This window comes from Camellia sinensis, chromosome 6 (assembly GCF_055761805.1).
Source record: "Camellia sinensis isolate YWXY chromosome 6, ASM5576180v1, whole genome shotgun sequence".
Classification (NCBI taxonomy): domain Eukaryota; kingdom Viridiplantae; phylum Streptophyta; class Magnoliopsida; order Ericales; family Theaceae; genus Camellia; species Camellia sinensis.
This window is the reverse complement of record NC_138966.1, coordinates 142,168,278-142,229,225: the sequence shown is the minus strand read 5'-3', so window position 1 is coordinate 142,229,225 and position 60,948 is coordinate 142,168,278. Positions and strand designations below refer to the sequence as shown.

General features: G+C 37.7%; 3 protein-coding genes across 4 annotated transcripts; 1 reads left to right on the top strand and 2 right to left on the bottom strand.

Annotated features, from left to right (window-relative positions):
- Nucleotides 1–320: 320 nt before the first annotated feature.
- On the bottom strand, nt 321–11,914 carry LOC114308894 (uncharacterized). Of its 2 annotated transcripts, XR_014333196.1 has the most exons (4): nt 11,686–11,914; nt 3,210–6,420; nt 1,467–1,604; nt 321–532 (listed from the first exon to the last, which is right to left on the bottom strand). XR_014333196.1 is itself a non-coding variant. In XM_028254585.2 (2 exons), exons 1-2 carry the CDS (start codon nt 11,711–11,713, stop codon nt 3,362–3,364), a joined length of 3,087 nt encoding a protein of 1,028 aa, XP_028110386.2. In that variant the 5' UTR covers nt 11,714–11,914; the 3' UTR covers nt 2,955–3,361. The 2 variants fall into 2 exon arrangements, 1 of the variants encoding a protein (XP_028110386.2); XM_028254585.2 differs by lacking the exons at nt 321–532; nt 1,467–1,604 and having other exon boundaries at nt 2,955–6,420.
- A 12,384-nt stretch (nt 11,915–24,298) lies between these two features.
- LOC145793649 (uncharacterized) lies at nt 24,299–25,995 on the top strand. Its single transcript, XM_082876516.1, has 5 exons — nt 24,299–24,952; nt 25,046–25,146; nt 25,357–25,498; nt 25,596–25,717; nt 25,806–25,995. The coding sequence occupies exons 1-5, from the start codon at nt 24,299–24,301 to the stop codon at nt 25,993–25,995; spliced, it is 1,209 nt and encodes a 402-aa protein (XP_082732642.1).
- Nucleotides 25,996–26,652: 657 nt separating this feature from the next.
- On the bottom strand, nt 26,653–27,996 carry LOC145793648 (uncharacterized). The gene is made up of 4 exons (XM_082876515.1): nt 27,909–27,996; nt 27,455–27,698; nt 27,043–27,298; nt 26,653–27,000 (listed from the first exon to the last, which is right to left on the bottom strand). Exons 1-4 carry the CDS (start codon nt 27,994–27,996, stop codon nt 26,653–26,655), a joined length of 936 nt encoding a protein of 311 aa, XP_082732641.1.
- Between the last annotated feature and the right edge of the window lie 32,952 nt (nt 27,997–60,948).

Genomic DNA, 60,948 nt, shown 5'->3' with positions numbered 1-60,948 from the left:
TACTACGCAGGGCAAGGTAAATTTGTGCTCACACTGGATATGGATGTGGCATGATCATAACGTGATGTCGACTAAGGTGGGCTTATAACAATGACCCCAATGTAAACGTATGGACACAACGTGTCAGCTATGACTGTGGGATCATCTAATGTTGGAATGCAACTGACAAACATTGTAACGTCCATAACCAAGTAGATACAATCAACGTGATAGCAATACGGGTAACGAAACGAATAGTGGAATGCAACGATCAAAAATTAATGTTCGTGTTGGCGGGTAGGTGTCTACAATGTAAGAGCATACCTCCACCCAGCACAATGTGAACAAAACACAATCAATTAAAACAAAATTATTTGAATAAGTACAACTGCTTGTTAATGCACGATTGCTGTGATGAATGGGATACATGATCAAACGGTATACATTTCAACAAAATCCAACAAAAAAAAAAGCATACCTCTTTCCATCAATCGATCCGTCTCGTAATCTGATGAATGAAGCAACCCACAACCCTCAACCCTTCATCGATCATCTGCCATATTCACATCCATTTTAGCCCACTATCAATGTGATACACAACCACACCAACATGCCTGGGGTATTCACTTCCCAAAAACCAAGCCAAACGCGATATATGGGGATACAAAAACTAACGTTAAAAATGGAAACAAAGTAAGTGTATACTAGCCCACTGTTAACACTGATTTGCACTAGATAGGATTCATAGAACACATTCATATCTAAATATCACTTTAGAGTCAATAAGAAATTTCACAGGACTTCACATCAAACAAGTTCCCATAATAGGATTTATAAATAAAAACCCCTTTCATCAAATAACATTTGTAAATGTGTATGATGAAAAAACTATCGATATTTGATTAACTTAATTTTTTATAGATATATTTCACTCGATGTTTCTTAAAAATTAAACAGTTCAAATCATAAAAAAAAAATGCCTAAAATGAATTCCTTGAGCTGCATAACATCACTGTTGTGCGGCACGCATGGCAGTGATCGTCTAAGATTCCAAGATAAAAAAAGCTCATTGAAGTTTCATGAGGTTCATTTTCCTAATGACACTAGATGTTTAGGTAGATCTTCCTTACAAACAAACAAATTGGAACCCCAAATAACCAGCCGCTGTTGAAATTCTAACGAGATTGCACCAAAATTATTTACAATATATTTTTGAAATTCAAACTAAATACAATATCAAAGGCCAAAACATTCTTTTTTGTGGGGATAAAACCCTCAACTTCTCTCAAGAGATTGCATATTATATTCCATTTAAATTAGAGATCATTCACACAATATAAAACATGAAAGGAAAATGTTATGGTGTACACTTACATCCAGTACAATATTAAAACGAGAATTTAGATTGAAAATATAGAAAGAAAAAAAAGATGAATTAAATAAAAGGAAAAAAAAATTACAGAAACAAACAGTAAACCTATAAATACCTTTCACACATCTCCTCCATCCCTGGGGTCAATATCCTCAAATAGCATCCATCAACGTAATCGGGTATGAAACCCCACAAAACAGCATCCATAAAAACAAATTCAGTTTGCTGCAGCCGAAGAACCCGATAATAGCCCCTTTTGTCGATCGCAAACAAAGAAAATAAGTAAAAAATAGATAATAAGAAGGAAAATACATATATATATATATATATATGAAATATGAGGAGGCTTTACAATTGCCTTTTTACAAAGGGATGGATCTTCCCTCAGCTGATTGTAAACCTCTAAAATAAGTAAAAATCGCCAATTAGTAAGTTAAAAAAATACACAATATACAATATACAAGGGCAAAATTGTCCTTTAACATGGGACGAAAATTTATGCTAGGAACTCAAAAAAATTACCAAATAAGTGAGATCCACAGCACCACACCCATGTAAATATTGTGTTAATATTTGATAATTCGTTTATAGTCACTACCATTTTTGTATTACATACATAGTTGTGCATGGCCGAAGCACTTTCCTATGGCTTGACAACTGTGTATAAACATGGGGAGATCTCCAAAAGCTAGAGTAGCTACAATCATCCATCAACAAGACTGGAATTGGACTAGGCAGATATCTAGAGTGATCCAAAATATATTCAAAAATTCAAAATATCTTTTTGATTTTTATCTTTTGTCAAACTAATTTCTAATTTTCCAAACAAATAAAAAATTTGAAAAACAAATTCTCAAACCAAGCCAAACAGGGTGCATGTGTGAACATTGCAGGTATATATATCGGTACTACTACAAGTGTTCATTAGTCAGCTTGATTCGGTTTGGCACTAAATTTTTAGAATCAATCCAATCATGATTGATTCCTAATTTTTGTATCCAAAACCAAACCAATCATGAACTAAAACTACCCCAATCCAATGTAGCTTGGATTGGTTCGGATTAGAACCACGGTTCCACTATATTAAAAATAAGCAAATCAATTAATAATAAATAATTAAAATAAACAAAGCCTTTAATCTTTAAATATAACACAAAACAAAGAGCAAAATATTATTTAATGCAAGTCAATACAAATTAAATCTAACTCAAGCTTAAATATAATCAATACAAATTAAATCCATTAATACAATCAATACAAATTAAATCAATTGCGATATCTGACTAAAACTTCTAGTATTTCCTTCGTTTACCTAATAATTCTTGTATATGAAAAATTATTAGATGTAATCAAGTCCATTCTAATAGTGCAATAAAATGAACATAAATAAAATTTTAAAATATACATACATATATATAAATAGGTTTGGTTTTCAGATTGATTCGGTTTAAACAAGGTCTAAACCAAGAACCAACCTAATCTTATCGTTTGATGATTTAACAACCCAAAACCAAACCAATGCACTAAAAAACCAAACCAATACACCAAAAAACCAAATCAAACCAACCTAACCCAAAGAGCTTGAGGTTTTTGGTTCACTGAGTAATTTGAAAACTCCTAGGTACTACTGTATTTCAATCAGTTACTAATAATAATAATAAACATATGTAAAGTATCAATTTTACATTATTGCTGCATTTGGGAGGATGGCATCGGTGCCTCCATTTTAAAAACTAAATGTCAACTCGGTTCAAATTTTGAACAAAATTGACCTTAAGTTCCAATTTGAAGGTGCAGATTACACATTGCTCAACACACCAAGGGAAGTTTGCAAATTGAACAAGAAAATAAAGATTACCAATGTGCTGGAAACTCATTTTTGAAGTATTACTGAGACCATCAACAAAGTTGAATTTCACTCTCTGAAATCATCACAAGTATACATCAAACAAGCCGATGACTGGGCAACACATTCCTTCCCAGTTGCAATCAACCCGTGAATATTCCGTGCTATATCTTCAGCTTTGGACAACCATAAATACTAGGAGGCTCTAAGGTCCAAACTCGATTCGGCCCATTCCAAAGGCTCACCAATTGAGGTAAATAATGAAGTTCTACCCTTTTCAGACGAGGGAGAATAGCAGCATTGTTGATTGTTTGCCCCTCCATTTCTATTATCACCTTTACAGATGAACAATCTCCAACTATCAACTCCTCCATGTTAGAAAGACAATGAAGCGTGGACCAAGTGAGTATGAATTCTAGCTTTGGACATGTGTGCACCGACAAAGACTTCAGATTATCAAGACTTCCATGGGGTACAGGACCATTCCAAAGGCTCACCAATTGAGGTAAATAATGAAGTTTTACCCTTTTCAGATGAGGGAGAATAGCACCATTGTTGATTGTTTGCCCCTCCATTTCTATTATCACCTTTACAGATGAACAATCTTCAACTATCAACTCCTCCATGTTAGAAAGACAATGTAGCATGGGCCAATTGAGTATGAATTCTAGCTTCGGACATGTGTGCACTGACAAAAATTTCAGCCTATCAAGACTTCCATGCGGTACAGGACCCTTCCAAATGTTCTCCAGTCTACATAAATAATGCATACTCAAGCGTTGAAGACATGGTAATACACTGTCAGCTCTTTCTTTGCCGTCAATAATTTCCACAATGTTGGGACACTCTCTCACCACACAAAATTTCAATTCCTTGAAATTAGTAATCCCAAAGTCTGAAAGGCTCTCAATCACGCAATGATGGTCTAAATAGAACGCGGCGACACGTTCAAGTACTCCAGCAACTTTTCTAAGTAATCCATCGCCATTCACAAATCTCAAACATTGATCATGTTTACCATAATCGGACTCTACATCATCTGGGACTCGAGATACAATGCGTTTGATATCCTTGCCAATAACAAAGTTGAACTTGCCTAAGTGGCCCGCTTTCCACGATAGACTTTTCTGGATAAAGAGTTCAAGAAGTTCAACTTCTGGAAAGTAGAATTGAAGATAAGTTAGCTCACTTAAGGCGCTCACATCTTGTGTTATAGCTTTAGCATTATTCTTCCATCTCCAATCCACAGGGTCCACAACAATACTTAAAGCTTGCAATGATAGAAGCTTTGATATAATACCAGAGGAAATCAAAACAGGAGGTAGCTTGAGATACTCACTATCGTCATAAGCTCCATAAAAGGAGACTGGCAAGCTCCTGAGATGCTTCAGTTTGGCAATCTCATCAGGAAGGTTATAAACCTCTGTTCCCGAGAGATCAAGTACCTCAATACGTTCAAGATTTCCAACTGCAGGTGGGAGTTCATCTAAATTACTACAATCACGTAAAAAGAGTGCATGCAGTCCAGTAAGCTTAAAAAGTGAAGGTGGCAAGGAGCTAACTCCAGTTTTTGATAGATCCAAAACTTGGAGTGAAGGCATATCATCAAAAAATGAGTCGGATATTGTTCTCAGGTACCTGTTGTTCTGGAGAAACAAAAACTCAAGGTTTTCGCAACTTAGTTTCTTAGGTAGAGAGGAAAATTCATTCTTCATCAAAGCGATCACACTAGGTAGTTGCCATTCTCTCTCTGACGGTGGCTCCGTTAGTCCAGATGACAACAAGATAAAATCAGAGATGTTGGGTCTACCAAATAAACCAGATAACAAATCTTCTCGAACAGAAAATTTGCCTTGATCTAGTTCTAGCTTTGGTGGCTTTTCAATTTTCTCATTAGTTCTCACAAAAACCAAATAATCATCTTCTCGAAACAACAATTTTCCAAATCCAGGATCTTTGATGACATTATGCATTTTAGTTGAATGGCCACCATGAACAATCAACAATTGCAGGTTGAAAAACTGGTCACATCTACCTTTCATTGATGCTATTATTGACATTGGGGGTTCAACATTCAGTTCAGGCTTCGCGCGAGGTTCTCTTTCAGTTTCAGAAGCAGTAATCTCCGTTTCTGTTTCAATTTCAAGAATGGGTAGGCCTTCAGTTTCCGAAGAAATTGTGACTAAACTTTCTGCTCTGGAAACTGACAGTGTCCTTTCAGTTTCAGATGCAATGGATGCAATTTCAGATTCCTCCAGAGCTAAATTCTCTGCAGTTGGAGGAGGCATCGTCTTAGGCTCTACCTCAGTTTTGATACTTAAAGGTGATGTCCACTCTGCTGCTAAAGCAGATTCTTCTTCTGGAACTCGTATTATCTCACATTCTGTTTTATGTCCCGCTTCATGTTCACCAACAGATAAGCTAGAAGCCAACTCTTCAGGACCACTAACATCAGTTGTCTTTTCTTGGAGTGTTGACAACCCAGGAAATAGTGACACTCCAAACACAGGTTCAGGTTTGTCTTGAACTGACAAGGTAGATTTGCTCTTCGTCCATCCAGCAGCATCAACTGTCCTTTCTTTATTTTCTTGCAATGGCATCTCTTCAATTTCTTCAATTTCTGATTTGGATTTCATTTCATCTTTGATTATTGGAAACAATTCACTAATAGAGGGAGTAGACAAGGCATCAGCTTCTTTAAGTTTGGTAGACAAGGCATGCAGATTTTCTGGTAGCTGGGCAGCTTTCATGCTCTCTTCAGCATACTTTAATTTTGCAGGTGATATCCCACTTTCCACACCAGAAGTAGCTTTGCTCTCAAATTTTGTTACATGGTCATCAATCTTTGTTTTTCCCACGAACCTATATTTAACAGTTATATTGACTGGTCCAACATTTATCAGATCAAGCTGAAATGGAGATTTCTTCAAGTGATCAACAATTTTGTTGAACATACTTGACAGAAGCTCACCTTTAACTGAAGAACTCACACTCTTTAGATCAGACTTTAACATTCCATTTGCTTGATGTTCAATTTCTTCTGCCTCCTCAACCCATCTGTGGAATAACTTCGGTATGATTATCCCTTGCAAAAGTGCTTTATCTATCACCCTGGTTGCATAAACTATCAAATGCTCACATTCAAGTTTAATTGCTTCCAATTTCATTTCAAGGTGTTTGACATGTCCACTTTGATGAACAAATATGCGCTTCAGCTGCGAACCTAATAAGACAGAATCGAAAAAATTATGCAGTTGCAAATCATATCAGATAAGTTTACTTTAAATTCTTAATTACGGGCGCGGGGGGGGGGGGGGGGGGGGGGGGGTTATTGTTTGTGGTACTATCATACACTTTGCAAGACAGGAGATCATAGCATTTATACCCCTTCTAAGAAGCAGGATGACCAATAAAGACAGCACAAAGCCCTAGATCAAGCTTACCGTGAAGATGCTTTTGTAGATGAACAAAGCTAACACACCCAAATATCCGAGGGAGAAGTGAAGAAATATGACAAGTTGTAGGAAAAAGTTCAAGGGGAATTTGAAACCGAAGAACACTAGAGGGCATACAATTAATAAGATAAATAACTGTGAGAATCACATCAACCCAAAAAGACTTAGAAACATTCATAATAAATGAAACCATCAAGGAGACGACAATTTTGAAACACCGTTATGCTCGGGTGTGCCAACATAACTAGTTTGATAAAGAATACCATTCAAACATGCATAAATTTATATTGTTGCCTTCGACTTCAAATCATCTAGGCAACAAAGCACTAACACTTCAAAACAAGTGTCGTAGCCGTGTCGTACATGCGGCGGGGACACGTATGGGGACATGCCACATGACGTGTCCCCTTATTTAATTTAATTTATTTTCAAGGGACACGCCGGGGACATACTAGGGACATGCCAAGTTGTCTTTTCTCCCATTTTCTTTAGTACTTTTAATGAATGATGAATGATGAATGTTGAATGTTTATTATTTTTTTCTTAGATTTAAATACTTAATAGATCATCCATAAAAAATATATATAAACTGCAAGTATTAATTTAATTTTTTTTTTATTTTAAATATAGAATTAGAGTTAGTTTTTGTTAATATTGATTTTTGTGAATGTAATATTAATCTAGATAGCAAATAAAAATATATGAAAACATATATTGTCATGTCCCCACCGTGTCTGTGTCCCCATTTTTTTAAAATCACTGTGTCTCGTGTCCGCATCTGTATCCGTGCCTGTGCTTCTTAGCATCTAGGAGTTACATTCAGTTATTCCCACATAATTGATGTATTTACTGAAAACCATCAACCACTTCATGGAAAATGAAGTTTAAAAATAATCAATATACCACTAATTGATATGAGAACTTGTAAAATTTTATTCTTTACTTGGATGCAATTCATAATTAACTAAAGGTTCATCACATTTCTCATACTAAATAGGGAAATGAAGGGTCAAAAACCACATGAGCACTAAGCAAACTATTTTTTCACTTTATATATAATATATAAGATAATAATAACCGAAATTGCCAAGCTGGTTATGTTTGAACCTAGAGCAAGGTGAATAAGCCAAACTCCAATCCGCAACACCAATTTTAAAATTATCAACTAATTAACTATAACCAATTTTAGTCCAGTAATGATCTAATCTACTACTATTATAAAAGTGTGAAGAACCTGCCATGTTTTCTACTTCTTTAAATCCCAATTTTACCTTCTCAAATCTACTATGTTTTCTAAAAGTCATGAAAAATCCTATATAAACCATCTCTTCATTTTTGGAGTTAAACACTCAAAAACGATATATCTGCTTCCAAGAGTCCTATACAAATATAAACAAACCATCTCCCTTCTTATATAAAAATAAAAATAAATAAAACCATCTCCCTAGTTATTTCATTTGTTAGCACCAATTGGATGCTCATATCATATAACTGTTTTGAAATAAAATGTATATGACACTGTCTTGTTCTTAAGTTGTTTAAACTTCTAGTTCAACTATTTATCCAATAAAATAAAAAAATAAAAAAATAAAAAAATTCAACTATGCTATTATCGTTCAAATGAAGATATCCATTTATTTTACAACTTCAATTAAATGGGTATTAATCGGGCTTTCCCTCACCCCTCCTCCCTATGTGTCTTTAGGTGACAAAGGTGAATAAAGATTGTGCTAGCATTGTATATGTGTATATGGCGTGAAGGATTTGCATCTTTAAGAGAAATGTGTTGTAAAGACCCTTTGTATATATATAGTTAGTTTGGTAAATGAGATGCACAATTCTTTTGTTTCAAGTTGTACTCTGTTGTGACTATGTGAAGGCTTGTAATAACAAAAAAAGCAATGGTTTGTGTTCATTTCATCTATCTACACACTAGCTCTGAATGAATGTTGCAAGGCTAAATAGGTTCAAGAATTTTTAAACTTCAGCTATTTCTAATGATTTTACCCCTATTTTCTATGGGAGTACTATAAAATTGTACAGTTAGGCCTTTGGTAGCCTACGGCTACTGCCTAGTCACTACCCTATCTTAGTTTGGGGTGAATCAAGTCATGACAAACAATGTTCTGAATTCTTCGAAATGCAACTTGTGCACTCTTAAGTATATTTCAAAACATTTATAAGATGAATACATCATATATATTTTAATGTTTTACAATTGTTTTACATTTTTTAGCATTCAATTTTTTAACATGTACCTATAATGTTGTGTCTTGCATTTTTTGAAAATCATTGTCATCACAAATTTCAAACACAGTGACCCAATTCAAAACTAGACAAGAAACGCAAATCCTTAATACATAGGTTTCTAAAGTTTGGGGTAAAGAAGTGGCACAAACAAGTGTCCATGTCCTTCAATCAAGCCAATTAAATCAAAGTTCCTCACAGTTTTGATGGTACATCAATCCCTAGTGAATTCTTAGATTGGTTAAATGATTTAGAAAATGGCATAGGTTTTCAAACATATATTGCATAAAATTTGTCACAATGAAATTGAGAGGTTTTGCGAAACAATTTTGGCAAGAAATTTAGAGGACTTGACAATGTCTAGATAGCCCATTATTATTTTATGGGATGAAATGAGACAATTATTGGAAAGAAAATAAGGCAAAATTTATTTTACTCCCTGTAGATTAACCTTGGAGCACTTGACCTCATGTGTTTTAAAAATAGCCACATACCCCCTTGTGGTTTTGAATGTTTTGCAATTTACCTCCTTGCTGTTACAAATTCCGTCCAAATTGACAAAATTTGTGTCACACGCACCAAAAAGAAGAGTTGGCATGAAACAAAATTAATTTTAAAAATCAAAATATGACATGAAAAAAACCCTAACCCTAGAAGGACCAAACACTAACCCTAACCTTTATCATCTCCTCCAAAAAAACCCTAACCCTAATCAAACCAACACTAACCCTAGAAGAAGGACCTCAACAACCACTACCACCTCCAGCCACTCTCTCCACCAGCCTCGCCGCCACTCCAGATCCATTCACCCAATCCAGTTGCCACACCAAATCGCCTTACCTAACCCCGCGACCACTTTCTTTCCTCTCACCCAGCCTCACTGCCACCCTAGATCCCCTCACCTCACCCAGTCCCATCAACACTCTTTTTCCGTTCACCCACACCCCCATGATCCTCTCCCATCACACCAATCCCTGCCGTCACTCCCCCTCCCCTCAGCCGCACCCCTTGCGATCCATTCTCACCACTCTAGCCCCACCACCACTCCTATCACTGGCCACCCCCCTGCAACACTTCTCCCTTGACCCACAACCTATGAAGATGCTTTAAAAGTATTATCTAACTAGAAAGCTCTTCAATATAAGCCAGTCTCTTCCAATCTGCCTAGTAGGGTCACAACTCAATTGCTGTGATACATCCCCTAAGCATGCAGTTTTAGTATTACTAGGAAAAAAATAATGATTTAAGGTAGCAATGATCATATGCCTCTTATTTGACTAGCGCCAGTTATTAATTTCATGATTACTTGAACAATTTTCATATTGTGTCTACACAATTTGATCATCCCGAAGTGTCCAAAAATTTAGAGGCTGAATTACCACCAGTTGTGTCACTTGAGAAAAAACATGTTTCTAAAACAATACAAGATGTTGATTTGATAATTGATTCTATTGCGGATGAGATTACTTTTGGATATAAAATATCCTCTATTCCTGAGTCAGTTGATCCCGCTACTTTGTCTCCTATTTGGAGCTCACTTAATGCTAGCATTGTTGACTCTGTTTCTTTACCTAATAATGGGAGTTCATTTGAGATTATTGTTAATCATACATCTTGTGAGTCTGTTACTCATGATCCCTTACTTGATCCTAGCAGATCTTTTGAAGATGTTTGTGATTACTTTAAGCATAAAGGCTTTGATTCTGTTTCAAAACGTGTTCGTTGAAACTCCATTGATGAATATCACTTGATCTACAATCTAGAGCTTAAAATTATGATTTGACCTCATTAGTCTCACCTATATTGATACACTACACACCAAAACCATCACAATTCATTCTCTATCCCACAAGCACCATGTATGTTTTGAGCAATGAAGCCATTGAAGATGAAAATTGGAGTAAGGGGGTTCATGGTAGACGTTGGATCAACAGTGCTTGATGGATTCAAGGTTTGTTTAGAGCGGAGATCAAGCTTGTTGAAGTTTGTGGTAGACTCAATTGTATGTGAACTTATGTAAGAAGTTGTAATTCCTTCAATTGTATCTTGTACCCATTTGATTCAATAGTGGAAAGCTTTTGGGTGTTGAGATTGTGGTTTTATCCCTATACAGGCAGGTTTCTATATGGTTTTCATGTTAAATGTTGTGTCTCGTAGTTGATTGCCTTTATCTTGATGAGATTGCGTAAATTGATAATTTAATTGTTTAATTGATAGACTGATTCATTGATTGACAATTGAATTGGATTGAATTCTCCCCACCACATGTTTAATCTTAAAATTGGCATCGGTTTTCAATGCACTATTATGTGGTACAGCACCAAATCAACACTGGTTATCACATTCAACATCAGCTGAACCATTCCAATGCTAATGAAAGAACTGATTAGGAGCTCTTCAATTCTTCAAATAGCCTTTTCAATAAATCAAAATAGGAGGCAACATGATTCTGCGGCCTTGTAAAACCAATGCCTTGTAAAAATATTTCAAAATTGGAAAGGGTTAACTTCAAAAAGTGGAACATAATTTAGAAGCGATCAACAAAATAGGTCATGTGGCTAATAGGACAAAGCAAATAGGCTCGGATAACAACTGTTAAGCAGATGAACACAAATATCTAATAGAAATAGAAGCACATCCTCCAAATACTTAAAGATTAATACATACCCGCATTAATAACATCAGATCTGTTCTTTGTGATGCAAATAGAATTTTAATACGAGATTTTAATAACAGATCCTATAAATCAAAAACCTCAGGGAAAGCCAAAAGGATTAGAAACTAACCACCGAGCTTCGTAGACGTCCTCTTCATCGATGAAAGACAAGGCTTTGGTTGCGTTCGATGAGGCGTTGGCGACGCAGAGAGAAGATAACAAAAGGGTCAACGGACGTGAAAGAATCTTAATAGGAAGAGCTGAAAGGCTTCTAGGGCCCGTTTGTTTTGGTTGGGGGTTTATTTTAGGAAAGGAAGGAGGGATATGGATTATGATGTGTTTTGGAATTGAGATAGAAGTGGTGGAAATAGTATTAAGAAATTAGTTTTATGAGATTAGAATTTTTTTTATTTTTTTATTTATATGTTAGGTATTTTTTTTAACATTAATGTTTAATTTTTTTTTGTATAATTTATTAAGTAAAAATTATAATTTTATTTGTTTTAATATTTTATATTTCTTTTATAAGGTAATAATTTAACAATTTTTATATTAATAACTATCATCAAAATAAATATAATTTTATTTAATTCTATCACTATCAATCTTTTTACTAACAATTTCATTACTATTAATTCCTTTATTATCAATCTCCTCAATTTTACCTAGGGGTGCGTAGAAAGAACAAGTTGCATCTTGCAAGTTCCTTTTTTTAAATCATTACTCATGTTGTTTGGTCATAATTTTTTTTTTCTTTTTTGGTTGGGGGTTGGTTAAAATATTTTTGAAAATATAAAAATATCAAATTATACATATCAATTAATTACTTTTTTTCTCATAATTATCTATACAACTAAAAAAAATATTTCAAACAAATTTAACATTTTTTCACCTTATACAAAAATTAAAAAATCACTAAAACAAACTCAACGCAACCTTCAATATTGACTCAAATTTGAGGAAAATTATATAATAAACACCTCATCTTGAGGTATGTACTAGATATACCAATTATGATATTTGTGATCTTTTATTATGTAACATATATTCTACTTATGATATTTGTGATTTTTTTGCATTCTATTTGGATCGTGATGCGAGGTGAGAAAATAAAAGAAATTTATATTTTCTCATTATTATATTTGGATGAATAAGAAAATAAAATAATACGATTTATCATCTATTTTGTTTGAATAGAGCAAATAAGAGAAAAGGAAAAAAAGTATTGTATTTCATTTCACAAAAATAACCTTCCATATTAATTAATTATGTTTTTCATAAGGGTAATTTTGTTATTTTATAAAACTTTCATTAAACCCAATTATTTTCTCACCAAATCTCATTATTTTTTGTGAGAAACAAAACACAAGTTGGTGAGAGTCATTTCCTCACCATCTCTCATCATTTTTGAGCATTTCTTACATATTTAACCATCCAAATAAGTGAAAAGGTTTCTTATTCTCATCATTTCTTTTATTTTCTCACCAAATCTCTCAATCCAAACAAAGTATTAGCTATGAGTTAGTTATGATTTATTGTGATATTAGTTATAATTTTTAATTAAGATCAAAAACTTTTTGTTATATCTTTTGTATTGTTTGATTATGACTCAATTTTTTTTTTTTTAGTTATAATGGAAAACAATTTAGTTGTGACACTTTGTGATAATTAATAACATAACAAATATCATAATTTGCATAGAATATATATATATATATATATATATATTATATGGGTGTGTTCAAGAATAATCACAAATTTAAAAAGAAAATTGATAATAAATCCAATCTAGTAATTGTCCAGGCATTGAGTCCAGTGGAGATTTTTTATTGGTGAGAAATCCACCATTGTAAAATAATTTTGTAAGAAGTCATTTTGTTATTTTAGAAGACATTTTGGGCGTGTGTTGGTTTGTTTTTGGGAGAGTTGTTTTTGAAAAAAAATTTGTGGAGAGAGTTTAAAATTTTTTTTGAATTGTTTGGTTGTATATTTTGAAAGTAGTTTTGGATTTTGTGATGATTTGATATTTTGTTGTAATTGAGTAGATGTATGTGAGAGAAAAAGTGATTGACAAGAACAGAAGAGAGAGGAAAAGTGATTGATTGATGTATAAGAGAAGAGTGATTTTGAAATTTTTTTGAGAAAAATCTCAAACCAAACAATTTTTTGGAAATGAACTCAAAATCTCAAAAAATTCAATAAACAGATTAGTTTTATATATGATAATGAACACAAAAAGTGAAAAATTAATATATCTGAAGGAAAAACAACACAGATTTGAACCTAAACATCAATAATTTCTTGGAACTGATCAACATCAACAACTTGCTCATCAAATGGGGATTTCTGATACTAATCTTAGTTGGAGAAGGTAGTCGGCAAAATGTAATCTAACGACCATCGCTGCCGCAATCACCGCGGGTCTTGGCTAGGAGATTCCACTGAGATTGGTGGTGAAAGAGTGAGATTGGTGGTAAGGGAATCCTAGAGAATGTCTTCAGTAGCGAAATTGAACCCTTTTAAAGCAGAGTTGTTACGACCTGATGATTCGGAAGCCATGGTTAGAGTTTGAAAATGAGGGCGGTATTCAGAAGAGAGAGAGTGAGGCGGCGACGGAGGAGGGAGATCGGCTGTTGAAGAAGGCGAAGAAGGGAGATCGCCGGAGGAGAGACATGGAGCAGTGAGATACATATACAGAGAGAGAGAGACAGAGAGAGGCGAGCGATTTGGTGAGGTTTGAGTTTGGTTTCGAAATATTAGACTTTTGGATAAAAAAATTTAAAATTAAATTTATGGATCGAATGTCCAAATTTAAATGACATGTAATTGATATATATATAATATATATATATATATATATATTTCATCACACAAAACAAATTACATATTGAATTTCAATTACATCCTTTTTGGACAAATTTCACAGACTTGCCCAGGACGTTATAATAATTACACCTAGCCCCACGAGTATAGAAAAAGTATACAAGCCTTCCTTAATGGGCCTCAAAATAGATAATTTTACTTACACCACAAAATTAACTACTTACATCCTTTTTCTTTTTACACCATTCTTATAAATTTAAATTTTTAATTTAATTTTTAGGTAAATTACACTGACACCTCTTGAGATTTGTTCCGATTACATCTCACATCCTAACGTTATAGAAGTTACATTCTCACCCCTGTGGTTAATAATCTCATTTCACAAACCTTCCTACTTATATAAAAGGCAACAACTCCTAGTAGAAAAATATAATAAATTACATTGAAAAAAAAAAGTAAAGGAAAGGAAAAAAAACAAAAAAAGAAGTAAAGTAAAGAAAGAAATGAGAGAGTGTATGAATTCAACGTTTTTTTGATACCAACGTTAATTTCGTCTAAATAATTACAATAACAGGGGGTCAGTATAATTTCTCAAACGTCAAGGGACGATATGTATTAAACTCAAACCTCAGGGGGTGTAAGTGTAATTTACCCTTTATCTATCCTTATCTTTTCAAACCCAAACCCTAGCTCATACTCTTTACTTCTAATAACCAACCCGCAACTCCTTCGTTAGAAGCAACCACCCTTTTTGTCATCTCTGACCATCACAACCATCATTCCCTTACCTGCTTCTCATTTTCATAATTTTTCTTCTTATTCTTAATTTGTTTAGATCTGAAAATCTCCAGATCTCTCTCTTACTTGTTTTACGCGACGGTGGAGGGAGGCAGCGCTAGTTCGATATTAGAATGGGTGATGTGAGAGGAGATGAAAGAGAAAGAGAGAGAGAGAGAGTAGTGAGAGACGACTAAGAGAGTCACTGTTGGAGGAAGGTAGTTGGAGAGGAAAATTGTCAATAAGGTTTGGTGCCAGGCGTGGGTAATTTTGAAAAAAAAATCAGGTGTAATGAGTTTCTTCTATTTTATAAATAAAACTATCACCTCAAAACTTAGCTCCATTAACAAAAAATACAAAAAGACAAAAATACTCTCCATGTCATGTATAAAAATGCGAAAATATCATATAATTTTAACAACTACATTGACCTCCCTTACTTTTGACATTATTATTAAGATTTTCCCTTATGTTATCTATCTGTGAGAATATTTAACATAACAAGGTGATGTCAACAGCTTTCCTTGTTCATCTCTTTCTAGCAATGCAAAGGTTAAAGGATAAATTACACTAACCTTCCTTGAGGTTTTATATAATTGCAGAGACCTCTCCTATCTATTATACCCGTAAGCTCAACTACATAAAATCTCAATCCATTTTATCTCCTTCTTCTCACAAACTAACTTTATTTCTATATTGTTTCTAATTCATTTTCCTTTATTTTTCTCACATATATTTTTATAAAAAAATTCTGTCAATTTTTCTCTATTGTTTTTTCTATTATTATTTCATCAGGACCCACTTTCTATCTCCAAAAAAAACAATGTTCACCATTTCTGTCTCTATAAAAAAATAATTTACTATCTCCATCTCGTTCCATTTTCTTTCTTTTATTTTTTTCATTCTTCTTTCTATTTATTCTCTCTTTTATTTTTTTCGTAGTGTATACAACTAATAGCAACGCCACACGTGTGGTTTTGGCCAGACTTTCTTGAGGTGTCTAATAACCTTGCTTATGCTCGCCGCTTGCGCACCTCTCCTAACTATTGCCCATTTCTGAAATAATCTTTTTAGGAGGGACAATTTTACTTTGGGAGCATTGCTGATCAATGGGATGAAAAAAAAAAGTATTTACAAAAAGGTAAAAATGTTTATAATTTTAATTATTAATATTTATCAGTTTTTTGTAAATAATTCTTTTAGTTCCTACTGATTTATAATTCTCCCATTTTTTTGGGTGCTCTTTCCTTATGCTCTTTCTTTCATTTTCGTTCCTAATTTTTCTCTTTTATCACTGCTAGAGCATTGCGCGCATCGCCTAATACCATAGCAACTTACAAAACATGTATTTTTCTTTTATTTTGTAAACATATGTGTATTAAACATTTTAAAAAAAATAAACATACTAACATTTCATGTTTATTAAAAAAAAAATGAACCTATAAATATTACTAAATGTTACCTCATAAAAATCATGTGTTGCTTTTTTTAAACTTTTTGTTTATTTTTTTGCTTTTGGGAAATTTGTACTACTTATTTATACATATATGGAAAAATAATATTATTTTTTATCTTTTCACAATCCTATGCAATTCTCAAATTTTAATTTTTATCTTTAAGTCTTTCAATTTTTAGTCAATGCATATTAAAAAAATACAGGTCAATATTTCTCATCTTATTAACAAAATTTTAAAAAATGAATATAAAAGTGAAAAAAAATCTAATCCCATTATCATAACTTAAATTAAATGAAGGATCAATAAATTATTTGAAAATAATAAACTATTAAAACAATATCATTTCCTATTCCTAAAATTAAAATTGAATTTTACTTGAACGCATAAATTATTTGAAAATAATAAAATACTCAAATAATTTGTCATCTATTGCGCCTAAACTCTACATCTCCATATTTGTTTCTCTTATTTAAACTATTTTTTTATTAAATTAAATCTTAAACTTAGTTCAAATAAGAAATATGGATATTCTTTCTCACATTCATTAATGGCTGAATTTCTATTTTTTATTTATAAAAGTTGAAAAACTTATGGCAAAAAGAATGCAAAGTCAAGGTTACATTGTTGGAACAATCTTCTGTGTAAATAAAATAACTAGAAATAAACTCAAACAAAATAAATAAATAACATACCGGATTTATTTTGTCGAACCAAATAAAATTACAAGACCAAGTCGAGTGTGTGACACTCTGTCCTTAAGACAGATTCGCCCCGCTATGGTACTTACGGATGAGTGTCGTCTATCTCCCAGGATACAATGATCTTCACAAATTGTAGTATTACTCCAAACAATTTGTTCGGCGAACCAAACCTGTGTTCTAACTCTCTGAATTTTGTTCTAAAACTAAAAATGAAGAATAATGCACAAATAAAATCTGGACAGCAATTTAGACAATCTACAGACTGATTTTTCGGACCAAAAATACTGCTGGAATGATGGTATTTATAGGCACAAAATTCTGTCCCAACAGGTGTGTAAACTGCCAAACAGATATGAAACTGTTATAGGACAGATACAAATTGGGAACTGGACAGATCTGCTACTGTGCAGATTTCAATTTTCCGAAGAATTTTTTCCTGGATGTTTTTTATTCACCCCACATCTGCTGGAACAAGTCTTGTATTAATAGACCCGAACAGGTACATAAAAAGGTGAACAGATTATATTTGAAATGAACAGATGTCATTCAAATTTCAAACAATTTGCAACTGTTTCAATATATTTCAAGCCGTTGTACAGGAACAGTTATACATCTTTCAAACAATTTGAAGAAGTAGTCAAAGGAGACTAAATTCTACAGTGTTGAAATATAAATATTATTAAACTATTAGACTAGATAATCAAAATAAAGCCAATAGTATAATAGATTTAATAAAACCTGTTTGGAATATAAATATTAATCTATTTGACAAACTTTAGGAAACTACTTTAGGAATCCAAAAATTTGAATTTAGATTTAAATTAAATTCCCACACTAATTTCTTATTGAAAAAATTCAAAAGAATTTTATTAAGAAATTAATGTTAAACTTGAAAACGATGTCAACTTCCCATTCACTCATAAATGGTTTTGACATTCCGTATTCACCGTGTGACTTGCCACGCGGCAAGGAACACTTCACCTCGTCGAACCCACCCCAAACGTTGTTTGGGGTCCACCCAAATTGGGTTAAAAAAAAAATATGCCTATATAAAACCATTTTTTCCAACATACATTCACTGCAACAAAATATACCTTCAGCAATTAAAATTGGCGACTAACAAAAATTTAGTCGCCAAAAGTTGTCGAATTGGCGACCAAAAATTTTTTTAGTTGGCAAAAGTAAAATATTTAACTACTAATTTTTTTAGTCGAGGTATATTGGTTTTTGGCAACTAAAAAAAAATTAGTCACTAAAAATGACAGAATTGGCAACCCAAAAAAAATTTAGTCACCGTATATTGAGTTTTGGCTACTAAAACCATTTAGGCACCAAATGGAAAATAAAAAAGTATTTTTTACCTAAAAGTTTATTTGCAGTGACAAAAAAGAATTTTAGTCGCCGTATATTGAGTTTTGGCTACTTAACCATTTAGTTGCCGAATAAAAAATAAAAAATTATTTTTTACCTTTGGCGACCAAAATTTTGGTTGCCAAAAGTTTATTTTCTGCGACAAAAAATAATTTTAGTCGCCGTATATTGAGTTTTGGCTACTAAACCATTTAGTCGCCGAATGAAAAATGAAAATTTATTTTTTACTTTTGGCGACCAAAATTTTGGTTGCCAAAAGTTTATTTTCTACGACAAAAAAGAATTTTAGTTGCCAAAGAACTAAAATTTTTGGAGGGAGACATTTCAAATATTTTAGAGGGATTTATAAAATACTTTCAGCTACTAAAAAATTTTAGTTGCCAATAACCATCTATATAACATATCTCACACTCTCACTAAACCAAACCAAACTGTAAACAAAACTAGCGCCCTCTCTCTCTCTCTCTCTCTCTCTCCTCCCCCTCTTCAGTGTCCCTCTCCCTCTTCCTCTTCCTCTCCCTCTCTGCTGCTCCTCTCCTCTCCATCTCTCACTGCCGCTCCTCTTCGCGTTCGCCGGCAACCGAAGTACCGATTCACCTCCTTGTTGGTCACCGTCACCTGAGATCCTCTCTCTCCCTCACGACTTTGTTTTGTTGTCTCTCTTTCTTTCACCATTCACTCACAAAAACCCATAGAGCTTCACATACACGCACACACATGGGTTCTTCAAATAGTTTGTAGGTTTGATTTCTAATGCATAATACTCTATTGGGTCATTCACTTTTTGCTGTAATTCTAGCTTCCTATTAATGGCTTCCATCAATTTTTTTGGTTTTCTATTTCTCTTCGTCTATTTTGAGTTCACTTTGTTTCTTTGGTCCCCCATGAATTGTTGGTTTGGGAAGTTGTTATAGCTTTTTCATTTGGATGTCTTTGGAATGACTTCTTTGGTGGGTAGAATATGAAATTTTTTTGATAAATTATACTTATTTTCCATGAGGCTATGAATAGTGTTTCAAGGGTATTATGGTCATTTGCACATCATTTGGGCCAAATTAATAGGAGGGGGAAATCTTGACAATGCCAAAAAAAGTAAAAGAGGTTAGTGTAATTTCAGAAATCATAAGGAAGGTCCCTACAATTATGCAAAACCTCAAGGGAAGTAATTGTAATTTACCCTTTTTATCCTTATTTTTTATTGAGTTAATTACCTAAAAATCCTATTTACAAATGCTATGGTAGCTCAGGTCATATTTAAGATTTTTTGAACCAATAAATCCTATTTAGTAAAACGGAGAATATTATCAGTTTTTCCCAATTTTTAAAACTAAGAACACTATTAATTTTGCATAGCAATGTTTCAGATAATTGTTTCACTAACTGATAAAAAAACAGAGTATGAGAATACATGTTTTTGAGCTTCTACTTATTGGTTTGATTCAACTATCCAATAAAACCGAGAACATTAACAGTTTTCTCCAATTTTAAAATTGAGAATATTATCAGTTTTTTTATTTTTAATTTTTTTTCCCAGTTTTGCACATCAATGTTCCATCATCATGTCCTTTTTATAGACACAAAATTTTCAGTTTTGCACAAAAAAATAATTCAATTTTTCAATTTTTTCAAAAAACACATAATTTTTTTTTTTTAGTTTTTTCAATTTAAAAGTTGATATTTTAAAGTTTTGAAAATCAAAATATATGTCAAATCATCGTGTTCCTTTATAGATAATCATAAATGATGAACAATTATTATTTTAAGGGTAATTCTGACAATTAAAAATTTAATGGGATTTAAAAGTCCAAAAAATCTTAATTAAGATTTCATGGAGTATAAGTTCATAAATTAGAATTTGTGTGTAAATGTCCTTTTTTATTCTTTCCAGACTACTTGAGTTAGATATGGTAAGAGGTCACTTGTTGATTTTTTTTTCAAGGTTATTTTAGAGAAAAAGAGTAAATGAATGAAGTTATTATAACTTTTAGTTTAGACGAATAAAGTGATATGAAATAATAGATAGATGGGAAAGAAAGTATAATTTGCCCAAAATCAGTATATAACAAGAAGTGGGTTTTGGAAAAGGGAGAGACAGAGAAAAGAATAAGAAAAATAAGAGTATCATTTTAGGTATAGTTCCCAAAATTTGAGATATTATGCGGGAAGAATGTCAATTTTTCATGGGAGTCTGACCCAAAGGTCCAAGCCCAACATATCATACCCCATTTAGACCCAAAACAAATTTAATACTCCATTAAGTCCTCAAATTAACAATAAGACGAAAATACCCACAATATATCATCCAATTTACACGCGCGCAACCATCTCCCACGTCCCCATCATCTCAGTCCGATCAGTACACTGTCACGTCTCCGCCGCTCAAAATCGACTCCTCAGTCCTCCATCTCTCTTCCGTTCAACTCCATCCCCTCTGAAACCCTAACCCTAACCAGAAAACGTAACCGTTCATCTTCATCACCCACAATCATCTCAGTCTGATCAGTACACTGTTACATCTCCGCCGTTCGAAATCGCATTCTCAATCCTCTATCTCTCCTCCGTTCGACTCCATTCCCTCTGAAACCCTACCCTCACCACAAAACCAAACCGTTCATATTCTCCAATCGGCGACTCTCAACAACACGAAGAACCATCACCACTCTGAAGAGATTTCATAGTTCCTGACTTCCGATTCACAAAAATGGGGAAAAAAAGTAACATCTCTCTTCACCTATTCATTATTTTTCATTCACATTTGTACATCATTCTTTCATATTTCGTATATACACATTTTACATACTTCCAAATGTATAAACCCTCTTTTATATATAGTCCCCTGTTTTTCAACATTCTAAACACTGTTTTTACACATTTAACACCTTATTCTTATTCTTGTTGTTCAATATTGGCTTCTCTTATTCTTATTTTTGAATTTTTAATCTTCTTGTTGTTATTGTTGCTTTTTACAAAATACAATGGGCTGTTCCTATTGTTCATACTGTTTCCTTATAAAAACTGCAACATCACAGTGTTTCATTTCATCACTATACAAGTAACATATCTAAATTTATTCAAACTGCAAATGAAACTGCAAAATTACACAGTTTAATCACTACTCAAAACAAATAGCTAACTTATTATAAAGTGCAAATCAAACTGTCAAATTATACAGTTTCGTAACTGTTACCAACAAAATACATATAACTTCATATTAAACTGCATATAAAACTTCAAAATTATACAGTTTTGTCACTATATTAGTCATACCCTGCTGTCACTTTCATTTTTTCAGAAACAACTGTTGGAAGATATTGGAAGAAACAAACCCATATGCCCACAAATCCAATCAGGGATTTAACCATCTCCCCTTTTGAATGTCCATCTCCTGTATCCACTAAAATGCCACCACCATCTCCCCATCCACAAAAAACCAAACCACCACACCCAAAAACAACCAAACCCAACAGACCCCACCAAAAAACCCACAAAACAACCACACCACCTACAAGAAAAAGCCCAAGAACTACACCACAGACCCCACCCACCCAACAAACACCAACCACACCTCCAACCACAACAAAAACAAACAAAAGAAAGCCAACAAAAAACCAAGAAGCTCCTCCAACCAAAAAAAGAAAGCTCCAAGAAAGCCAATCAACTCCCAAAACAAAAACCAATGCATCAAAAGAAAAAAAAGCAGCAGTCCCTGCAAAGAGAGTCCAGCAATTTAATTATCGTTCCAACATCGGAACGGTAATCAAACTATTGAAGGGGGTCAAATTCACAAAAGCCCAATAGACAGAGCTGCAAAAAACCCCTTTTTGGCCCCTTATAAATGCTCTCTCCTCAACACAACTGAAGGCCTCTTGGTGCAAATGCTACAATTCCATTGTAGCAGAAATGACAACACTCTACAACAAAAGAAAAAGATCATTTGTACTTGGCAAAAAGGAAATGAAACTCAGAAGCAGTGATGTCAAGCTCATTTTTGGTATCGACTGTGAAGAAGACAACATCACCACCAAATCCTATGCAAGACCAAAGGATTTTGAGCTTCCATTTTACAAACGAAGATGCAAATCAGTCAAGAGATTGGATGACAAGTCTTTGACCAAAATGTTTCAACAAACAAAAAAAGGAAAATCAACCAATGATCGTCAAGATCTTGCAAGGGTAATCACCCTTTACTTGTGCTTGAAACTTCTCATGCCCACAACAGGCCATACACTCAGTTGGAATTTCCTCAACTATGTTGACAATCTCAACAACATCAAGAAGTACAATTGGGTTGAGGCAATAAAAGACACACTGATGAATTCAATGGCAAATGCAAACAACAACCCAAGGCATGTCACTGGATGCATCATGTTACTCTTGGTAAACACATTACTCAACTACTTCCCACAAAAATATCAAACATCCACCTATTTCTAACTATCTAACATATTTCAACTTTTTTTTTTTACAGTACTGGTACTGTGAGCACAGTAAACTCCTCCGACCATCCAACAAAGAAGGCTTCCCAAGGTTTATGAAATGGAACCTTGGCAAAATGTACTCCAAGTGGAAACACATCAGCCTTGCTCACTTTGAAAAGGTATTCAAACTCTTCTATACTATCATAGCACAAATCTATTAAACACTCCTTTCATATTCATTGTAGTACAAATCATATTATGAAACTGTGAAAATTTTCAGTTTCAAAGCACACACTTCTTTAACATCACTCATGTTATGAAACTGTAACATTTTTCAGTTTCAAAAAACATATTTCGACACTTAACCCACATTACTCACAGTACAACTCATCTTATGAAACTGGCCAAATTTACAGTCTTACTGATATATGCCACATTGTTCCAATGTAGGTTAACCAAAGTGCTTTAACCCCAACTGAACAAGAAATACAGTTATTGCATATCAATCAAAGCACATCAACAGACTCTTCAGCAAAGAAACAAGACCACAAAAAGGACAATAAGCAAAAAAAGTAAACAAAAACAACAAAAAAGAAGACTTCTAGACAGTGATGAGGATGACTTTCTCGAAGAAGAACATCATTCAGAATCAGAATCACAATCAGAACAAGAAGAACAACAAAAAAAAAAAAAAAGAAAAGAAAGCAAAAACCACAAGAAGAACTAGAAAGTGATGAACAAGAAGAAAAGAGTGATGATGAAAAAAATCAAGTGACTGATGAAGAAAAAACTGAAGAAGAAGAAGAAGAAACTGAAATTGAAGAAGAAACTGAAGAAAAAGAAGAAAAAGAAGAAGAACCTGATGAACAACAAGACAATGACAAAGCAGAAGAAAGACAACAAACAAAACGTGATCAACAAGAAGACCTTGATGAAGAAGAAGACCAACAACAAGAACAAGAAGAACAACAAACAAACCAACAAGAAGAAGTCAATGAACAAGAACTGACAAACCAACAAGAAGAACTGCAAGAGAAATCTGACATATTTCATGCACAAGGTAAACTATTGTCTAATACTAAAGCATACTGCAAAATTTCATTAAACTAACCAAAACACAATCCGACATTTTTATAGGTCATGACCAACCACAAACACCAACCAAAGAGGACGACAAGGACAAGCTCATATCAGCCATGAGAGCACAAATGCAAGAAATGGAACAAAAATTCATGGCTGAATTGCATAAAAAAGAAGATCAATTGAAGGAAATGTCCACCAAAAAAACTAACAGTCCCCAACAAAGATCCATGGTCAAGAGAATCAAACAAAAATCAAGAAAACAAGCACATGACCCAGATTTTGAATACCAACCAATGACCAAACCCAAAGAAGATGCAAGAAACAAGACACAAACTGCTACTGATGTACCCAAACCAACACAGGGTACCGATGAAGAAAAAGAGAAGAAGAATGACAACAAAAAAGAGGGTGCTCATGAAGCAAAACAACAACAGAAAGAAAAGATGCAAGAACATATTGGCCAAGAGAAAGCAGTTGCTGCTGAAACAAACCCAAAAGAGCATGCCAATCAAAAGAAGACAAAACTTCAAGTATTGGAAAGTGATGATGATTTCCAGGAAGAATCAATCCCAAACAAGCCACTCGCCATTTCATGCCGCAAAACAAACAAGGTTTGGCATAGCCTATCCAAAAAAGACCAAGACCAAATTCAACTCATCAACAACACACAATCAAGTGCTTGTGTCTGGTCTGGCAGCGAAGATGAAAACTGCGTATACTTTTCAGATATATGCAGATTGACCAACAGGGAACCCTTATATGGGAATGTAGGTCTCCAACTGCACAATTTTACAGTTTCTGTACATATTCAATAACCTATTCCGCAAACCTAACACATTCTCATATATAACATGTTTCAGGTCATTGATGCCTTCTCAGAAAAGCAATTGGCACTCCAACCAACCATTGAAGAATTTGAGAAAAACGATCTAGTCTTTGCAAGCAATCCATATGCAGGAAGGTCTTACATTTTCTCAACACTCATCAATGTAAGCAAAACTTAACATACCTTACAACTGCAAAATTTTCTACTTTCTCAACATGTATTACTACATAGTTTTATAACATATTTCAAACATATATATAACTTACAGACTCCACTACAAAACCAAGATCAAGCACTGAGAGAAAAACTGATGGACAGCCATTTTCCAGAAGCAATGAAAAACAGATATATCCATTTCCCAATCAACCATGACAACCATTGGACAATTGTGGTCTTTGACAATGCTGATGGAATATGGAGACACTATGACTCTTTGAGACCAGCAAAAGATTGCCACAACAAGCACTTTGAAATTGCAAAGCAAATTGTAAGTTAAAATAAAATTTCATACTTAGTTCCATTCCTTTACAAACATCTCAACTCATCACTATAACTAACAAAAATACCCACTAACTATTTTGTAGCAACAACATCAACTGAGATGGAATAAAGCATTACTCAACAAACAGGGAAACATGTTATCATCTCAAGAGTGCGAGACAGAAATTGCGTCAATTGAGGAATGCCCACAACAAACCCCACACTCGTAAGATACAAAATCCATAAACTAACCTTCCAATATGCTAAATTTTGCAGTTTCACCTAACTAATTAACTTCATCTCAAACACTGCAGGAATGATTGTGCAATCGCCGTCTGCAATGTTATCAACCAATATCTCAACTGGCAACCTGTGCAGAAAAAACTTCGTCCAACTGAGTGGGTCAAATTTCGAGCACAAATCATCAATCAATTCCTCAATGATAAGAACCGATCCTGGAAACTCGAGCACTACGAAATGTTGACAAAACATACCAAACCATAGAAACAATGAACAAACTTCTTGACAATACAAATATTCAAGGGAACATATCTTTGTACCTTTTTTTTTATTTTTTTTATTTTTCTTTTTTAACATGTGACAAGTACTTTATATACTTTTGGGAATGATCTTTTTCTGGTTATTATGGTTATGGTGAAAATGATTGATGTTGTTGTTGCTCTTCTTCTTGTTATTATTATTGTGGTTCTTCTTCTGATTGTTTGTCTACTTGTTTGTGGTTGCATATATTTTCATACAGTAAAGGTTGTTTCTAATAATTCTTCAAACTGCAAAATTTTGCAGTTTCATCAGCTTGTTTCTAATAATTTTTAAAACTGCAAAATTATGCGGTTTCATCAGATTGTTTTTAATAATTCTTAAAACTGCAAAATTATACAGTTTTCTCGTTATGAAATATGAACTGCATTTCCATATTATACTGTTTCAATAAGAAATTTTCAACAACCTTCTCTGCATTCCATAAAAATTAAAAACAAAATCAGACTGTTACAAAACAACATCAATAAGTAAAGAACACATCAACAAACAAAAAGCAATTCAACCAACTTTATTCATTACTTCCATAATACCAAGTATCACATTTTTTATTATCATAATTCCTCAAATTCAAATACAAATCCAAAAGAATAGATTGTGGCCTCAAATAGCAGCCTTGCACGTCTTCTTATTGTGATTCTCATATTTCAAGCACCTCTCACACTTGATTTGCTTCACATTCTCACCCCTAGAAGGTATCCTCTTCTTCTTGTTCCGCCCGGGCTGCTTCTTCGTTATAGGAGGTTTGATAACCGAACTACTGGCACCATCAAAGTCAAATCTCTCACTTGAAGGCACTGGATAAACAGATTCCTTGTATGACTCTTTAAAACAATCTACATGAAAAAAAGGATCAATGAAACCATACACATCTCTACCACTACTACGCAAAGCATGCACAACATGACAACAAGGAAAACCATTCAATTGCCATTCATGGCAAGAACAAGTCTGTCTACCAATATCAACATAAAAAGAAATAGAAGAATGAACCTCAAGCACAGTATCACTAGCAACAATCACATCCCAAGACTTAGCTAGCTCCAAAGAGTCCACCAACTTTTTTTCCATAACTGGACACAATTTCGTAGTCCATCTTTTAGATTCAGCTCTTCTATCCGACAATTGAGTCATGATTTGAACCCTAATCATATCAACCATACAAGTAATAGGCAACTCACGGGCCCCACCAATCCAATTATTGTAAGACTCGGCAGCATTAGATGACATCTCACTATATCGTTTCCCTCTAAAAAATGCATTGGCCCACTTATCATTTTGCAAACCATCCAACATACTATCAACTCTACCATTCCCAGCAATACGCCTCAATTTCTCCATATAATGTTGGAAAGAAGCAACCGTTGGCGCATAAGCACATTTAGCTAATATTTTCATCAAACACAGCTTATAGTTAGTACGAAGTCCCTCCAATTTGTCAATTAAATTTCTCTTCAAATGATTCAAGCAATAAGCATGATGTGCATTGGGGAAAACCACTGAAAGAGCGTCTAGCAATCCATGTTGACGGTCCGACACAAAAGTCAATCTCCGGCCTGAACCAACAGCCTTCAACAATTGACTTAAAAACCATATCCAATTATCTTGATTTTCAGCGTCAACAATCGCAAAAGCCAAAGGAAACAAACCTGCAAACAAAACCACATGAAACTGCAAAAATTAGCAGACTCACAATACAATAACACACTGACAAACTAAACCAATACTAACTGCAAATAAATACATACCTTGATTACCATCCTTTGATGTTGCTGCAAGAAAATGCCCCTTGTAACGCCCCTTCAAAAATGTACCATCAACAAACAACAACGGACAACAAAATTGAAAGCCATACAAACATCCACGAAATGCCACAAACAACCTCCGAAAACACCCACTACTTTCATCCACATCTAATTCAAACACACTTCCCGGATTCGTTCTCATAGCCGTCTCAAGGTACCATCGAAGTTGGTCAAAAGAAGTTTCAAAATCACCAAACAACCCACCTCTTGCCTTATCAACTCCTAACTATACAACCCGATAAGAAACATCTATACCATATTGCTTCTTCAACTTTTTTTTAACTTCAATAGGACGAGTCAACGGATTATCACTAATATCATTTTGCACAATATCACACACAAGTCTAGAACCAACCATTTTGCTACAAGATCTACGAGCAACAACCCCACAAGTATGCACATTATCCAACTTCATTATAAAAAAAACACCAGAATCCATCAACACCCTTCCATACACAAACCATTTACAACCCGTAGACGACTTCATCATACATTCAGCGGTTACTCTTGTTGCATCGTTCTTCAAATAATTCACTGCAAAACCACACTCAACTGCATACTTAGCCAATGCAATGCGGAACCCCGGCACTCCACCTTCAAATTCTTGACCAACACTATGTATAATCCCCTTCCAACTAGCAGACAACAAAACTCTCTCTGGTTCTGGATAAAAACTACGCAACAAACCACCAACATCATCACAATCATTCACAAAAGAACTCTCACAAGTTACAGAATCAATCCTACAAGAATTACCATCATCAACCTCCACAACTCTCTTATCCCCCACAATAACATCAACAACATGACAACCACTACCACCTATCATTGACAGCATATTCCCCAAATCGTCATCACATTCAACAATACAATTAGAATATCCAGGAACAGAGAAAAATAAACAAAAGTTACCAACACTCAACTCCTTGAACTTCGCACATATTTTCTCAACAACTTCATCATAACTACATCCCTCACTAATCTTAATAGCAGCACAACAATTACTGTATTTGCACATTAACATGAAACACCGCTCCATACTACAAAATCACAAACCAACAAACAATTGTTCACAGATTCCAAACTGCAAAATTATACAGTTACAACATATCAATACCAACAGTGCACAATTTACAATTCCAAATTGCAAATTTATACACTTACAACATATCAGTATCAAAACACTAGAATTCACAATTCCAAAATACAACTTCAAACACATTACACTATACGACAAACAAAATCAACAAAATCAAAATCAAACAAACAAAATTCGCCAAACACAAACCACATATCACGCAAATTTGCTTTCTATATATACATACATATATATCGACAAATACAAACCACATACACACACAGACATATATATATATATACATATATATGTATATCTATGTATCGACAGATACATACATACGCATACATATATCTATCACCAGAGAGAGAGAGAGAGAGAGAGAGAGAGAGAGAGAGAGAAAGAGAGACAACGTACGTAGATATCGCCTGTACACAGAGATTCAAATCGCACAACCAGATCCACCTCACAGCACAATGAGATCGACCACACAGCACAATGAGATCGCCACAACGAAGAGAAATCGAGATCGCAGAGACGAAGATTTGATTTCCTTTTTTTAAACGGAGCAAAAATTTGATTTTTCACGTATATATAGATCTCAAAACAAAGGGTAATACAGTCATTTAAAAATACGAAAATAAAAAATGGGACCTCTGGGTATAAAACTTAAAAAACTGTGGACCTATTGATCTATTAAAAATAAATTGGGATTAGAAGGGAAATAGATCCCCTACATAGGACTGCATGGTAATTTTCCCATTTTTGATTAATTTATTGACGAATATAGAAGGTTAATGGTGCTAAAATGACATTGAGTGACACTTCAATATAGAAAATCAATAGTATAAAATGTAATTTATCTTATAGTTAATAAAAATGATATATAAATTCACTTTTTCTATACTAATTTTTTAGACTTAATGATGTGTAAAAATAATAATTGATTGATAATTAGAAAATATATAAAAGAGAGAGAGAGAGATATTGTAATAGACTGCCATATAATTGAGTCTAACTTTTGGGTTAAAGGAAAAGTGCTCTACAAATGTAAGGGAATTAGGGGTGAGCATGGTTCGGATTAGTTCGGTTTGAGATAAAACTAGGACAAGTCCATTTTCTACAATTCTATAAAAATTGAAACCAAACTAATCCATTTAAATTATGGAACCAATCCAAACCAATCCATTTTAACAGGATTTGGCTAGGTTTGGTATCACAGTTTCATATAATCTGTTCACAAAGAAAAATTATGTAACATTTTTATTTCAACATTAATCTACCCACATGATTTTTCGAAACATAAACATGCATATTATTCTACCATTAACTTAAATAAATATAATATCTAGTAAATAAACATATTGTTTAATATGTAGCAAGTATAAAACTCCCATCAAACAAACATTTTGTATGTAGCAACAACAATTACAAAATTAAAATTAAAAAAAAAAAACAAGAATAGCAACAATAACAGTACTGTTGTTGTAAAGTTGGTTTTATATAAAAGAGAGTAGGATTGTATGCATACACCCTAGTATGTATATGGTTTAAATTATATACGGTCCAGCTTTCTAATTCGGAACAGTGAACTATAATTCAGAATCGATTCACGGAGACTAGTTTCTCAATTTTCCAAACCAAAACCAAACAATAGATTCAAAAAACCAAACAAAACCTACCAAATTGAACTAAACTGGCTTGATTTGTGGGTTTTATAGTTTCCTTGCTCAATCATAGAGGAAATCTATATTAAACATAAATCTGAAGGGTGTTGATGTAATTTACCCTAAGCTATTTTAGGGTTATAGTTCCTTTTGGGAGTCCAGATCCTCTGCGGTGTTTCTCTGCAGTGCTCCCTGTAGTGCCTCCAAAACGACGTCGTTTTGGAGACAAAGTTTAAAAAAGAAAAGAAAAAGGAAATCAAAACCTGAAGGAAGCAGAGAGAGAAGAACGAACAAAGAAGAAGAAAAATGAAGGAACAGAGAAGAGAGAGAACACTAACTCGACCCCCTCCACCTTAACCACCCACCACTGTGACCCCTATAGCCAGTGCCCTCTAGTATCTTCTCTCCCACCGTCACTAGCATCACCGCCGTGAGCCACCTTCTCTCTCGAGCGGCGGTGGTGAAAACCTTATCGATTTTAGAGGCTTCGGCAATAGTGGTGGCGTGAGAGTTTTTCGACGAGGAAGGCCGACCACGTACATCGACAACCGACGAGACCCAGATCCTTGGAAAAAATCTACCATACATGAAAGTGGTTTTCATTTCATGTATGGTATATAAAAAAATGTGAATCATTAGATTTAGATAGGATGAATGCTAGTCATTGGATGAATAGGTAGTAAAAGTAGATAGAAAAAGTAGGGTGGTTTTTTAAAAAGTATAGTGGTTTTAGTGTCACGACCCAAACCCAATACCCAAAGGTTCGACGTCGCAACAAGATAATAAAAATAAAATAATTCTAAAATTTTTGTAGTAGTAGTAGTAGCGCAAGCGGATAAATTAAAATAAAATAAATGGGTACCAAAAATTTTAGTGAAAAGAAAATAGTCATATGGGCTTCATTTTATTACAAGAGTCCGACCATAAATATAGATAAGGAAAAAAAAACACCGCGGTTCATTTCCAATCCCAATCCTGCTAAATCTCATCACCTGAAAGAGATAACAACTATAAACACATGGTAGAGTGAGAAATATTATACAGCGAGCACGAGGGTCCAAACAAAACCCATGGATAATTATTAGACTAAACAAAAATTAGTTTGGTAACTGAAATACATAACTAATTTTAACTAACAGAAGTAGAATATGAAAATCATATAAGCAAATAATCATAACCACGGTACAAAACATAACAGAACAGCGGTCACTGGAGTGACAATCAGAAAAGGGTTCAATGGATTCATGACAAACAAAGGACCACAAAGCGGCCAAACAGGGGCCAACGATTATTTAAGTCCTCCAAGGCATGAGACTCCCGTGGTGGTACTTATAGAAAATTATTGTTTATAAAATTATTGTCAAATAATTAAAAAAATTATACAAACATATCCATAGGTTTCATTTTAAACAAATAGAGTTCAGAAAATCATCCATGTAATTGAAATATTAATATAATTTATAAAACATAAATTGCGTAAAATAAATTATGATAACTCAAAACATACGTAAAATATATTATGATGACTCAAGATATAATATAACTCATCTTAAGATTACTTCTAAATTAGCCTTGACTCACTCTCCGTTTTCCGTTTCCCTTTCTTTGTTTATCAACTTTCATTCCCTACTATTAATTTTAACGCCTTAGCTTATATTTTCGTTCTTTATGCTGCAACCTATTTACAGTTGGTGAGGCCTCACTAATTTTTTTGCCGTGTGGTAGTTTTAAGCCACATGTCCCATAGGTGTTTTCACTGCCTATTCCTCTGTGTCCCTACTTTGATGATTAGACCAACCTATAAGGCCATATTCACCACCCTATATGCTAGGGTGGTGACAAAACTTCGCACCAAATTATTTATTTATTTTTATTTTGTTAAACTTTGATTTAATTCTAATTGTACATGGTATTTAGTTAAACAATTAGGGTGTCACATTTCTCCCATCCTAAATAGAAGTTTGTCCTCAAACTTAACGTACCTTGTTTTTTGAAGAGGTATGGGTATTTGGCTCGCATTTGATTCTCTGTTTCCCATGTTGCTTCTTCGACATGATGATTTCTCCATAACATTTTTACAAGAGGTATAATTTTGTTTCACAGGACCTGATCACGACAATCGAGAATCTGCACAAGTTGTTCTTCATAAGAGAGGTCTTCTTGAACGTCCAGGTTCTCATAATCAACAATATGCTCTAGATCTTGAAGATACCGTCGAAGCATCGAAACGTGAAAACACATTGTGGACATTGGACAGTTCGGGTGAAAACGCAAGGCGATATGCCACAGGACCAATCCTTTCTAGTATCTCGAATGGCTTGATGTAACGTGGGTTTAACTTTCCTCGTTTTCCAAATCGGATAACCCCTCTTGTTGGTGAGATCTTTAGGAACACATGATTGCCTATTTGAAATTCTAAGTCTCATCTCCGTGTATCTGCATAGCTTTTCTGGCAGCTTTGGGTAGTGCAAATTCGTTGTTGGATGAGTTGAATTTTTTTACTTGTAATTTGCACAATTTCGGGTCCTAGCAGTTTCTTGTCTCCGACTTCCGTCCAACACAGAAGTGATCGACATCTTCTTCCATACAGTGCCTCGTATGGTGCCATACCAATGTTTGCATGATGGCTATTATTATAGGCAAACTCCACCAAAGGTAGGTGATCGTCCAAATTACCTTTGAGGTCTAGCACACACGCACATAACATATCTTCCAAGGTCTGAATTGTTCTTTTAGATTGCCCATCAGTTTGTGGATGATAAGCTGTGCTAAACGTCAAAGTGGTTCCCAATGTTTCTTGTAATTTGCTCCAGAAGTGAGACACGAACCGGGGGTCTCTATCAGATACAATTGAAATTGAGGTGTCGTGTAACCGAATGATTTCCTTAATGTATAGAGCGATGAACTTAGTAAGGGAATATGTGATTCTGATTGGTAGAAAATGCGCTGACTTCGTTAATCGATCTACGATAACCCATATTGCATCATTCTTCGAGACTAATTGCGGTAACCCGACCATGAAGTCCATAGTAATGTGCTCCCATTTCTATTCAGGAATAGGGAGTGGTTGCAACATTCCTGCAAGTCTCTGATTTTCTGCTTTAACTTGTTGACAATGTAGGCATTTGGAGACGTGGCTTGCTATGTCTTTCTTTATTCCTGTCCACCAGAAGCGCTTCTTCAGATCGTGATACATCTTCGTATTGTCAGGGTGGATCGCAAACCTCGAGCTATGAGCTTCTACCAATGTCTTTTTCTTGAGTTCTGGAAGGTCAGGTACGCAAATTCGATTATGAAATTTTAGCATCCCATTGCTTATCGTGAAGTTAAGGTCAAGCGTGCTTCTTTGCTCCTCGTACTTTTTCTTAAAAAGTTTGTCTTCGCATTGGCATGCTCTAATTTTTTTAATCAACTCGGGTTCCACGATTATGTTGGCAAGCAGTTCATTGATCTTGCGGGGAACGAGGGTACATGCCAAACTTCTAGTAATCTTTCGATTTAACGCGTCTACTACCACGTTAGCTTTGCCTAGATGGTGATGGATCTCCACATCGTAGTCCTTTATAAATTCTAGCCATTGTCGTTGTCTCATATTCAGTTCCTTCTGTGTAAACAGATATTTGATACTCTTGTGATCTGTGTGAATTTCGCAGGTTACTCCGTAGAGATAATGATGCCAGATTTTGAGGGCAAAGGTTACTGCGGCTAATTCTAGATGGTGGGTCAGGTAGTTCTTCTCGTGGGTCTTTAGTTGACGTGAGGCATATGTAATGACCTTCTTATTTTTCATAAGAACACAACCCAAACCATTGTATGAGGCATCACTATAAATTACAAACCCTTCTGTTTCCACGGGGAGTGCTAGTATAGGAGCCCTCACGAGTCTATTCTTCAATTCTTGGAAGCAACGTGTCACGACCCGAACCCGCCCCCATGGGTTAAGGACGTAACCGGCCAGTAATCCTAAGATTACCTACGGCCTCAAACCAAAACAGACTTAACACATCAGAGTAAAGGGGCCAAAAGGGAAGCAAAATTTAAAACTTTGTCCATAGAGCTGTGCTTACATGGCACATCAAAACAAACCATACATATGCACGTTAATAACTCACAACAGAAACATGGCGACATAGGTTCTGTACAAACAGGATCATCCAAAACTAAGTCAACCCATAAAAACTATAAGCAAACATATACAAAACTTCGCCAACCTGACAAAATGTAAATACATAACAAAAGGGCGAAGACGGGTCTCGTGCGTGAGACACAAGGGCTGACTCTCTCAAAACCTTAGTTGTTCCATACAGACTTCACTGAGACTGGGTCTGGACTTCTCTTGGCTCACCTACAAACACATGAATGAGCGTGAGCGATAGCCCAGTGAATAATATCAAATCAAATACAGAAGTTACATAACAATGTAGAACAACATGTTCCAAACGGCCTTAGGCCCAATTCATATTTCCATTTAATAGATATATAACTATACGAGATTCAAATCAAGTGACTGTAGTTCCAAACATTCTGGCCTTTGGCCCATTCAGATTTCCATTCACGTCAAAACGGCCTTCGGCTCGTTCATTTATGTCAAAACGGCCTTCGGCCCATTCATTTCTATCAAAACGACCTTCGGTCCATTCATTTACGTCAAAACGGCCTTCGGCCCATACATTCATGTCAAAACGGCCTTCGGCCCACTCATTTCTATCAAATCGACCTTCGGTCCATTCATTTCTGTCAAAATGGCCTTCGGCCCACTCATTCATGTCAAAACGACCTTCGGTCCACTCATTCCTATCAGAACGACCTTCGGTCCATACATTTCTGTCAAAACGGCCTTCGGCCCACTCATTCATGTCAAAACGACCTTCGGTCCACTCATTTCTATCAGAACGACCTTTGGTCCATACATTTCTGTCAAAACGGCCTTCGGCCCACTCATTCATGTCAAAACGACCTTCGGTCCACTCATTTCTATCAGAACGACCTTTGGTCCGTTTATGTTTATCAGAACGACCTTTGGTCCATTTATGTTCATCAAAACGACCTTTGGTCCATTTATGTTTATCAGAACGACCTTTGGTCCATTTATGTTTATCAAAACGACCTTGGGTCCATTTATGTTTATTCATATCAGACTTACGTCCATAATCCCAATTTAGCAATTCATAAAGCGTATAAGGGAATAGACAATTGGACATTCACAAGCATTCAAATATCAATATTACTCACAGTGATCGGCTTGTGGATTCGCCCTGGAGCTTGACCCTACACATTCCATGAACACAAAAGGGTCATTAACCATTCAATTCGTTCCTTAATTCACATACTCCTCTTTAGGCTTTATTCTTATCTTATCAACTCATTTACAATGCTTAACATATGCCTAAGAGTGCTTATAAGTGAAAGAGAACGGGAAACGAAACACAGAACGCATGAACAAAATTTCAGAAAACAGGGTACCCGCTCGAGCGTGTACTTACCCGCTCGAGCGAACCCTGAAGGCCTGCAAAAGTACTGGTTGCATGAAAAATGCGCTCGAGCGTGGAATAGAGCGCTCGAGCTGAAGGCCTGTCTACAAAACTCCACGCTCGAGCGTGAGGTTTCCCGCTCGAGCGGACATCCAACTCTGCAAAAGTGCTGGGAGCACGATTTTCCCGCTCGAGCGGCCATTACCCCGCTCGAGCGGACATCAAAATTTTGGGTTTCCCAGATCGTGTTCTTGAGCTCCAAATCGGTTTTCCAGCTACATTACTTGCATGCAATGGCTCAAATTACACATTTACAAATGCTAACATGCTACTAATACAGAATTACAACATCAGGAAGCTCAATTTCATGATTTATCTACATGCATGTCCCATAATATCTCAAACCCATCATCAACATGCTCAAATTCAAACATTCAAGACTTATACTCCCATGATTTGTACATGCATGTGGGAGATGCTCATCATTCTCAACTTAGATAACACAAATGGTGATCAAAACATGAGTTTCCTTTAACATTTCACATGGACTACACACATTTGTGCTCAAACATGCAATTTCAAAGTAATTTCTTACATGCATGCACATATTAAGCTTCAATTCAACAATTCCAACACAATTTCATTTCAATCTTATTCTTGATCACCAAATTAGCTTGAACACACAAAATTACGAACTATAATCCAAGAATTACTCACCTAGAAGCTTTGATCTTCTAAGCTCTAGTCAATTCTTGAGCTAAATCCCCAAAATTTCCAAGCTTTAAGCCAAATTGCACAATTTCTCTCCCTTTCTCTCACTAAGGCCGGCCCTCACTCTCTCACAATTGAATCCCTCAGATTCTTGAGTTCATAAGAGTTAAAGGGGAGTGTAATGCTATCATACAATAAGCCCCATTAACAAATATTTATATATAAAATAATGGGGTACTTAATTTATCAATTTAATCAGTTTAAATTGACCAGAATCAATTTTCAATTAAATTTCACCGTAGGCTCTAAAAATTATGCCAATCACAATGGCGTAATCAATTTCGGGTTCTGTGGCCGATAAGGCCCTCAATTTAATTTCCAGAGCAGATTATTCAAACAGATATTCCTACGGTGAACAGGTAGAATTCCAAAGTCGCATATATTCACATAATGGCACACAAAAAAAATCATATCAAAACATATAGTCACATACGTATTAGGGACCAATTAGCATATTACGGAACAGGGGTGTTACAGTCTTCCCCCCTTTAGGAAGTTTGGTCCTCCAAACTTATTTTACCTTTAGTCGAAACAATTCGGAACACTTTTCATTCAATGGCTCCAATCATTCTTAATAGTCATTCACTTAGTCTCAAAATCAAGCAACGCTCTATTCTCAATCAGTCATAGATTTACCTTTTTCCGCCATACAAGGCTTGTACGGTGCCATGCCAAAACTAGAGTGAGAGCTGTTGTTGGAAGCAAAGTTTGCCAACGATGGATAAATCTTTCCAACTCCCCTGAAAAATCTAATGCATATCTTTGGAGCATTCCTCCCAAAACTCTAACAGTTCTTCCTGATCGTACATCAACTTGCGGATGGAAAACAGCGCCGAATCATAATTCAGTTTAGTATCAAATTCATAATTTGTCCAGATCATATGCAGAAATCATAAGTCATGATTAAGTTTACGCGATACATCCATTAGCATTACCAGAACAGAACGGAACAGAATAGAACAGAACATATACACGTGAGGTTACGAATAACCAGTTCCATAAGGGAACCTCCGGATCCGGGTAACATAACAGAACAGAAGCTGAGCCTCCATTGCCCCTTGAAGGCTTTTCAAAATTCAAACACATTTAGAATTTCCGTCTAAACAATAGATACTGGGACTCCATGTAAATGAGCGATCTTATCGATGTAAACAGTGGCTAGTCTACAAGCATCATACAAAATTTTATAGGGAGAAATGGGCAACTTCAATAATTTTACCTACAGTAGCCCAATCAGGACTTATACCTTGGGTGCTCAAGGTAGCCCCACAACGAAATTCGTAGCCACATATTCCCATTTCCATTCCAAAATGGAGAGAGGTTGAAGTAGTCCCGCCACTATCTGAAATTCAACTTCGACCTGTTGGCACCGAAAAATATTTAGACATATTCACCAACTGCTCTCTTCAAGGTAGGTCACCAACATATTTATTTCAATGTCAGCTAACTTTATCACAGAAGTTCGGTCTATTCCGTGTCACAAAAGTTCAATTCATTCTTCAATAATTCCCCAATTCACGATCTGATTCGGTATTTAGTCCAGTGGCTCATCACAATTATCCAAGGTCAATTAAAAGTCTTCAGGAATATAAGGTGGATCCAAAAACTGATTCCCGAAACAACGAAGGTAACATCGAAGTATTTACCCACACAATACACATAGTCCAGACATCCCCATAATACTGATTGTAAGTACAATAACATCGAAGCAGGCAATTTCTGACATAATACACGTGTTCTCAATTCATTCAACAGTTTACAGTTCACAATTCAGTCCAATATTCAATTCCCTGTTCTATCTAGTCTTTCCACATTATCTGATAGTCATCAAAAGCATAAGGCAATTCATATATAAACCTCCATAATGGCAAGGGTAGTATCAAAGGAGTCAATCGCATGTTAAGCACAATTTACACATCCTCAGGGCCTCAATTACAGAATATAACGGCATTGGGCAGGCGTTCACAAGGTGTACTGAAATCGCACACTTATGGATAATCAGGATTTTTTTTTTTTTTTTCAAAGCTTCTTGGATGTCTATAACATCTGCATAATACCAAAGGATGACATTCCAAACAAAACAAAGGAATAATCGTCTCGGAATCGAAGCACACCCGTTCGCGACCGTCGGTGGCCGATTCCAGATCGATTAGTCAAACCCCACCCGTACGAAACCGTCGGTGGCAAAAAGGTATCTCAATCAAAGGTGCTACATAGGCTTAACGTCCCCTAGCACAAAAGGACACTCTAAGAATGTCATCAAAGCAACACAACACCATTCACTATAACCTGATTTCTCCAAAATCTGATAACACTGAAACAACCACTCTCCCTTACAAAACATGTTCTGATCAGTCAAAGACAAATGTTCAGTACTGCTCAAAATCAAATCAGTCTACCGTCATCGGTTCCCATAGCGTCAAACAAACAAAATGGAACAACACTCCTTATGACACCCAATCACGGGGTTTGTACAATTCGGTTCGTTTTTAACACGTATGTTCTCAATAGTTGGGGATTGGTTCTCAACGGTGTTCATAGTTAGATCAATCTGTTGATAGCCCACAAAAGGTCTTTCAAATAAGTCAAGTATCCCAAATGAATTCAAGTTTTGGGTCTATCAGTTTTTCTGCCGAGAATAATTTGGCTATTTATTCACAAGCCATTCTTAATCCTCTTTTTACAAAATCAAATTAGATAGAGGGTCTTATCGGTCGATCCAAGCAACGGTCTTGGAAGATTAGATTGAACAAAGGTTCCATCAAGTTATATCAAATGAGGGTTCCATCGGAACAATATCAAGCAAAGGTTCCATCGGATCGAGTCAGATAAAAATTTTCTCAAACAGGGCACATTCAGTTCTGTAAGGCATACTTCATTTGCTTAGGTACATGGTTGATAGTTTCTCAACTGCCCTAAGTTTATCAATTCTCAAAGTCATATCAGAATTATTCATCACAACTGTTCATATCAAAGCATTTCAAGTCATGTGCAATATGGCATTGACTACATAAATTCGGGGGTAGTTGCATAAACGTGCAGTTATTCAAATCGGGAGGTATGTACCATAATCAATATAGCAATTCCCAAACAAGTCTTATATACAAGCACATGGTGTACAGTAACACATTAAACAGAGTTCCTCGATTGTACATAAGATAGGGTCGGTTACGCAAAGGTTCCAAATTAGTCACAAAATGTAGGTTTATGAGTCGAGCCCAGCATAATCTCATAATCCAGTCGATTTTCTACCAATCAAAATGCATGGTCTCGTACTTGCAGAGTTTATCATTTGGGGTGCTCAACTCAATTATACAATCACAAAGTCAAAATTCCAGTGGTTTAGTCATTGAAAACAGTAACATAGCAAATCAACCTGAGTATAGGTTTTGATATACATGTGCATGTGCAGAGTTAATCAATATCCCAAAACGTATTTCACAAATTGCCCAAACGGGGCATATATCTCCAATGAACACGGTCTCGATCATGTAGGTCTAACCAATCCAGATACACATGCAGCAGATATGAAATATATGCCGATCCGAATCAAATAACATCCCAAGCAAAGATGTACAAACGTACTAATTCAGAATCAATCAACACATAGGCATTTGTTTATAAACAGTATAGATACCTGGGATAATGGTTACAACATTCTGAGTGCTTTCCGGGATGAGTGTGATTACTCTATCCTGAGTAGCAATTCCTACCACTGGTACGGATTTAGCCAAGGCAGAGGATTCATTCACATTTCGTTCAATCTGGGGACAGTTCCTTGCCGTATGGTCCATTTTATCATATCTATAACGAGCCCCAGAAGTCTGATAACAAACTCCTCGGTGTTTCTCACACTAGTGGTGGCAAAGGTTCTTGCCGTAGCGGCAACTGACGCTACTGTCTCAAGATCTCTGCCAATTCTTGTACTACTCTTTCCGGACTATCAAGTCGGGCTGTGGAAGAACCTTCCAACCCGTATGCCCTTAATTCGCCCATACTCTACACAAATTCTTATCAAACTTTACCAAATACTGGGATGCCCAATACGAAATTAAACACAAAATCACATGAGAACATTCGCACATAGGCACATTGTTATATTCTCCTTTCACATATCGTACGCGATTAATCATTTACGTAACAGATAATTGCATATTTATCAAATATCGCATGCTGAACATTTACTAAGTAATTCTATACTCAAATCATGTTCATATTTCAAATAGACGCCCGTAGGCAGAATTGAATGCACATAAACAACTTTTCATGTATGTGCATTATAACAAAACAAACTTGTTGTACACATTAGTGTAACAATTTATATCTCATATTCGAATCATGTGTGGTACTTCTTTTAGCGTGACATATCATGTTGGTCAAGCATATCAACATATCTCATACATAGGCCACGGTATTATTTCCCCCGGGCGAGGGCCTGTGCCACGGTATTATTTCCCCCGGGCTAGGGCTTCATGACCATAAGCCACAGTATTATGTCCCCTGGGCGAGGGCCTCTGCTAAGGATACCACAATTATGTTCCAGGGTACTTGTCATTTCATATCATTAACAAATATTTAAAGTTAAACATAACTTTACGGAGTTCTTATTCACCGTCTGATTAAACTTGCATTATACAATATACGAAAGATTCTACAAATATGCATATACTAGAGAGAATATGTAACCAAACAGTTTGCAATGCAAGTACAGCACAACTTATAGCACATAATTGCCCAAATCAAAACACTTAAGCATATTCTCGATGCTTTCGAATTCATACTTATCACATGAATGCATCCCAGATCTTTTCTAGACGCTTATTGCTCTTTTGGACAAGTGCGTGAGTTATTAACTCGTGCTCTGATACCACTCTGTCACGACCCGAACCCGCCCCCATGGGTTAAGGACGTAACCGGCCAGTAATCCTAAGATTACCTACGGCCTCAAACCAAAACAGACTTAACACGTCAGAGTAAAGGGGCCAAAAGGGAAGCAAAATTTAAAACTTTGTCCATAGAGCTGTGCTTACATGGCACATCAAAACAAACCATACATATGCACGTTAATAACTCACAACAGAAACATGGCGACATAGGTTCTGTACAAACAGGATCATCCAAAACTAAGTCAACCCATAAAAACTATAAGCAGACATATACAAAACTTCGCCAACCTGACAAAATGTAAATACATAACAAAAGGGTGAAGACGGGTCTCGTGCGTGAGACACAAGGGCTGACTCTCTCAAAACCTTAGTTGTTCCATACAGACTTCACTGAGACTGGGTCTGGACTTCTCTTGGCTCACCTACAAACACATGAATGAGCGTGAGCGATAGCCCAGTGAATAATATCAAATCAAATACAGAAGTTACATAACAATGTAGAACAACATGTTCCAAACGGCCTTAGGCCCAATTCATATTTCCATTTAATAGATATATAACTATACGAGATTCAAATCAAGTGACTGTAGTTCCAAACATTCTGGCCTTTGGCCCATTCAGATTTCCATTCATGTCAAAACGGCCTTCGGCCCGTTCATTTATGTCAAAACGGCCTTCGGCCCATTCATTTCTATCAAAACGACCTTCGGTCCATTCATTTACGTCAAAATGGCCTTCGGCCCATACATTCATGTCAAAACGGCCTTCGGCCCACTCATTTCTATCAAATCGACCTTCGGTCCATTCATTTCTGTCAAAACGGCCTTCGGCCCACTCATTCATGTCAAAACGACCTTCGGTCCACTCATTCCTATCAGAACGACCTTCGGTCCATACATTTCTGTCAAAACGGCCTTCGGCCCACTCATTCATGTCAAAACGACCTTCGGTCCACTCATTTCTATCAGAACGACCTTTGGTCCATACATTTCTGTCAAAACGGCCTTCGGCCCACTCATTCATGTCAAAACGACCTTCGGTCCACTCATTTCTATCAGAACGACCTTTGGTCCGTTTATGTTTATCAGAACGACCTTTGGTCCATTTATGTTCATCAAAACGACCTTTGGTCCATTTATGTTTATCAGAACGACCTTTGGTCCATTTATGTTTATCAAAACGACTTTGGGTCCATTTATGTTTATTCATATCAGACTTACGTCCATAATCCCAATTTAGCAATTCATAAAGCGTATAAGGGAATAGACAATTGGACATTCACAAGCATTCAAATATCGATATTACTCATAGTGATCGGCTTGTGGATTCGCCCTGGAGCTTGACCCTACACATTCCATGAACACAAAAGGGTCATTAACCATTCAATCCGTTCCTTAATTCACATACTCCTCTTTAGGCTTTATTCTTATCTTATCAACTCATTTACAATGCTTAACATATGCCTAAGAGTGCTTATAAGTGAAAGAGAACGGGAAACGAAACACAGAACGCATGAACAAAATTTCAGAAAACAGGGTACCCGCTCGAGCGTGTACTTACCCGCTCGAGCGGACCCTTAAGGCCTGCAAAAGTACTGGTTGCATGAAAAATGCGCTCGAGCGTGGAATAGAGCGCTCGAGCTGAAGGCCTGTCTACAAAACTCCACGCTCGAGCGTGAGGTTTCCCGCTCGAGCGGACATCCAACTCTGCAAAAGTGCTGGGAGCACGATTTTCCCGCTCGAGCGGCCATTACCCCGCTCGAGCGGACATCAAAATTCTGGGTTTCCCAGATCGTGTTCTTGAGCTCCAAATCGGTTTTCCAGCTACATTACTTGCATGCAATGGCTCAAATTACACATTTACAAATGCTAACATGCTACTAATACAGAATTACAACATCAGGAAGCTCAATTTCATGATTTATCTACATGCATGTCCCATAATATCTCAAACCCATCATCAACATGCTCAAATTCAAACATTCAAGACTTATACTCCCATGATTTGTACATGCATGTGGGAGATGCTCATCATTCTCAACTTAGATAACACAAATGGTGATCAAAACATGAGTTTCCTTTAACATTTCACATGGACTACACACATTTGTGCTCAAACATGCAATTTCAAAGTAATTTCTTACATGCATGCACATATTAAGCTTCAATTCAACAATTCCAACACAATTTCATTTCAATCTTATTCTTGATCACCAAATTAGCTTGAACACACAAAATTACGAACTATAATCCAAGAATTACTCACCTAGAAGCTTTGATCTTCTAAGCTCTAGTCAATTCTTGAGCTAAATCCCCAAAATTTCCAAGCTTTAAGCCAAATTGCACAATTTCTCTCCCTTTCTCTCACTAAGGCCGGCCCTCACTCTCTCACAATTGAATCCCTCAGATTCTTGAGTTCATAAGAGTTAAAGGGGAGTGTAATGCTATCATACAATAAGCCCCACTAACAAATATTTATATATAAAATAATGGGGTACGTAATTTATCAATTTAATCAGTTTAAATTGACCAGAATCAATTTTCAATTAAATTTCACCGTAGGCTCTAAAAATTATGCCAATCACAATGGCGTAATCAATTTCGGGTTCTGTGGCCGATAAGGCCCTCAATTTAATTTCCAGAGCAGATTATTCAAACAGATATTCCTACGGTGAACAGGTAGAATTCCAAAGTCGCATATATTCACATAATGGCACACAAAAAAAATCATATCAAAACATATAGTCACATACGTATTAGGGACCAATTAGCATATTACGGAACAGGGGTGTTACACAACGTTCCTGCTTGTCCGTCCATTCAAGGGGTGTGTTCTTCTGAGTTAGCTGGGTCAAGGGTGATGCTATCTTCGAGAAATCTTGCACGAAGCGCTGGTGATAGCCGGCTAAACCCAAGAAGTTTCGAATCTTAGACACGTTAGTGGGTCGTGACCAATCTATGATTGCTGTAACCTTTTGGGGGTCAACTGAGATGCCCTCTTTGTTAATGATGTGGCCGAGAAAGTGTACACTGGTAATCCAAAATTCGCATTTCTTCAACTTGGCATAGAGTTTGTGATCACATAGTGTTTGTAAAATCGTTCATAAGTGCTGCTCATTGTCTTTTGATGATTTGGAATATATAAGAATGTCGTCAATGAAGACAATGACGAAATCATCCAGATAGGGTTTGAACACTCGGTTCATGAAGTCCATGATGGCTGTTGGAGCATCTGTGACGCCAAATGGTATGACGAGAAACTCGTAGTGCCCATAACGGGTTCTGAAGGCAATCTTTTCGACGCTTTCCGTTTTGACTTTTAGTTGATGGTAGCCAGAACGCAAATCAATTTTCGAGAACACTTGGACCCCTTGTAGTTGATCGAACAAGTCATCGATTCATGGCAGAGGGTACCGATTTTTGATGGTGACTTTGTTCAATTCTCGGTAATCAATGCATAATCTCATCGTGCCATCCTTTTTCTTTACGAATAGTACTAGAGCTCCTCAGGGTGAGGTACTAGGTCGAATAAAACCTTTGTCCAGTAGTTCCTGGAGTTAAGTCTTCAACTCTTTTAATTTGTCATGGACGGGCTTTTGAGATTGGTTGTGTACAAGGTTGGGTTTCAATGGGGAATTCGATTTCTCAATCAACCGAGGTACCAAGTAGGTCTTCAGGAAATACATCTGAGAATTCTCGAACCACAGGGATTGCATCAAGTATGGGGGCTTCTTGTTGAGTATCGATCACATAACTGATATAACTACAACAACCTTTTCTTAGAAGCCGTCAGGTTGTCATGCAGGATATAACACATGGAGGGAGAGAGACTCTAATTTCGTCAAATATAAGCTCAAGTTGGTTTGATGACCGGAGGAAGACCTTTTTGGCTTCACAATCAATAAAGGCATGGTTGGCAGCTAACCAATCCATTCCCAAGATCACATCAAATGTAATAATGCAGAGAGGAATCAAGTCTACGTGTAAGGTTTCACCTTTTAAGGATACAGTACAAGATTTGTACACATTAGTACTAAGGGCGAAATTGCCAAAAGGAAAAGACACAAACAAAACATATCCTAAGGGTTCAGGTGTTGATATTAACTTGGAAGCAAAGTGTGGTGCAACAAAAGAATGAGTGGAACTAAAGTCAAAAAGAACATGAGCTAAATGACCACAGATAGAAAGTGTACCTGACACAACATTCTCGGTAAGTTCTGGGTTTCCAGGTACCAAGGCAAAAGCTCTTCCTTGGCGTTTTTGGTCTTTCCTCATTTCTCCAGGTACCGCGAGTTTTGGGGCTGGTCTAAAGGGCTGGTTGTAGGATTGATAAGTTTTAGGCAATCTCTTAGCAAGTGGCCAACTTGACTGTATCTAAAGCATGCTCCCGTATCTCGGCAGCATTGTCCCCAATAAGTCCTTCCATAAGTAGGGCAAGTTGGAATAGTGCCACCTCTGGGATTAGTATGGCCTTGATTGCTTGAACTGGTTGAACTAGTTGTGCCCGCATTTACCCTCTTTGGAGGCACAACACCGGGTTTTCTGTTATCTGTTTCCCAAACTCGCTTCCTTTAGCTTGGTTCCCCAGAGCGCGAGGCTTTAATCCCTTTTTCCGCAATGTATGCTCGATCCACCACCTCTGCATAGGTTGGTAGTTTCAAAACCTGCAGCCTATCCTTGATCTCAGCATCCAATCTAGTTTCGAATTTCCTAGCTTTTCGAGCTTTGGTTGGGATGACATATGTCGCAAATCGAGCTAGTTACGTGAAATTGCTCTTGTATTCGACCACTGTCATGGTTCCTTGCCTTAGATGTATGAATTCTGCTGCTTTTTGTTCCCGTAGCGAATCTGGAAAGTATTTTTCATAAAATACTTCCAAGAATCTTGACCAAGTCACGATATCTTCTTTCTCTAGGGTAAGAAGCCACAATTCCTGTGCATCGTCTTTGAAGGTGAATGTGCAAAGGTTACCTTCTGTCTTTCTGTGCAAGGAAGCACGCGAAAAATCTTCTCCATGTCTCTGACCCAAGCTTCTGCTACTAGTAGGATTGTACTGCAGGTAAATGCGGTAGGTTTTAAGTCTTGAAACTATTTTATTGTAATTGGCTCTTCCCGTTGTTCAGGCATTCTGTTATTTATGTTGGTTTGTAGGCTTGCAGAAAACTGGTGACTATTCTTTCCATGATTTGCTCCATTGGGTCGGTACCGTTGACTAACGATCTGGTTCCATTTCTATCATTAGCCATTACTACAAGGTGAAAACGGTTAGTGGACCTTTTTTTTTTCTTGTAACACCCCAAAAATGCAAATTATAATTATTTGAATTATCCATGTGTTAATTGTGGATTATATGATTTAATTTTTGTATATTTGTCCAAATTGGGAAATTATTTGTTGAGAATATAACTTTGGAATTGAAATTGACGACTTTAATGGGTTCAGAAATTGAAATTGAGTACATAGATATGTTAATTGGAATTTTTAGAATCATTTGGGAAGTTTAATTAAAAATTGATTTTTGTCTGATTCGTAAAGTTATGTTTGGCTCTCATTACTTGTATTGAGTTTAAAGATGGTTAGTTAAAGCCTAATTCACATTAGTGGAATTAAATTTAGTGTAATTGAGATCATAATATGTTGAGGATCAATTTAATTTGGTGTAATTAAGATTATGAGATGATGAGATTAATTTAATTTGAATCAAAATGATTTTAATCTATTTAGTTTAATCAATCCAATTAATTAAAGTCTTATTCTTTATACCCATTAATTGAATATAAGAGAAGTCAAAGACAACAATCCTACTCATTGACTAAGAAGAGAAGTGGTGGAGTGTCTATATACATACACGTAGAGAGAGAAGATGAGAGTGCACTTGGTAGAGAAACTAGAGAGCTCAAGTCCAAGGATGAGAAGAAGAACCTAGGTGGAAGATTGCCTTGGACTTTCATAATTCAACAAGTAAGGTAAGCATTTTCCCTCTAATTCCTTGAAATTGAGACTTACTCATGCATCATATTTAAAGATTGCGGTTGGAATTAGGGTGAACCATTGACTAATTAGAAGGTTTGCTCATGTTGTTAAGAGTTTAACACATGCATGTCTTGGTATAGAAGAATTGATTAAATAAACCTCGTATATTCACATGCATGACATAATTCTTGAACAATCATGATCTTACATTCAATTTCTTCATATTAATTAGAACCTCCATGGGAGATGAGAGTTTGGGCTCAATTTGCAAGTTTTAAGATTATACATGTTTATCTTTGAAGTGAAATTAGAGTTAAGATTATGTGATCATATAAGTGAAAGATTGGTTGAGTTGATCCTTCAAACTTCACATGCATGACATGGTTTTCATGAGAATTGTTTTCACACCTTAATTCATGTCTAGTTCTTCAAAAGTGAAAGGAATTTCATGAGATTTGGAAATTTAGCACTTAAACTTATATGTTTAGAACTATATATCTCAATTCAAAGGTTTGATTATTTTTTTACATGGTAATGGAGGTTGCTTTGTAACCATGATTTGTGTTTAATATCCAAACATTCTAGTTTAAAGTTGTTTTCAAGTGTTTTGAGCCTTGAAATGTATGAATTTGAAGTTGGTTTTGTAAAAGAGTGAGTTTCAAACTTAGAGCAGATTTTTGGATTGGAATTATACCCAGACTGCTCGAGCGGCCTAGGCCACTGCTCGAGCGGCCAACCTTCATTTGTTGAACGTTACACACTGCATTACCATTGCACGTGCGGCCAAACAGGGCAAATTTTCCAATTTTGTTTTCTTTCTGTTTTCTGATTTCTGAGCCTTCATTTACATGATTTTCACGTGTCATACACATCCATATGCATATTATAAGCATGAAAAAAATTAAAGAAGGAATAGAAACAACCGAACGAACAAGTAATGAATAAACCGAAGAAGGTTAAGAACCGATTGATTGACTCGAATGTATATTGAGAAATTGTGCTATGAATATTTGTGTTTGTAGGTCAAGACTCGAAGACCGAACAACGAGTATTGAAAGGCCACTGTGAGTAACATTTCTGTAAAGATATGTTGATATGCATTGTACTCGAAATGCTATATGATATGATATGTTTCTGAAATGTGATTTTGATTCTGTGAACGAATATCCGGTTTGCAAATCTAGTGTGGTATCCAAGGATAGTCCCAAGTCATGGGGGACGACACTTTAGTGCGGGTCCATGACATACATGTGATTACGAGATCTCGTTAGCCATGTGTGGGGGCCGAATAAATCTATTATGTACGGAGGCCGAATAGCTTGAGGAAAGAAACCAAGTTGTGAATTATACGGCTCCATCCCGGATGGACGAAGGCCGAATAGCCAGACCAGGCCGAGTACGAACAATTAGCCGAATGAGGGATTATTCATTGGAAGAGAGGTGGGCCCAACTGTCAACATCAAGAACGACTATAAATAAGGAAAGTATCAGCTAACAAAAGGTATGTGAGAAAAAGTCTAAACTTGAGATATAAGCAACCAAGAGAGTATACACTGACTTGTTTGTCGGAGTGCTAATTCCGGCACCCCCGACCGGAGTGTTCATTCCTTTTCAGGTGACTAGCTGAGGATTTTGAGCGTCCCATTGGATCCAAAGAGTATTTCCCAATCACTTCTCCACAATTGGCATCGCCTGTGGGAATACTCCAGCACATCTTTAGCAGGCGTGACAGAAGATCCTCCGGTAGTCGCTGAGGACCTTACGCCATGAGCTGACCCCACTCCAAGCAACATTCTTGGGCCAGAGAACATTACTGCATGAAGAGCCTTGAACTTCGACTCAATAGCCCATACATCACCTTCAACATCAGCACATGAGACAATGCAAGCGATTATGGATTAGGCGAAGCAAAATGAACAAAGGTTAGAAAATATGATGGCTGAGAACAAGCGCCTTCGACAGGATTTGGCCTTGGAGGTGGCAAAATCACAACAAGCTGCGTGCCAAGATCCGGAACGACCTCTGAGAAAAGATGGTCGACGACCTCAAATTCAGAGACATGATAGTGGCAGTGATTCTAACTCATCATCCCTAGAACCCAAAAGGAAGGGACGAGTCGAAGTCTCTAGTTCTTCTTAATGGAGTCCGCATGCACAGACTAAACGAAGAAGAAATGATTCAGACGAAAAGGATCAACACGACCCCTTTGTGCGACGGATCGCAAGGGCGGCACTACCCAAAAAGTTCAAAGCTCCATCGTTCACCCTCTATGATGGAAAATTAGACCCCACCGATCACATCCGTCACTACAAGCAAGCCATGACACTACATGCAGATGACGAGACCCTCATGTGCCGAATATTTCCCAACAGTTTGGCACCATTGGCCATTAGATGGTATTATAAATTGGAACCGGTATCGATTAGGAGCTTCCATCAACTCCAAAAGTCCTTCAAGGCAAGGTTCATCACCAATGAGGTCCAGCCGAAGCATGCCGATTCTCTCTAGGCAATGCAAATTCAACCAGGGAAAACCCTACGTGCTTATTCGGCGCGCTATTGGGAATGCTTTAATCTCGTAGATGATGCCCGGAATGACTCCATGGCCATCACCGCCTTTAAAATGGGGTTGCATCCTGATAGTGCCCTCTGTAGTTCCTTGACCAGAAGGCCCCCATAAAATAGTCAAGTCGTTAATGAAGAAAGTCGAGGAATACTACAAAGTGGAAGATGACGCCCTGCAGGTTAAAGCTGGGAACAAGGCCAACAAGACGGCCCCATCCGAAATCGTTCAGCTGATAAATTCTGTATCATCGCGGAGCCCTGGACCACGAAATCAGACTAAACGAGACAAAAGACGAGATTAGCGCCAATCAAATGACCAGTGTTCCCACTGAGCTAATAAACAACTTCAAGTAGATAGCAGGCGCACAAGGCGCGCGAACAAGAAATATACGGAGTTGTCAAAGCCGACCAGCATGGTCATGTCTAAAGTTCAACACCTTCCGTTCTTCAAATGGCCATCCAAAATGGTGGGACCTCTTGACATGAGGAGGCGGGATAGGCGGTGCGAATATCACAAGGACCACGGTCATGATACCGAGAGCTATTATGCGTTGAAGGATCACCTTGAGGAATTGATACAAGACAGTCAGCTTAAGCAATACGTCCGCAGAGACAACTCAACCAAAACAGTGGTTTTACGGCAGGATTCACCTCCACTTGGTGTAATCCATATGACATACAGCTTGCCGACAGCATCCGCGGTACATACAATTCAGTCGCATCCTAACGCCCAAAAGCACATCACACCGGTGAAACAGCCCCATGCTGCTGCGAGTATTACTTTCGATGATTTTGACTTGGTCGGCGTGACGTTCCCCCACATCGATCCCTTGGTCATCGAAATACGCGTAAATCGATTCAACGTTGATCGTGTTCTCATTGACCAGGGGAGTACTTCGAAAGTTATGTACTACAAGACCTTCATCAAACTCGGGCTCACAGAATCAGACCTGTTTCCAACTCCTTATCCATTATTCGGCTTCAATGCCAACCCAGAATATCCGCTGGGAAAAATCACGTTACCAGTTCGAGTGGGCTCCCAATCAGTGGATGTGGAATTTTTGGTTGTCAAGCTTCCTTCGCCGTATAATCTCATCATGGGACGAACTTGGCTACATACCATACAGGCCGTGCCAAGCGCCTATCATTAACTACTCCACTTCCCGACTGAACGCAACATTGAACAAATCCGTGGCTCCCAAAAATCGGCTCAAGCATGTTATCTTCTTGCCGAAAAGACACCACGTGAGTTGGAAGTGAGTTTTATTGAGGTGCCAGATCGAGAGAGCCTCGACGATGTTGGGCGGCTTCCAAACGAAAAGGCCACCGAAGCCCTAGATTGAGTTGAAATTGACGGGAATCTTGATAGGTTCTTCATGGTCGGCGCCTCCCTGAATAAAGTTAACAGGCAGCAGTTAGTTTCCTTCTTACTTGGCAACCTTGATGTATTTGCGTAGACACTATATAAGATGTCAGGGGTGAATCCATCTGTTTCTTAGCACCGTTTAAATATTAACCCCAAATGTAAGTCGATTATTCAGAAAAGTTGGCGGTCAGCCGCAGAACACACTGCTGCCGTTGTTGAGGAAGTTGACCAGCTGCTTGATGTCGGGGCAATTCGGGAAGTGACCTACTCTACATAGCTCTCGAATACTGTGGTTGTTAAGAAGAAAAATGGGACTTGGCGTGTTGGTGTGGACTTCACCGACTTAAACAAAGCTTGTCCCAAGGATTGCTTTCCCCTTCCTAGAATAGACCAACTCATAGATGCCTCTAGACACCCAATTTTTGACCGTCCTCAAGACTTGGACGTCACCGTTTGAACACTCGGTGATCATCCATGTTTGTGTTCGTTTGGAGTTCCCGGAGGTCTCGGCTCGCGCGCCTTGCCTCAGGATCTCCGAACTTGACTGTTTAGTGTCTGGTTTTGCACCAAACACTTGTGTTTTGCCTTGGAGGGGCAGGGAATGCTTTGTGAGGCATCCCCACACATCACCGGCAGTGGCTAGAGGTCACCGGCTGGTTTTTGCTGCCATCGGCAATGTATATTGCCGGCCGGCACTATTTGTTGCCGGCCGGCACTAAATTTTGTCAAAATGACATTTTTGGCCGGCCGACTACTGTGCATCTGCTTTTGCAAATATTTTAAGACAGCTGTCTTGCTTTTTGCTCCCCTCCATACACGTGTATGGAGGGATTTCTCTCTTTAGAAGCTTGTCTTGTAAGCTTTACAAGACAATAAGCTCTATAAGAGAGAGCCTTGTCTCTTGGCTTTAGGGTTAGACACTTGTTAGAGACTCTAGACATTTTAGAGATAGAAAAGACAGAGGAGAGCATTGGCTTTAGGGTTAGAGTTGGATACATATCCTATCTCTCTTTCCCTCTCTTTAGTGTTCTAGGTGTTTTAGTCCATACTATTGCACACAAACACCTAGTGTTTCACCTTCCTTTGGCTCCTGAGGTTCTAAGGGGCTGATTTTGGTGTTTTGGTGTTGGATTCAAGCCAAGGAGGGCCATTGGAGCATCATTTGTGAAGGTGGTCTACAAGGGTGAGAAACTTCCCTTTTATTCCCCATTTTTGCATCTTATTTTTGCCTATCTTTGAACTGTTTTTGTGCTTAGTGTATAATACAAAAAAGTTCTATTTTTTAGCCCTCTTGATTGTTTATTAAGAGTGTTTTGTGGTTTGAGGGTGTTTGACCCCTCTTAGGCCTTGAAAGGCCTTATTTTGTGCTATTTTGTGCTAGTTTCGAGACTTTGGTGTTTGGGCCTCTTCACCACTGAAATCTTGAGGGATTTCAGTGTTGAAGATGGTGCCTTAAAGTCTCCAAAAGGGGAGGGCCATCCCCTCTCCTTGTTGTCCTTAAAATGGACCATTTTTGGCCTCTTGAGGGAGCATCTAGCTAAGCTTCATGTTGACCATGCCTTAGTTTTTTTTTGTGCTTATTATATCATAATATGCCTCTGTTTATTGTTGGTTTTGGTACACCATGCATGCTTAGCATACCTACCATGTAATGCCATGATATTGCCTTAATATGCCTTAGGTTGTTAGCCTTAGTTCTAGCATGTTTTAGGCTTAGTCTTGTGAAGGTTTTGTGCATATTTTGCCATGTTTTAGGTCTGTCCATGGTTGTTTGGGTCGGATTTGGCATGCTTAGTATAGCCCTTTTGCATTCCGGCTTGTTGGCCTTAAGTGTATGAGTGTGTAGCATGACATTTTTGCATTGATTTGGTGATTTGGAACCATCTACCACGTCATTTCAGTCCCATTTGCATGCCTATACGTTTGCCTTGGACGCATCTTTAATGCTTTGAAAGCTTGTGTAGTATGCTCCATGCTTTGGCCATTGCGTATGCCCTTGAATTTGAGCCACTTAGATGCCATCTAGGGAGTCCCCTTTGAGTGGTCTAGGTCTGCCTTGAACCTATTTTAAGTCCTCTTAGCCTTGTGAGGCTTGGTTGGCTTGGTCATGGTTCAAGCCCCTTTGACTTGCTTCAAGTACTTGGACCATTTGCATGCTAATGTTTAGCCTATCTTGTTGCTTGGTTTGACATCATCCTAACATGATTTACAATGCTTACCTTGCATGCTATTTGTCCATGATTGACTCATTCAAATGTGCTTAGAAATAGCCCTTTGATGCTTAAGCATTTGGGCCTTAACATGTGCATGCGTGTATGTGTATTTTGGTCCCTTGTTTTGGTCGCTTTGGCTACTGTTTTGGGCCTATTTAGAGCTGCCCAAATCATGTTTTAGACCACCTTTTCATTGGTTGGTATTGCCTCATGTTTGCTTGTATGCTTGCATAAATGTCTTGCCATGCCATGTTGCATCCTTAGCTTGTATGTCTAGATTGCATTGCATCTTGCATACATGCCTTGTTCCTTGAATTGATGATGGGAATTGGGCCTTGGTTTGTTTGTATGGTTTGCATTTCATTTGACATGAAAGTTGCACACTTGACTCCTTGGGCCATCATGCATGGAAATGCGTGATTGGTGGTCCGAGAATCGAGACACGTGTCCTTTTGAGTCACAAACATGATAGGGGACATGATTGGTGCATATATGCCTTGAATTGTGTTGCCATGCTTTGTCTTGCGTCTGTTGCTGTCAATTGCAGATTCTGCAGGAACACTTTGCCGATCGGCAGTTCTCAGTGCCGACCGGCAATCCCTTCTCTACCGATAGCTTCACCAATGGCCGGTGGCCACATCCCACTGCCGGTGGCAATCCCATTCAGCCGGTGGTGTTCCCCAATGTCCAAGGAAGAAGTCCTGAGGTTTTGACAACCTCCAGAGGAGTGAAGGAAGGAAAACAGAGGCAGCCTATGCATGGCGGTGCATTTCCGAGCAGGATCGAGCATGCATTGCATCAGGCTCTCCTCCCGAGGCGGTTTACTGCTTAATTAGCTTAGTTAATTTGCTTAACTAGTTAATTGTCTGTAATATTTAATTAGCTTGCGTAGTTAATTAATTTGTATTATTTATTTGGTCCCTCCGAGCGAGGGCAAATCTGTAATAAGTGTGTGTGAGTGGTGTGTATGTCTTCCAATCCCCACTTCTTTCTTCCCTTTTACTTACCTGCTTTGGTGGTTAGTATTAGGGCACGTTTAATTTAGCATACCTTATGCTATGCATGCGTGCATTCATGCATTTGTATTGCATGCATTAGGCTCGGTACATCATGCTAACTGCATTTGTACCACAATTCCAAATTGAATACGTGAATCAAATTGATCGCATTTTCACATGCCATGATTAGACTAGCCGAGCCTACTCTAGTGACATTTTGCTTGTGTTGCATTAGTCATTTTAACATGAACTAGGACATGCATGTTTGCTAACTAGTTTATTGGTTTGGCACGGAGTACGATGTAAGTATTTATGTTTTAGCATCCCGCATGCGTGTGAGTGTTGCCATGACAGTATGCTTGCCATGCGGCTAAATGCTTATGTGATGAATTGTTTGAATGCCTGTGGGTGAAGGTTGGATTGTTTGAGTTGGAGAAACTCGTTGAAATCCGTATTTTAGCCTACTTGCGAGTAGCAAATTCCAAAGTGTTTTCTAAAACAAACGGATATGCAATGCTTATTTCCAAATTAGGCAATCTAGTCTATACTTGTTTGCTGCGCGCATAACATAGTAATTCTAGGCTAATAAATGGAATAAGAACACATAACGTTTTCAAAATCGGATATCATGGTTAGTAGAGGCCAATCTTCGGACCGGGCGAAAGGGGGTGCTCATAGCTGACCTTCCCCGATCGTACCCAAGCTCCCGAGCCGAGACAACTCCGGTGATGACGGACATGTGGCCTTCGGCACCAAGTCAGGGTTTCCTAAATTCCCCCATTAAAAAATATTTAGGTGGCGACTCTGTATCTGGCAAAGCAGTCCATGTTTGGCACTTCTTTCCTAAAATCTATTTTCTCAAAACGATTTGCCAGATTTGGACTCTTTGGTTCAAGATTAAGAACCGTGACACAAATCGAGTCCGAACTGTAGCGAAGGCCTCTCGCGGGACGCGTCTACAGTTTCTGGCGACTCTGCTGGGGAATTTTAGAGAGCTTGACTCGAACTCGTGATTTCCCATTTTGACTTCATCTATGTGTCTCTTTGCATTGCATTTGCATCGGTGCGCCTAGGAACACAGTGTTTGCCATCTGCCATTCCTGAACGGTTTGCCGGAGGCTTGTCTTGTCAAGGCATGACCATAAGGCTGACCGGTTATGGGCTCTGACAGCATGGGAACACAAACCCCGGTTTATCGGGGCACCCCTTTTGACCATTCGACCTAGTGCATATTCGGAATCCATAGTGACCATTCCAAACTAGGACAAGTTGCTTACCCGATGTTAGGTTGTTTGAAACCGCTGTGTGCGTAGTGAAACCCTAGCTCCTGACAAAATAGGACAGGGAAACCCTACCCCAACATAGAGGTGTTTTGGTTCTCTTTACTTGCTATGTGCTTTTAGAATGTATTTCTACAGGGAAAGTATATATCAGTTTGCAAGTTTGAGTATCAGACCTGAGGACACCAGTATCAGTGTCAGTTATGAGAATCAGTTATCTGCAGGTATCGGGTTCAGTTTTGGGACAGTGATTTCTGGGAACAGTGATCAGCAATAGAGTACAGTTGTTCAGCTACACCCGTGTTTGATCTGTTTGGGCTGAAATGCTGTTTGTTGTCTCTTTCAGTTCAGATAGCTGGTACAGAATAGCTAGTGCTCTCCCTCGCTGAGGCAGGGCTTATAATGACGCAGAATTCAGAAGAGATCGTAGTTATGACGGCTGCATTGGAGCAGGGGATCACTCTGCAAAGTGAGGCCAACACTGATGTGTCACATCCACCCAGGTCACCTGTTGTGCACCTGGTTTGGGCCCTGCAACTATACTAGGCTCGCGAGCCTACTACATTCGAACTGATGGGGATGATAGGTGATCTCCAGAGGTCTGTGGCGGATCTCGCTTATGGAATGTCAGCTTCACTTCCAGCCGCACCATATGCCAGGAGTTTTGTACCCCAGGAGCCCCCGCTGTTGGGGCGAATTGTGATCAAACTTAGCCAACCGGAGATGGCCTCCAGCTATGGCAATGACATGCCGACATCAACCCAAACCCTCGATCAGGCTGAGGCCAGAGGAAAAGACAAAATGAAGGCAGATGCCGATCCCATTGAACAACTGCTGTGGGCAGTCGAGGCTTTGAAAGCCGGGGGGATGAATAAGCAACAGGTATCCGCAGTTGTGGCAAAAACTGTGGAGGATGCTTTCCCCACTCCGCCTGAGGGTAGTTCGAGTCAGTCAGAAAATCGGGATAGGCCCCGTCATGCCAAGACAGTTCCTCCTATTCCCGCCCCTGCACCCGGGAAAGATCAGAAAGCCAAGGTGGCGCCTGCCGACCCTTTTGCTTGTGCAGCTAGTAAGAGCGCTCAGATTCCAAAGTACCTGCCCCGGGGGCGCAGGACCTTTCATGCTCTCTACATGCCTCTATCCAAGGCACTTCAGATCCTTGCCGAGAGGGGGCACCTTAAACCCTTGGAGCCTCGGCTTCTCCCGAAAAATCTCCCCGCAACGCATAATGCTGCTCAGTACTGCGCGTACCACCAGCAGACAGGCCACGCAACCGACAATTGCTTCTGCCTCCGCCATGAGGTGCAAGATTTGATTGACAACGAGGTTATCCTCCCGTCCACCTCAGCCAAGTCCGTTACTACCCAATTATTGGATTTTGAGGACACAGATACTGCAAGTATGTAATCAGAAGGTGAACCACCTGCGGGCAGCATCTGGATGTATTTTGAATGTGGCGTCTGGCACGCATTTTTGAGTGGCTGTGAACGCTAACTTTGTAAATCCTGGCTTGGGTATCGAGTCAGTCTTTTGTTTTGAGTCTGTCTCTTTGTCTTGAGTCAGTCTTTTTGCTTAAAGGTCTGTCTTGTTGTAGCGAGTCAGTCCCCTTTGTATAGAATACTAGGTGATTCTGGGGTTGTTGCCTTGAACACCGTTTTGTCTTGTAATTACCTGTTTTTGTTTTTGAGTCTGTTTATGCCGAGGGGCCAGTTACACCAACAAATCTGAATGAAACAGTTGTTGCTATCTCACTTCCATGCTTGCTTTCAGTTTAAGTGCCAGAGAATTTGATTGGGCTGACAGTACATCTCGCCTGCTCTCCTGTGCGCCAAACTCATCGCATTGACCTAAGTTTTTCAAAAAAAAAACCCTTTTGGACACTGCGGTGATGAAAACGAAGAGGAAGGAATTCCTCGGGTTTTGCAAAATTTTGATCATTTTGAGAGAAAGAGAGGCGTGCTAAGCCTTTTAATGAATGAAATCATGCTTGTCAGCGTGAGTACTGAGAAGGATCCTGGCTTGATCAAGATTGGTTTCACACTATCTTCGGCACGAGCGATTTGTCGTTTTCTTAAAAACTTTCAAAAACAAATGTTTTACACGGCCCTGTGAAGACCAGTGTGGAACCGCTCTTGAGATTGTGCAGCCTAGGATCGCTCTCAGCCTCAAGATTTGACCTGTTGTCTCGAACCTCGAACTCATTCGGAACATTCCACAGTCAACTGTCAGAGGAGGCCCGTGTGGCCAGTTTTGAAGCAGCCCTCGACCAAGAGGCGCCGAAATTGAATCAAAGGATTAGATCTCATCGGAAGAAGCTCGTGGAACAACCATGATGGGTTCTTCCGCAAATCAGTGCAACAGCCGTTCTCCTAGACACAGAGAGGCTTCAACTTCAAAAACCATTTGGCATGGACTTGTTACACTTTTACGCTTTGAGAGGCTCGCTGAGCCGAAAACCCGGAAGGGCGACCCAGGCAAAAGTTAGAGCAAGAGAAAAATACAAAAAAGCAAAAATACAAAAAGAAGCAAAAAAATAAAAGAAGCAAAAAAAGAAAAGAAAAGAAAAATGCGGAAAAGAAAAGAAAAAGAAATGAACAAAAGAAAATGAAAAGAAGCTCGCAAGGTCGAAAACCCGCATCGGGCACCTTGGCAAAAGTTAGAGCCTGAAAAAGTGAAGGTTAAAATACCCGAGTGTACCTTAACCGGAACTACGTAAGGCTTGATTCCCATGTTTGGGATACGTAGGCAACTTCATCATGAAGTCCAGCCCCCAACGCTTTCATAGCGTCTCAGTCCATGCAATGGTTTCGATTTCATCCCAAAGTCCAGTCGCCAACACCTTCCAAGGCGACTGTGTCCATATATTTGTTGTTACCGTCTTCGTCATCTCTGTGTCCAAGAGTTCGACCACCACTAATGAGGACTGTTCGCGGACTGCTGCGGCGCCATCCAAACAAGGGGCAACTTTCCGTTGCCACGAGCCGTCGTGAGCCGCCATTCAAACCAGGGGCAACTTTCCGTTGCTATCCACCCCCTTCAAACCAGGGGCAATTTTCCATTGCCTCCGATCCGAGGTTGCGCATCTCAAAGAGTAAGTTCCATGCCCGTTGAGCATTGACTATTTGAAAAATAGTTTTTGAAAATTTTTACTGAGGTTGACTATTTTCTCGAAAACTATTTCATTTTCCAAAACTGGACCATTGTCTTGGACCCAAAAAGGAAAATTTTCAGTGCTTACAGCCTGACTTGCATGCTTTTCAAATAAAAAATCGAACAAGTACGTTAATCCGACTCTCATTTTGATCAAGCTTGTTTTAGTAGAAAACCAAAACGAAAAGAATGGTTAAAATGATGAACTAGGGGCATGGTTGAGTCAGGCGTTCTGTCTTTCCCCCGTCATCGACGTACTTGCCAGAAGAGCGCTCTACCCGCCAGAAGAAATAGCCGTGAGCTAACGGCATTGGGCATGAACCCGCAACTTCCTATTCATTCATTAAACACCCCGGGGAGGGATAAAAATGAGAGAATGAAGAATAGAGAGGTGTGAGTTGAGAGAAAAGTGAGGAAAAGGGTTTTGAGAGAAAATTCGAGCTTGAGTGCCAGAGTGATGTGAGAATCACAAATGAGAAGGGGGTGGGAAACAATACCCAGATTGAACTGGCTCCTCGTGATCCGGGGTCCCCCGTCTTCGTTAACGCGTCTGTGTGCCGTGTCTTTTGTTTTGTTTATCTCAACCTTTGTTTTAGGTCTTTTTCGAGCGTGTCTCGTTGTGTTTAGGTCGTGTACCTTTTTGTTCGAGTCCTCCCCGCTGTGTTCAGTTGTAGGCTCGATACCCCGGTTTGAAAAACCCTCATTTAATTTCAGAATTGTTTATACCCAGAATGCTGTGCCATTCTCTACATTGGAGCATGCTTCAACTCCAACCGGTTCCGTCTTTGAGCTCCGTCTTGTCAGATTGGGCTATTTTGTTTAAAGTTTGCTGTGTGCAGAATGAACCGAATGCTGTGTTATGGGCTGTATGCAGATTAATCCCCAACAGAGTAAGGGCTGTGTGTCCAGAATCAGGCAGTGGGCTGCTTGGGTTATTTTGCTGTTGGCTGTTTAGTTATCTGATTATTACAGTGCAAGTGTTCAATTTTCAGACAACCAATCAATTTCATTTACATTGAGATGTAGCATGATGGAATGCGATGCAATACATGAGATGTGTAAATGTAACACTTTTTAGGCAAAAATTTTGTTCATTTCATAATCTCTTTCAAAGTACAAAGTTTTGAGGAAAACAAAATCTGCCTGCGGCAGTACAAAGTATCCTGACTATCAAAAAGGAAAAGTACAAGAAAGAAGAAAAACAACAAAAATCTATGTCAAGCGACTCCAAGGGCCATCAGTCTGTCCTGGTCCTCTTCCTGGACGAGGGTCCAGGAGCATCATCAGCATCGTCGTCAGAGCCCGAGCTAGAACCGCCTCCGGTCTCCTCCTCCGATGACTCGGACTCTGCCTCTGCCTCCGCCTCTGACTTCTCGTCATCATCATCATCCGGGACTGGAGCTTGCGAGCTACTCCCGACATGAGTGCGCCCCGCCTTGGTGCGGGGGAATACTCGGTCCTCCTCAGGGACGGAAGGTCCAGCTAGAGCACCTCCTGCCATAGGAATCTGAAAAGGAGGCTGAAAAAGTACATAAAAAGGGAAATGCATCAGTATACCGTGAACAATTTAACAGTGCAGAATGTAGTGTATAAATACAGTGTGTGGATGCCGTGGGCAGTCTAACAGTGCAGAATGCAGTGTATGAGTACAGTGTGTGGATGCCGTGAGCAGTTTAT

What these genes read in the sequence shown, in the direction of transcription:
- LOC114308894 (XM_028254585.2), bottom strand. Translation starts at nt 11,713, where the DNA reads ATGAAGAGGACGTCTACGAAGCTCGGTG. An exon ending in GACGTCTACGAAGCTCGGTG is followed by an intron (nt 6,421 to 11,685) that starts GTTAGTTTCTAA and finishes CTGTCTTATTAG; the next exon opens with GTTCGCAGCTGAAGCGCATA.
- LOC145793649 (XM_082876516.1), top strand. Translation starts at nt 24,299, where the DNA reads ATGAGAGCACAAATGCAAGAAATGGAACAAAAATTCATGGCTGAATTG. An exon ending in GGGAACCCTTATATGGGAAT is followed by an intron (nt 24,953 to 25,045) that starts GTAGGTCTCCAA and finishes AACATGTTTCAG; the next exon opens with GTCATTGATGCCTTCTCAGA. An exon ending in AGCAATCCATATGCAGGAAG is followed by an intron (nt 25,147 to 25,356) that starts GTCTTACATTTT and finishes AATGAAAAACAG; the next exon opens with ATATATCCATTTCCCAATCA.
- LOC145793648 (XM_082876515.1), bottom strand. Translation starts at nt 27,996, where the DNA reads ATGAGAACGAATCCGGGAAGTGTGTTTGAATTAGATGTGGATGAAAGT. An exon ending in GTTTGTGGCATTTCGTGGAT is followed by an intron (nt 27,699 to 27,908) that starts GTTTGTATGGCT and finishes TTTTGTTTGCAG; the next exon opens with GTTTGTTTCCTTTGGCTTTT. An exon ending in CTTCGTACTAACTATAAGCT is followed by an intron (nt 27,299 to 27,454) that starts GTGTTTGATGAA and finishes TGCATTTTTTAG; the next exon opens with AGGGAAACGATATAGTGAGA.